At 43.2% G+C, this 60,948-nt stretch overlaps 3 protein-coding genes across 3 annotated transcripts; 2 read left to right on the top strand and 1 right to left on the bottom strand.

Annotated features, from left to right (window-relative positions):
* Positions 1-9,332: 9,332 nt before the first annotated feature.
* LOC147893811 (uncharacterized) lies at positions 9,333-10,470 on the top strand. The gene is made up of 2 exons (XM_087386525.1): positions 9,333-9,581; positions 9,829-10,470. The coding sequence occupies exons 1-2, from the start codon at positions 9,555-9,557 to the stop codon at positions 10,249-10,251; spliced, it is 450 nt and encodes a 149-aa protein (XP_087242651.1). The 5' UTR covers positions 9,333-9,554; the 3' UTR covers positions 10,252-10,470.
* Positions 10,471-18,841: 8,371 nt separating this feature from the next.
* Positions 18,842-23,642, top strand: LOC147893810 (uncharacterized). Its single transcript, XM_087385880.1, has one exon. It carries the CDS (start codon positions 19,574-19,576, stop codon positions 23,156-23,158), a length of 3,585 nt encoding a protein of 1,194 aa, XP_087242006.1. The 5' UTR covers positions 18,842-19,573; the 3' UTR covers positions 23,159-23,642.
* A 34,071-nt stretch (positions 23,643-57,713) lies between these two features.
* LOC147893809 (pentatricopeptide repeat-containing protein CRR2, chloroplastic-like) lies at positions 57,714-58,541 on the bottom strand. Its single transcript, XM_087386366.1, has one exon. It carries the CDS (start codon positions 58,539-58,541, stop codon positions 57,714-57,716), a length of 828 nt encoding a protein of 275 aa, XP_087242492.1.
* Between the last annotated feature and the right edge of the window lie 2,407 nt (positions 58,542-60,948).

Raw genomic sequence — 60,948 nt, 5'->3', positions numbered from 1 at the left:
TTTGTTCATAGAAAATCATGAAATGCATCAATCCTTTACAAGGTAATGTAGCCAACCTAAAAATCAAATTGAAAAATACATTGACATAGCCAACCTACAAGGTGCCTCCTTGAGAAGGATAAACATAGAAAATGACATTTTTACAAGGTGATGTAGTGGAAAACCAAATTTGTTGAATTCCCCTTCAAAATATATATTTTCTCATGCAAAATATGAAACGCATCGAATTATTTCAAGGTGATGTAGGGATATTAAATAAAAAATTACATTGACATAGCCAACCTCCAAAGTGCCTCTCCAAAGGCAAGATAAACAAAGAAAATGAAAGTTGACAAGGTGATGTAGTGGAAGATCAAACTCTTGTGTATTAAATAACAAGTTAAATTGACATAGCCAACCTACAAGGTTCCTCTAAGGAAAAGAAATTAGAAAATGTATAGACTAAGGGGTGTTCGGAGAGCTGCTCTGCAAGGCACACAAGTGGCATATTGACCAATCGTCGTTTGTCGAGTTACTTTGTAAATATTTTCTTTTTTATGGAATGTCAAACTTGGCAAACAACATTTTATTGACCTATAATTACATCAAAATGTGATAAAACTTTTGTGTGGAAAATGATATAAAAAAAGATGCAATATCAAAAACAAGATAGCCATAACTTTTTCACTACGTTATAGCTTGTTTCTCTTCTTTTTTAACTCTAATACATCAAGAATAGGGGTCTTTGAATCCTCGAGTAAGTCCTTAGAAACCTTGCTAAGGCTATGCTGTATGGAATCTCACATTCAACTCATGGTTTTTTGTAATCTCATATACAAAACATGGGAATGGATCACATCGGCTTCCTTGGGTTGATACTGTGAATTCTCCACGCCTTCTTGTTCCAAATGGATAGATTGCCCATGCCTTCTTGTTCCCAAATGGATAGATTCCCCTATTTCTTTACAACAATGGTCAATGTGCATAGAGAATACATTGCACACATGAAGAAACATCATTTTAGAAATATAAATTTAAATGAAAATTGTGTTTGCCCCTTAAGTTTCATGTCCTTTGAGTCTAAAAGTATCTTCTCATCTTGTGTAATGCATCATGTGAATTATTCTTCTCGAATCAACTTCCAAGCATGAGCAAATCACTTTATAAAGAGAAAGGTGTTGAGCTTCAAGGCTTACATCAACAACATCATGAGCTCTAGGCATCTCCTTTGCATCACCATTCCCTTTGAGTCCTGCATCACCTCTCTAACAAATTGCTCATGCACAACTTTGTGTCTTTGGGTATGAAGAATCAATATCATCCATGCCCACTCTCATCTCATCCTCCATCAACTTCCTGAAAGAAGAGCACAATGAACCTTAGCATAAACTATGCACCACTGTGGATAATCCAAAGTAAGAAATTTCATTGAAACACTAGGGAAACAAACTCGTAGCTCAGATTCTCCTCTTTAGAGCACCTCAAGATTTTTCTTTTCTTGTAAACAAAGACCATAGATCACATATTGAGCATGCGCTCTAAGTTCACATGGTGCACATTGGAGAACTCCTCAAATGGTGCCATCAATACTCGTAGAGTGTAGAGAGAGTGCAAGAGGCCATGATAAAAGGTGCGTCAAGGATGAGGAGGGATGAGAAGGAGTATGCATGGACAGGAGGGAGAAGGAGCATGCATGGGCAGGAGGGAGAAGAAGCAAGAGGAGGACTAGGTGTGAGCATGAGGACAGAGGAGTAGGCATAAGCAGGAGGGAGGAGAAGCTATAGGAGGAGCATGCATGAGTAGTAGAAACGAGAAGCAAAAAGAGGACCTAGCATGAGCATGAGGGCAGAGAAACATGGATGAGCATGAGGGAGGAAGGAGGAGGAGGACCAAGCAAAAGCAACTGGGGGGAGGAGGAGGAGAAGGATGCATGTGGGAGGAGGAAGGAGAAGAGGAGGAGGAGGCGTGTGGAAGGAGGGAGGAGGAGGAGGAGGCATGTGGGAAGATGGAGGAGGAGAAATGGGACTTCGTGGAAAAGGAGGAGGGGGGAGGATGGGGGGAGGAGGGAGGGGGAGAGAGAGAGAGAGAGAGCGGGAATTCAAAGTGGCCCCCTCCTTGATGTAAGAGGTGGCCCCCTCCTAGTTGTAAGAGGTATAAGAGGTGGGCTCAACTGGTCTTAACCCACCTAGGTAGGGGGGGTTAAGACTCCCTTAGACCCCACAATAGGGCTTGCATTAGGCCTAATCCATTCCTTACAATGCCCTTTTGAGACCCCAATTCTCCCCTAATGTCTACATTAATCAGTATCATAACTTCCTTTGTGGAGATAAAGACACCATAAGATTGAATTCATGTTGATCATCATGTTGGGCATAATTTCCTTGGATGAAAAGGAAGACACCATAGGATTGAACTCATGTTGATTATCATGTTAGTAATAATTTCTTGACTATTTCGACCTATGTCCATTAGACCAATCTTGTATCTTTTTATGGTTTCCTTCCACAATAACTACGATTGATATTCATGTTTCTAAAGTTATTATTGAGACTATTGTTCCTTTAACATTGCCTCTTCCATGGTTGTCGCATACTTTTCTAGGCATACCTTGTCTTTTCTCTTGATTAGCAAATCGTTGATTGAGACTCTACCAATTTTTTAAGAATTATGGACCTCTATAAAGCTAACTATATTCTTTGGCATAATCTTTACCTAATTTTGGCCCCTTCCTCTTTGGGAATTATTTAATTATTGGTTAGCTCAAAATACAAAGGGACTCCCTTCCAGAGCTCACCCCCAGGTGCAACCCAGTACAACTAGCAAGTTTTTCCCTTGTAACCATGGTAGCTACTGAGCTATCAAACTCGTGCCACTTGTATGTCTTTTTGCATTCTAATGGCACTCTGTGCTTGCATGTTAGTCCATGCTATTGTGTCTATGTTGGTAGTGGTCTTTGCCACACTATCATCTATGCATAGTGTCTTGGTCTAGTCCAAGTCTGTTGTATGCCACATAATGTGCCACATCTCATTTGTCATACATTAGGTCTAGTCCTCTATTAAATGTTGCTAGGTTTACTCCTCTATTATATGCTGCTCTCACATGCTTTGTGTCCTCTATTAAATGTTGCTAGGTTTACTCCTCTATTATATGCTGCTCTCACATGCTTTGTGTCTACCTTGCTAGCCAGTCTCCTCTATGCTATGTGCTAGGTCTAGTCCTCTATTAAATGTTGCTAGGTTTACTCCTCTATTATATGCTGCTCTCACATGCTTTGTGTCTACCTTGCTAGCCAGTCTCCTCTATGCTATGTGCTATCCCACATCGATCACATGTATCTAATCTATCTTCAATCCACATGGTTACGCATTGTCTTTACTTCTACAATATATATTGTAGCATGGCTATTTGCCACATGGAACCACATACATTAGTGACATGTAGGTATGTGAGTTGTCCATGCTTTTAGTATGATCTTTTGTATGTTGTGTTGCTCTACACTACCATGTCTACATGTCTACCCCATTAGCGTAGTTTGATTTGATGTTAGTTAGCTATCTAGTCGTGTCTAAGGCATGTCCACATTGTAAGTACGATCTATTTTATGCTGTGTTGCTCTACACTGGTATGTCTACATAAATATCCCACATCGGAGTAGCTTGGTTCAATCTCAGTTGATATCTGGTCGTGTCTCAGGCATGTCACGTTGCCCAACGATCTGAGTCTGCTTGCCTATGTCAATTTCATGTGCATGGTGCATCTTAGGTTGCATGTGTGACTAGTCTTTTTTTTTGGGTCTGTTGCTAGTATTGTGCTATTTGCTTGCATGCTAGGCACATCTATTGGTGTGCTATTGGTTTTATATGCTGTTGCTAGCATGGCGTTACAGTCAATGTCGCATCTGGCATTATCACACATGTTGCTCTGTTGTTATGTACTATATGAACCTGGTAGAGGGAAAATTAAGGCAAATTAATGCCTGAATTTTGAGCAATGGAAGTGTAAAAATGAAGGAAGCAATTCCTTGGGAGTACAAGACGGGTGCACACAAGGCGCTTTGGAGCATTATTACAAGTAGCAAGGCTAAAAAAAAGAGGCAAGGAGAGGGCTCAAGATTCATTAGTCCTTTGTGCTCTAGACTCAGCTGAAAAAAGAAAGTGAGACACCTCCATGGCATTTCCTCTAACACAAAAGTCAAGAAGACAGAGAAATTTAAATAACACTTACTAATGGAAAAGACGAGCACTCACACACATTAAAGTAGAGTAAAACTTCAACTAACATAACTAGACCTCTAGGACTCTAATTTAAGGGCTACAACATAACATGATCTCTATGACTCTGATTTAAGGGCTACAAGTACCAGAATATTTTCAAAATGAGATCTAGAAGATTCATGAAACACTTAGTAGGAAACTATGGCTTGGGAAACTACAAACCATCCTCAATTATAGAGGGGAAAAGAGCTAGACCATGAGCTTTAATACCATGGTGCGAAGTGAGAGGAGTATGGGAGACAGGAGAAGGAGGGTTAGGTAGCCACCACGTCTAAGATCTCTATACAAAATATATGCTTCTCTATATATTCTCTATTAAGGGTACTTATAAAGACAAACCTAACTAGAAGAACCCTAATCTCCAAGTTCTCTTTACACACATGTGCCCTTATACCACATTTTTGTATAGTATATGCAATTAAATCCTCAATGCACACAATAGCAATAGCTAGAAAATCTCTACCACTCTCTTGAATAGGGGCACCATGGGATTTGATACTATGTTGAAGAGAGAGAGATATATATATTGGTTGCAGTTGTGCACTGAGCTGTAGCATCTCGTGGGGTAATTCCTCAATTTCGACCTCCAGAATAGGTATTTCTTCTAAGGCATCTGCTTTTGCCAATGTCATAGTAGGAGAAGTTGGTGATGGCTCCCATACTATTGGTGAGAAGGGACTGTCCAACTCCTCAATTGGTTTTGGTGACTGGGGCAGAGTCATTTCTCATTCTTGTAGCTCTTTTTTTATGATTATAGCCAGTAAATGTGGAATTTTACATTTTTGGCCTGATGAACCATCTAGTTTTTTTGTGAAGAAGATGACTAAGTGCTGGATCCAGTCTTGCTTTAGATTCCTACTCAGCAAAACAAATGTGCGGAGTGGAAGGGATCGATTCTTGCCGCACTCAACCCCCAGGATTGTGGATAGGAATTGTGCTGCTTCCCTGAGGCGATGGTTAAGGATGGTGCGAAGTAATATGATGTCCCTATGGATTAATGTGCCCTTGGCGAGGAGAGGCTGTACTTCGAGAAATTTTGCATCGGCAGGCCATGTAGGGTATTTGGCACCTTGTGTTGGGAGTGAGAAAGCCCTTTGAATGACTGTACTATCGAGGATAATGCTGAGTGGGCTCTAATGTACAGTGATGGTAGCATACTTACCAACCTGTGCATTGTTGGAGTGGTAAGAATGGAGAAAGTCCTTGATGTATGTGGTCATTGTAGGACTGCTCTCCAAGGATTTTAGGCTAGAGAGAGAGAGAGAAGCCAGGATTAGGCCTGAGCAACAAAGCACAAACTTAGTAAAGGGGTTGAGAGGAGATAAGTAGGCACACCTAAATTTATTGTGATGAGACTCTCAATAAGACCTTGCGTGTCATGATGGCAAACACCAAAGGCTAAGCATGGAGAAGAGCCTAAAGAAAGGAGCACAAATTGAAGCAAAAGGAAGAAGGTGGAGGATTTCATGCTAATGCATTTATATGAAGGTAGATTGACAGGTACATCATGTCCAAATCAACCATTGTATCTTTCAAATCAACTGCCCGCATTGATTTGATGCTGATGAGGAGATTATGCATAAGATAAGTCGACACAAGGTCTCTTGAAGATGATCACCTTCTTGTAGTAGTCCCTTAAATTGACCCCATGGTCTATTTCAAGTATATATTGTCATAGATAAAGCATGTACAAAATTCAAATAGACCGCATGGTTGATTTCATGCTTATGCATCCATGATCCTTGTATGTTCCTTTCAAATCAACCATATGGTCATTTTGAAGCTCATTAGGATAGAAGAGCTTATGTACCAAGATGTGCCAAAATAGGCTCTCTTTAAGATGCTACCTTCTTGTAGTAGTCCACTTATACCTCCATCATGAATTTGAAATACATGGTTGGTTTGAAACATATGAACCTCCACCTTGATTTTTCCATAGTTGGGGCATCAACAAATGGTCACTTGACATGTTTGATCTTATTTCAATTCATTTAAATGAAAGGCATAACATGACCAAAACATCCATGGTCCCTATCTCTCCCTTTTAAATCAATCATGCAAGCAACTAGATACTCATAGGATACAAGAGCATGAACAAAAATGTTTGCACATAGGGTCGCTAGAAGATGGGTTCCTTCTTGCAGTAGTCACCTCAAATCCATCATGTGGTCAATCTGAAACACATGGACTAGCTATGACATGGTTTGGTAATAGCTATAGCATCTACAAATTGACCACATGTTTGGATTCATGTTAATGTATATCAATTGATCTACATTGATATGTAGAGCATGTCCAAAACATACCTATTCCCTATCTCTTCCTTTCAAATTGACCATGTGATCGATTTGAAGCTCATGAGATGCTCATGAAAGGACTACTGAGCATCATAGGAGGACAAGTTTTAGGTTTGGGACTAGATTTGATACTTGGAAGAGGTTATAGAAAATCCTACAAATTCAAGGAATCTAGGAAATTAGAAAAATTTGCACAATCCAAGAAATCTGGAGAGACCAAGGAAACCTAGATAATCCATTTTGTAAGGCTCAAATTTGCAAATCTAGAGAGACCAAAAAGACCTAGAGAATCCATTTTTTAGACTTGAAATCGTAGGAAACATTTTGCAAGATTAGATTGCTAGGATTGGATTTGCAATATTTGATCTAGGAAATTAAGAAAATTTGCACAATCCAAGAAATCTGGAGAGACCAAGGAAACCTAGAGAATCCATTTTGTAAGGCTCAAAATTGCAAATCTAGAGAGACCAAAAAGACCTAGAGGATCCGTTTTTTAGACTCAAAATTGTAGGAACAATTTTGCAATATCAGATCTCTAGGATTGGATTTGCAATATTTGATTCATTATCCAAGTATTGCCAAGTTTGTAAGCAAGCTTGAATTCCTTTTAGGTCAAATTTGTGGGCCCAAATTTGTAGTACATAGATTTGAAGTCAAGCTTGGATTTTTTTGGTCTAGATTTCTCGTCCTAGATTGCAATATCAAACCCATTATCTAGGAAATCCTAGATTTGCAAATAGGCCCAAATTGTAGTACTAGATTTGTGATTAGGGCAATCTTGGATTTTAAGAGGCTCAAATCCATTTTTCTAGACTTGGATTTACAAACCCAAATTTTGCTAGCCTAGGTCCATTATCTAGGCAATCCTAGATTTCTAGGGAGGCGTGGATTCGTCTTTTGTTTTTCCAACAAACAAGATCTATATTAAAGTGAGAGATAAAGAAAGAAAGGTGCAACCTTGTCAAGGCTAAGAAGCAGTGATCTTGCTCATGTTCGTGATTCCCAAGTTATCTAGCATTCCTCATTTTATTCTATTATCTGGGATTGAATATCTTTGGATGCTAGCTTAGATCTGGCTGATTGTTAAGCATCTTTGAGGCACTTTGTTTCCCAAACACTAGTGAGTTTTTGACCCACCACAAAAAAGAGATGATAGCTCCTTTGATGGACGGCCACAACATGGCCATTGTTGAAGAGATGTCTTTGATGTCTCTTAGCTCAATGTCTCCATGTAGTCATGATTTCAAAACTTGTTTCCCTCATCCATTTCACGATATTGAACATAGCTTCATGACAATTGGGCATTTCTAAAATAAGTGAAAATTGGTTAGAGATTAATGCAATTATATGAAAGATAAGATGTCATCGCCATGAATATTAGAAGCCCTTCAATGTAGTTAAAAGGAGGGAGCTATGGAGTTTCTTATAAGGGGTCCATGTGCCATGAAAACTTGTTTGACATATTGGATATTGTATGATTTAGAAAATGGATGTTATGCACATGATAATCATTATCCATTTCAAGGAAAAGTGATGATTATGAATGCATTGCCTTGGGATTCCTGTCCATGATTTTAGTAGTTCTATGATAGTAGGAAACACACACACTTGTGAGTAGGCTGGGGTAACAAACACTCTAACTATACAATGCTCACTTGATATTATGGTTGATATCATCTTGGCGGAGGGATTACTTTTACAATAATTCTTCTTGCGTTGGGTATTTGATAACACTGTATACACCTCTCTGGGTATGCATGGATTTTAGTTACCCCCCCCAGATGTTATATCAATTTAGCATGCATACATTGTCCACATATGAAGAAGCTGACTAGCTTGGATGGGACGTGGACCCATTACACTTATACACTTCCACTCTCTTATACTTCTTTTATTGGAACCTCAAGGGCTAGCAAACTGATGCACACTTACAATGAGGTTTTGAACTATAGTTTGCCAGTGGATTTTACATCCACTAACACTCGAAGGACATTTTTGTACTCGTATACTTCTATCTTTGGGGACCTCAACAGCTGCTAACTATGGCAAAACTGTGATGAGGATCTCTTTTCCACTTCACCACTATAGGGCAGCAGATCCCACCAGCACATGGGGGGGGGACTACTGCCCTCCATGTGTAAAGGTGTGGATAGGCTTGCTGCGGGTTGTGCTTTGGGGGGATACACACACACCCTCTCCCCCCCTCGAGTATCCTTGCCATGTTGGAGAATATTCCTATGGTTTTCTTTGCCATTGAGTAGAAGCGTAAGCTATGATCAATGGTGACTACTCGTTACGCTAAGATAATGTAGGAGAATGATTTAGCTAAGCACCTAGTTTTGGGGAGCTTCAAATGGCTACATGTAAGGCTCATCCTATTCGATGGGCTTGAAAATTTTTTGAGTTTGGTAAGCCCTTGATTACAGTGCTAGGACCACCAGTCCCAAGCAATTAATCGCCACATTGAGAAGTGGTATATGCCTAGTAACTACCCACTCACCTACATGCTTACATAGCAGTCACAGTGATTCAGGAGATGAGGGACTGAAAGATTGATCATACTTACAAGATGAGGGGCATATCCTTGATACAAGTAGGGATAAGATGAGGATGTAGACAAGGAGTGATGGACCAAGCCATCACCCTTAGCCACCATTAATAAGGCATTATTAAGGGGTATGGTGATTCAAAGATGCGAGGAGCAGAGATCCTAATTTTGGCGCAAACTCTTGAGTTGGAGAGGGGATTGCGCTCGGGAAGCTTTAATGATTTACCTTTCCCAAACCCTCACCTTCTTACTCTTCCCCACTTTCTCTTCCCTATATCATCCCCAACCCTTCGCATTTCTAACCTCTTCTCCATAGTAGAAGAGTCATCACTTTTCTCGAGGAGCAACACATACTAGCCGTGAGGACTTCCATTATCATTGCTGAAGCAGATACGTTGAGACTCAAGCTGGAAAGATGGAGCGAAATCTGCTAGGGACTGGAACGATTCTCAAATGGCCTCTTTAATGGACGTCTTCCAGGTTTTTGGATTTACCCCCCATCCTCCATTCTGGATCTTCATTCCACTCCATCGTGGACTCTTTCTCTGCTACAACTCTCCGCCTATAGCGAGGCAGAGTTCTCCACGTACTTTGAGATGCTATAATTTTAAACATAAGGAGGCGAGTCTCATAGAGGGTTGTTTGTGTTGCATATCTATATTTTGGCTCCTGATAAGGCTTAATTGGGTTATGCCATTGGGCTAATTTTGATGCAAATAATCTGAAGGATCATTTGAGGGATCACCCTGCTTTGAAGTTGATGGATGTTGTGGCTGAAAGGGATGCTGCCTTTGCTGAACGAGAGACAGCAACATCAGAAAAGAAGACTGCTTATGCTGAACGTGATGCAGCTCTGTTACAAAAAGATGTTGCATATGCAGATAGAAATGTGTGGATGGAGCGTGATACTGCAATAGCAGCTCTTGCAATGGTGAGAGCTGATAAGGACAACACTGAAGCTGCAGCAAAGCTCATGCAGATGGTGAGCATGGCTGCAAGTGTTCCTGCTATTGAGTCAAACTTACAACCTGTTCCAAAGGCTGGCAAAGACATCGTCCAGTTTGTAGAAGCCGAGAATTTGCAGAAGCTTAGACACCATTCAACAACTCCCTTCCTCTCATTTCTTCATTACTTAGATAATGGATATTGACCATAGCGATCATTCATCTAGATTGGAATGAAATAGCCTACTACCAGTGGTTTGAATATGGTGTTTCTCATGCGAATGAACTCGGTTTACAGGTTTTCGGACTTGGAGAGATTACTACTTCATTGCTTGCTCACAACCTTGTCACCCTTGCGCTCTTTTTCAAAGATTATTATAGATAATCTGATGCTGACCATTTGATTTTTTTGCAGTTTCTCATTTCCCCTAAAAATTTGCATGACTACTAATGCTACAAGAAATCCCTTGGATAAAACTGATTTTGAATTATTTACTTGGGATAAAACAGAAAGCTTGGCTTGTCTTTTATAACCGTACTTGAATCACTATTATCTTATTATGGCAAAACTGATTCCATGAAATCTCATTTGTAGTTTTCTATGTATTGGTGACAACCATAAGCTGGTTTTGAAGCCTGGCTTCCGCAACATGCTTGAGATGTACACACACACACACACATACACACACACACACACATGCACGTACGCACGCGCACACGCACACACACACACACACACACACGACATTTGTGATTGGCTAACTTGAAATTTTTTGAATGGGTTTCTTTTGAATCAATAGATTTTCTTGTTGCGTCACGTTTGGTGGGTAGCCTTAATGGGTTTTCTTGTTGCACAATTATATATGTAACTTGAAAATAGTATTTTGGGAGTCAAGCACTCATACATTGTGTGGACATCTCAATATAAAGAACTCAAGCATCAATGTTAAGAACCCAAAAAAATACGTGGATGTAATATATTCAAATAGATGGTTGGCAAATGCCAAAAACAAGAGCTTAAAGCTACTACGGTGGGCACATCAAATCGCCTCTCCCCGAAACCACACACAAAGAAGCTAGAAACTTAGAGCACAACCTACTTGCTCATGTGACTTGTAATAAGAAGCTAAGATCAAAACCTATTCCACATGGTGTCACATGGAATCTGGTAGATGCATCAAAACTGAAAGAGCATCTTCACTACTACAACGGGAAAGCAATTGCACTAAGCACAGCTTATTTATAGGGTGGTAACATATTCTACACTCTGTATCCTATGGCTATGCGTGTCACGATGTAGCTCTATGGTTGCTACATTCTTGCCTTAATTGTGTGTTCAATTTGATTAAGCTTGTTAATTGCATAGAGTCATGACCTAGTTCCATGCCATTTCATCAATCCTATAATCATTGAATCTTCTCAAAACATGCTTCATTTTCATCAAGAATCCTTTGCAACTCCTCCTCCATTCTCCCTTGTGCTCCCACCAATGCATCTAAGAGTATCTCTTACATTATCACGACATTGTTATGAGGCCTTACCTTGGCTTTACATGTTTGTCATTGTATGAGAAGAAATCTACACAAGTCATTTTCACAAAATGCCAACATAATGACTTTACAAGGTATAGAGGGACTTTCATCTACCACTTCGCTCAATAGGTTGAGAATCAAATGCCAGCATGTTTTCCTTTTGTGGCTTCCCTCACATTTGGAATGCTCCCCTTCTGTGCATCTATCATCCAAATGGTCTGCTTCTGTGTATTATCATCCAAATGGTCAACACATACTCCTTAGACACCAACCTTTTGATGCTTCAACTACCAACCCTTAGGATCTACCCATTGCGAGGTGTGTTGGATAATGCCCAACAAGCATTGAAGGGATGTAGTGGAAATCATTTGCATCCACTCATAACGCGTGCATCGATTGCATGGGCATGCTCCTCCTCTCATGTCATAGGTATCTTCCTCTTGTGGCTCTATCATCATGAGGTGGCTTATCTCTTGACATCTTGAGTGGTGCTATGTGATGGTTCAAGGAAGTGATGAGGGCAATCAACATATTTTGAGGTATTCTACATGCAAAAATTCAAGCAAGTTTTAATAGATATGAATGTAGTATGCAGCCCTTGGATGGAGGATCTGTGCACTGCCCACTTCTTGATCTAACGTCAGGGAGGGGAGTGGGTTGGGATCAAACGAGGAGAGAGGAGATAGAACATAGAGTAGAGAGAGATATAAAAAAGATACCGCTTGCCAATCTGCAAGTAAATATCACAACTTGGGATCAATCAAGATTATGTCAATTTTTTCATAATTTCTTCTTATAGTAATATTATATATGCTGCATCAATATATATTCATTAATGTTTTTTATTCCTTACAAAGTTGTAAAATGTATAGGTGTCTCAACTTCAAAGATTGACTCCACTTCAAGAGGTGTTTTATAGAAGCTCACATATCCAAGGATATGGACGAAAGAGAAAGACTATTTCATAATGCATCCATTAAAGGTAATTCATCTTATCTAAATTTCATGAATATGATTAATTACTATATGCAAGATAAGCATGGCGAATATCAATTTTATATTTTTGTGGTCTTTGACTATATAGGATCCTATTCTAGAGACAGTCTAGAGACTTCAAGCAATCCAAGTGATATTAGAGATGCCCATATTTTTAAGCCAAGAAATGGCTTTGCCCATTAGAAGGATAATTTAGAGTTAAAAAAATGTCATAAGTGGTGATAAACATGAGCTGATATATAAGAAGACTAGTGGCCTACAAAGAAAGCTCGATGAAAAGTGTTATGGCTTTCTTGTAAGAGCAAGTCAACGCTTTGAGAAGAAGCACCCCTACACCACCTTTTGTGACTTTCTCTCTTATTTTCATAATAAATTTTAAATAAAAGATAGTTAATTTGTAATTTATGTTCAAAAGGTTCATGAATCACTGATTGGAGTATAAAAGACAATGCAAACAAATGAAATACATGTTAGCTAGGTAAGTAGCATTTTTTTTCGTTGTTAGTTAGTATTGCAATATACTAAATCTTTTCAAAATTTTATATAACATTGTGATTTCAAAATAATCCGAGAATAATCCACTAATGATCTATTTATCTTGATTTTTTTTAATAGGTTGGCACTTTTCAAAGAGGTAAGAGAGTGAAGATTTTACATAAAGATTCAAAAAGCAGTTGGATTAGGAACAATAAGAGTTGACATGATGCAATCATTAGAGACATTTATATATTAAAATCTAGTGATGGTTTTAGTACACAGGGTCAAGCCATGGCCCATAAGCTTAAAGGTTGCATCGATATTTCTCCATATAACCTCTTTTCTAATTTTGTGATTTAGCTTTGGTATCTATATTCTATATTTTTCAATTAACTAATGAAAAAAATTAGGGATTTTATATTTACTTAATCAACCATTTATTTGCATAATTTATGTTTCACAAAGTCACACATGCAATGACATCAAACCTTGCCAATTTGAGAAATTGGTTTTTTATCACTAGTACCACCAATACTGTTGATAAAGTTCATGGTATTAGTTGGCCTTTTAGGTGTGATTTTAACCAGTGTTACTAGGACATATACCATTGGTATAGTGCCTAGTACTGTTGTTACTAGTACTTTCAACGAATTGATTTTGTTCTTAGACTACTAAGAACATCATCTTTTGAAACAAAGAGATAAGCACATAATATGATATGCATCATTTAGAAAAGAAAGGTTCAAAGGTGATATATTGTGATTGGTAAAAGGGATGTGCATGACATGCCCTTCTAGTATATTAAACTCAAATTATTGGGAATCATGACAAGTGGGTGAGTAAGACACATCTATCGTTGCATTTTTATTGGAGCTTCAACAAATTGCCTAATAATGTCGTTAGACTGGTAAGAAGATCATCTTTTGAAACAAAGAGATAAGCGCATAATATGATACACATCATTTAGATAAGAAAGGGTCACCACCAGTCAAAGGTGATATATTGTGATTGGTCAAACGGATGTGCATAACATGCCCTTTTAGTATATTAAACCCAGATTATTGGGAATCATGACAAATAGGTGAATAAGACACATCTATTGATGCCTTTGTGAGAGATAGACATACCACCTACTTGTAAGCTTAAATTAGGGCTCTTATGTAAGTTATTGAAAACTTTGAATAGTATAACAAAGTAAATTGTTGGGAATGTGAAAAAGGAATAGATAATCACACATTTTGTGGGCTGAATTTGGGACATCATGGGTGGACAAACTTCATTCAACCCTAATAAAAAGACTATATTATAAAAATATATTGGTGCTTATTAACTTTTTGTTTTAGTGTTTACTTTATAGGAGCAAGTGTGCTCACAATCATGCCCATGAGCTTTGAATTTCCTTGATTATAAGATTTGCGTTGTTGTCAAATCATACTATTTCAAAATCAAAGAATGCCCAAGAAACATTAAAGATTTGGATAATGTAGACCAATAGTTATCTAGTGATATGACAAGTGTAGGTTCGAAACAAGTATGTGCGTCTATCCATCTCAAATATGAGGATGCCCTTGAAATTCACATCTTTTGGTTATTATTAAATTGTGGATGAGTTATATTGAGCACCCATTGCTACTAAGTTTTAGTTGGCTTGTTATAGATGAATATCGATGGAGGTATACACCGTGTGATGTTTCACCCATATTGACACACAATTCCTTGGAGGCTAGTTTAGGCAAGGGAGTTTTCAATTCAAGATTATACAGTAGTTTAACTTGTCACATAGAATCAAAATATTGGTAAGGAAAATCTTTTGTATTGCAATCCATAAACGTAAAGTATTTCTTTGTGCTACTGTTTTTGTGTTTTTGAGGAAAGAAAAATTCAACATTAGATAATGGAGGGATGATAATAATGTATTCAAACTCTAGCAAGTTGGCTAAATCTGCTATTGCATGAGTTAAAAAGAGTACCATTCTAATAAAAGATAGGGGCATCACAGGGTGTGCCAAAAAGGAGGGGTTGTGGTGGGTCAAAAGTGATGTATGTCAAAGGGGATCTATGTAGAATGATTTCTTAGTATATTTCATAGCATAAAAACTTGGCTCATTTATAACCATGGTGAGTAGGCAGACATTACCAAAGATCAAAAGGACGCATCTATGAATGTCTTTTTGGGAGCTTTTAAGATGTGTGCATACCACCAACTTGTAAAATCATAACATGGAACTCTCAATTTGATTTACTAAACCTTTGAGCAATACATTTAAAATTAAATAATCAAAACATGAAACTAGCATTGATAACTGAAAAGTTTGTAGGCAAAAGATCGAGCATGATGGGTGGTCAGATCCACCTTCTAGCACATTGTACATTTTAAATAAGGCAAAGTTTGTCCTCGTAAACTGGAAGACATTGGTGACTATTATTTTTCAATGGAGAAAAGACTTTGATAAGAGAAAGGAGTGAACACAAAATTGGACTACCAAATCCATTGAACCATACCACTTAGCTTGCTCAAGTCTATTTCAACTCACACTATTCTAAATAAAAGAGGAGAAACTCGAGAAATATTATAGGTGTTTATACTGTGCACCATCATTGGTTATAGTCATGGTCAAAGTTGCCTTAAAGTAAGATTACTCGGTATAAAAGTAAACATTATTGCTACCGAGTATTTAGACAAATGCATGAAAGTATGATACATGAGAAAAGAAGAAAGACCCTAGGCATAGGAAATGGAGTGTGTATGAAGGTGTTAATGGCTTGTAAAGTAGGAGAATCACGAGTCTTACAAACTTTGAGATAGTGTGCGAGGGAGATTGGGGGAAAAAGTAAAGTTCAAAGATGATCGTGAGGTGACTTGCATGTCATCTTTTTGTATTTTTTAACATTAAGGAGCTAAGCATGCCACAGGTCTTATGATTGAATTTTATTTCGGATATCTGTTCAAAGAAAAGATAGGGGGTAGTGGGAGAAGATAAAGAGCAAGAGGAGCTTGGCGAAGGACGACCGATGATGAGATGGTTGTCTTTTCACATCAAAGGGGGCACATGGGTGTTGGAAGGAATGTGGAGGGCTCTTCGTTGGAGATGAAGGTGAGGGGAGGGGCCAATGAGGGTGGTTAATAGTGGGATTCATCTTGGCAATGATATGTGGACAGACACAAAAGTGCTTAGGGTAGAAGCGAAAGCTTTAGAAGGCATTGTGATAGGTGACGTGGCAATGATATATGCAGATAAATAGTGACAGATGAAGTGGCGATGATAATTGGAGGGATATACGAAGATAAGAGCTTCGTAACGGCTGACGTGGCGCGCAACGTGGGGCCAGGGCGCTACGTGGCAGGAAAGAACTCGCGTGAAGGCCACGGGGCCCGCCGCTCAATCGCCGGGATCTTGACCGGGGAAAATGCTAATCGGCCAAGGTGGGCCCTTTAGCCCTGTCGAGCTGGCTCCAACAGCCGCATGTGGGGGTGGGTACGGCGGGCCCTGACGACGGTTTGACTGTGTTACCTTGTTCCCGTCCCGTCCCATGCACGTGTCACCGTCTGCCCCGTAAGCAGCGTCTCTGTCAATGCCTGCGTGCCAACTGGCATAAAGTGCCACATGTCAGCGTCGAGCTGCCCGTGCGGGAAAAAGGCCTAAATTATTAAATTAATAAGGTTCATTTTAAATATTAAATTATCTTATTAGTTCTTAATACGTTGAGGTTCACCCTTAATCCGTTGCGGTTTATCTGAATCTAGATTAAATCCAGGTGTAGCTTAATTACAGTGCTTCTAAAGGTTCATTTTAGAGTAATACATCCTTAATCCGTTGAGGGTTATCTGAATCTAGAGTAAATCATCGTTAATCCGTCGAGTGTTTAGCTTAATCACAGCCGTGAGCCGTTGCATGACAATCGTCTTCGTCGATGATTGCTTGTCACCAACCTGCAGCACGGCTTCCCTATTAAATTTGCCAAATTGCCACCACGCCATGCGTGCGCCCCCCCTTGATTGATAGTCCGTAGCACTTGCCTGCCATCGCCTGCGGTCACCTGCCCTTTTCAATCCGTCTACTTTGTCGTAAAACCGTGCTGCTAGCGCGCGCGCGGGGCGGCAGGTAGCCTGGAGGCCGGGGAGCTGAGCTCAGTGGGCTGCATATCGGCGGGCGAGTAAATCGCGCGGCACAAGAGGCAGAGAAAACGAAAGGGCGCAGGTCATAATGATCATGAAGAGGGGTAAAAGAGCGGTGGGGATGTGGGGAGCTGGAGGGAGATCTGTACGAAGGGTGTGGGGGCCATTAAGCAGAAGGTGAGGGAAGGGGGTATGGTGGGTGTCCTGGTGGGAGGGTGGTGGTCGAATAGCTGGCTGGGGATGGGAATTCAGAAGGCGAAGCTGCTAAAATTAACTGAAGCAAAATGATTGCAGAGGAATAGCTGGCTGAAATTGTATAGGAAACTGTAGCAGAGGTTGGAGTACAATGGAGGAGAAGAAGATTGAAGAGAGAGAGAGAGAGAGAGAGCTGGCTGATAGATATGGAAGAAACTGTAGCAAGATCTCGAGAGGAAGAAAAAAATGGGCAAGGAGATGGAGCTGGGAAGAGGACTGAGCTGGCTGAGATGTATAGAAGAAACTACAGCAAGATCTTGAGAGGAAGCAAAACTGCGAAAGGTGATGGAGCTGATGAGAGAAGAGGATTGAGCTGACTGAGATATGTAGAAGGAACTGTAGGAAGATTTTGAGAGGAAGGCAAAATTGGGCAAGGTGAGGGAGCTACAAATTTGCAACATAAAGATGAAGGTGTGATGGATGGATTGGATTGTGGCTGAGGGGATGGGAGCGTGGGATGGTGAGGGCCAGTAGTACTGTACAGCAATGGCGATGGTGCACGAGCTGGGCAGTCTTTCGCTTTTCTTTTTGCTCACCTTGTCTACTACTCTACACTGTGTTTGTGTAACGGACGTACGAAGAGCTAAGGTGAGCCACAGCTTGCACAAGAGAGACTCCTTTTACCAAGCCCCCCTTGCTCTTGTGCCATTTTTTTCCCCAACCTCAGAAAAAGTAAGTACGCACTATATACACAGGGGGCTGCACAGGTTGTGATCTGATCAAGCTCTCCCTCTCTCTCTGCTGCTGCTGCTGTTTGGCAACTACTTCACTATTGATTCACCACTGTAACCTGCACAAATAAGACGAGGTAGCTGATACTTATATAGAAGACTCCATCAAGGCATATAGTGTCTGTGTATGAGTCCATCAAGGCATAGAGTGTCTGTATGTGTTTTTACATGACATAAGTTACACATAGGAGAGGGCTCTGTCTACAAACTACACCCCCCCCCCCCCGCCCCTCTCTCTCTCTCTCTCTGCGGCATATAGTGTCTTTGAATGAGTCTATCAAGGCATATAGTGTATGTGTTTTACATTTCAGGTACACAAAGCAAAAAGGCTGTGGATCTCACACACACACATACACACACACACAAGGCTGTCTTTTACAGTAAAAAAGAAACCTCTCCCTTCTGTCACTCATATTCACTGAGAGGGTTGTTTTAGGTGCAAGGAGAGAGAACCCCCCTCTCTCTGTCTCTCTCTCTCTATATATATATATAGATATTTGTGTGTGCGTGTAATTGGGCAGCTCAATGTTGTTAGAGCACAGGTCTCTCTCTCTCTCTCTTGCTACACATTAACAAACGTGTCCGTTTTGGGTTATAGTTCCTCCTCGCCACCTTTGTTTGCCTCTCACCCGACGTGCAGCTGCGACCCCTTTTTCTCAATCACGCACGCGCTGCTGTACCCCATCCACCTTCTTCCAGGGTCGCCCTCTTTTTCCTTGTCCAGCTGCCCGCAGACTCCGTCACCCTCATCCTCAATCACTTCCCAACTCATGAGAGCTCTGCGATCTCCAACGCCCAAACTAAAATCGCACTTGTAGAAAACAAAAGCTCTTGAGAGCTCAGCTCAGATAGGCTCGAGAAGAAGCAGCAGCTGAGCAGCAGCAACAAACAATCAGCCCACGAGTGAGAGACTGCAGCTCCATGCTTTTCTCTCTCCCACCATCTCTTCCCAGCTGCTAAGGAGAGCCCAGAATCGTGCTTCACTCCATCATGCTCTCAGCTACAATGCTGTTGATCATAGCCATCACTAGCTCTCCACCGTATTCCCACCATCGAGCTGCAGCTGCTTGCGGGAATCCCACCCGCAAAAGGAATTCTGCAACTTTTTGCTTGCACACTTAGCGTGTGATCTGCGGTAGCAGCACCACGAGTACTTTGCTTCCCTTTGTTCCAGTCCCCTCCGAGGATATCACTCAGTGAACACTCCCTATTAGCCCGAGCTCGAGCTGTTTGTACCGCCAGATGCAGCAGCCTCTGCGAGTTGCAGATTTTGTTCATCACCTTGGCTTCAGCTGCATTCCTTCAATGCCCCAGGCCTCCGTCAGCATCCTCCACTACTTTTACTGCTGCACCGGCTTCTTCTAGCGGGAGATCATCTCATCAAGAATCGGTGCTAAAGACTCTCAAGCCCACACGACAGATGGACGCCAAAAGCATCCGTTTCTGGCACTACCATCTCTCCTGCTACGTTCTCTTCCCGATGATTGCTTTGCTGGTCACGATCCACGCCTCGGCATCCAGGATTGGGCGAGACGAATTGGGATCGTGGTCGACGGCGAGAGGCTTGAGCGGGCAGACGGATGCGGAGGCGCTGCTGCAGTTCAAGGAGCAGGTGACGGAGAAGGGAGTGATGGCACACTGGGGAGGGGATGGAACAGCAACCTACGATCCATGTTCTTGGGTAGGGGTGACTTGCAGTTCATGGAAGCGAGTGGTGAAGCTGGAGCTGAGGTTTGCTGGCCTCGGAGGTGCTCTCATGCTGTCGTCGCTAGCCTCCCTGGATACGCTGGAGCTTGTAGATCTATCAGGCAACAACTTCTATGGAAATCTGTCGGGTCTCAGCCGAGCAAGAGGTAGCTGCGGGAACCTCCAAACTCTCATCCTCGCCAATAACTCCCTCGACGGCAGCATCCCTTCTGACTTGCTGTCCTGTGCTACCATTCAGCTGCTCGATCTCTCTTTCAATAACCTCACCGGTTCCCTTCCTCCCGATTTCTTCTCCAATTGCGGTAGCCTCCAGTTGCTTAACCTCTCGCATAATCACCTCGCTGGCTCCTTGCCTCCTGGAATCGGTCAGTGTTCATCCCTTCAGCAATTGAATCTGTCGTCCAATAACCTCACTGGTCAGTTGCCCCTTGACCTCATCTCTCCCTCCAAGCCTTGTAGCACTTGCGTCCCTAGCTTGCAGATTTTAGATCTCTCGTCCAACCGCCTTTCTGGCCCCATCTCGGATACCATTTTTAGCCAATGTGGAAGCATGGTTGTCATCGATCTTTCTTCCAATGCTCTTGCTGGAGAGATTCCTAGGTCTGTTGAGGGCTGTAGCACACTTCAGAGACTCAATTTTTCTTCCAACAAACTCCATAGTATCTTGCCGGCATCCTTAGGAAGCCTTTCCAGCGTAAGGAGCCTTGACATCTCGAACAACAATATCTTTGGTCCAATCCCATCTGAGCTCGGACAGGTATGTTCAACACTGCTCGAGTTGGATCTATCCGGGAACAATATTTCCGGCAGCATTCCCTCTTCGTTTGCTTCTTGTTACTCTCTCCAGTCATTGAATCTGGCAAACAACCACCTTGCTGGCAGCTTTCCCGGCGACATAGTGAGTCATTTTCAGAATGTGGAAGTGTTACGCTTTGCTTTCAACAAATTTACTGGACCGATGCCCATCGCTGTCACAAATTGCAGCAGTTTGAAAGTTCTGGACTTAGGTTCAAATGATCTCACCGGGGAAATTCCTCCCGCAATATGCCCTCCATCCTTCTCATTGGAAAAGTTGTTGGTGCCCAACAATGGATTCTCGGGGGCAGTGCCAGCCGCACTTGCTAATTGCAGAGAACTCAAAGTGCTCGACCTCAGCTTAAATCAGCTGCAAGGCCCTATTCCACAAGAATTGGGCTCTCTCTCCAACTTGGAGAGCATATCAATGTGGTATAACAGGCTAACGGGCGAGATCCCAACACAGTTTGGCAGTTTATCCAATCTCAAAACCCTGATTCTCAACAACAATCAATTAACTGGTCCAATACCAGTGGAGCTCTCGAATTGCACTGCCCTGGAGTGGCTTTGTCTTTCTAACAACCAGCTTACTGGAAGCATTCCGGTGTTCCTTGGAAAGCTTCCACAGCTCACTCTGCTAGAACTGGGCAACAATAGCCTCTCAGGAAGTATCCCTCCAGAGCTTGCAAATGCCAACAAATTTGTTTGGCTCGATCTGAACAGTAACGATCTAAGTGGTCCTATCCCTCCAGGGCTCGGCCAACATAAGAATGGTCCTGTCGGCCGTGTTACGGGCGTTGTGTTTGCTTTCCTAAGGAATGGCCTGGGCAACGGATGCAGAGGCTTGGGGATGTTGCTCGAGTTTGCTGGGATCACAGCAGACGCAATTAAACCCACTCCTTTGTGGACGTCCTGCGGTAATTCGACTCCCCTACTGTACAATGGGGAGGTCGTGAATGACGACCCGGATTTGAGCACTATTCAGGTCTTAGATCTTTCTTACAACCGTTTGGAAGGTAATATACCCGACGACATAGGTTATCTGACGGCTTTGCAGATGCTCAGTTTGGGACACAATCAGCTCACTGGCGAAATCCCATCTAGTTTCAGCAGTCTCACGAACATTGGCGTGCTTGATCTTTCATACAACAAACTTGAAGGGAGCATTCAGCCTCTGGCGACCTCTCATTTCGCTGTGCAGATCGACGTATCCAACAACGTCAATTTGTCCGGTCCGATCCCGTCCCCAGGGCAGCTCAGCTCGCTTGCCGCAGAGATGTTTGCTAATACTAGCCTTTGTGGCTTTCCCTTGTCCGCTTGCGGGTCGAATCCGTCCGCCGGCAATGCATCTGGCAATTGCGGCCACGCTTGTTTAAATAACGGTAATCGGATAGCAGTCTTGCCATGGGCGAACAGCATTGTGCTGGGAATTCTGATCTCGGTAGCTTTCGTATGTATGCTGATTGTGTGGGCGATCATGATGAGAACAAAAGGCAAACACAAAGATACCGACATCCTAAGTACTCTTCAGGCTTCCTGTCATGGCCACAGCAGCTGGAATTTCGGAGCAGAAAAGGAGCCGCTTAGCATAAATGTCGCCACCTTCGAACGACCACTGAGGAAGCTCACCTTTGCGCAGCTCATGGAAGCTACCAATGGGTTCAGTCCCGACAGTCTGATCGGAATTGGTGGGTTTGGGGAGGTGTACAAGGCAGAGCTCAGCGACGGGTCTGTTGTAGCAATCAAGAAGCTACTCCAATTTAGCTACCAAGGGGACCGAGAATTCACGGCGGAGATGGAGACGTTGGGGAAGATTAAGCATCCAAATCTGGTACCTCTGCTGGGATACTGCAAGGTGGGAGAGGAGAGGCTGCTGGTGTATGAGTACATGCATGGAGGAAGCTTGGATGACATGCTGCACGGGGAAGGAGGGAAGCAGAAACTTACATGGGACTTGAGGAAGCAGATAGTCAAGGGAGCCGCAAGGGGACTCAATTTTCTGCATCACATTATGATTCCGCACATCATCCACAGGGACATGAAGTCCAGCAACGTATTGTTGGATAGAAATCTTGAAGCTCGGCTGTCTGATTTTGGGATGGCGAGGCTGATGAGTGCGCTTGATACGCACTTGAGCGTGAGTACGTTGGCTGGGACGCCAGGCTACGTGCCCCCAGAGTACTACCAGAGCGTTCGCTGCACCACCAAGGGGGATGTCTACTCGTTCGGGGTGATATTGCTGGAGCTTCTGACTGGGAAGAGGCCAACCGACAAGGAGGAATTCGAAGATAGCAATCTGGTGGGTTGGGTGAAGGCGCATGTGAATCAGAACCGGTGTATGGAGGTGCTTGATCCTGATCTCAAAGGAGTTGGAGCCGAGTATGAGATGATACAGTACCTCAAGATTGCTTGCGACTGCGTGGAGGATCAACCATCCCGGCGACCCTCAATGCAGCAGGTGGTGGTTTTGTTGAAAGAGCTGCAGGTGGATGAGAATTTGTAGCTTGCGATCGCTCCATTTGTTACGTGATTGCTTGGTGTCAAGTTCAAGTTTTCTTCTCAAATTTGGAGGGGAGGAAGACAATCTTGATGGCCAGGCCAACTCTGAAAATTAAGCCGTAAATCGTGAGGGCGATTGCAACAACACCTGCAAGATCAGGCATCAATCATAGGCTTTGAACGGCTTGCAATGCTTCCACATTGACGGAAGTTGTGTCGTTCCGAATTCCCCAACCGAATGTGTCGCATTTGTACATACAATGTTTCCAGGAGAAGTGCTGATTGTTGTCTTTAAACTTCAACAAATCTTGATGTTTAACAATGTGATAGCATGCGCTGATGAATTGAATTAAACTACTGCAAAGCTGCTTGACAACCTGAAGTGTAGCTGCTGAATCCCCGTTCACGCTGGATAAATAATAAGTTTGGTATTGTATAATGGGTGTCGAAACTTGGAATCGGTGTAACAATTTGCTCAGAAAAGGCAGCTACAGTGCAAAAATAAAATCATTGGAAGTTCAGGTTTTGGTGGCAGTTGCAACTTGTCCAGTGCACATGAAATTTCTGGGGAACATACCTTTGTCTGCTCTTTACATGAAAAGTTTCGGGAATCTAACTTTGTCTACTGTTTAAGGTAGGATATCCTACAATTATAGGCAGTTTGTTTAAAGTTTCTGGGAGAAGTTAGAACTGGGAATTGCGAGTTCCCAATTTCAACGTAGGCACTGGGAATCGGGATGTTGTGTTTTCCTATAAAAATTGTCGCAGGCTAGCTAGCAGCCGTGATCTTAGTTCTTAATTAAAGTAGTGCTAGCGTGCACTGAAGTCTGACAGTGCAGTCGGTAACCTCGAAGCATAAAAAAGTTATCTATGTAAACATTTCTTCTTCAACCTGACATACTCGACAGTCATAAATAGTAGCTGCAATTCCGGAGCGATTCTTGCTCCAGCTCCAGAACGGATGATACATCAATACAACAGTAAGTAATATTTTACGAGAAAGACATGCATCTTCTGAGCCGATAAGACAGTAGCTGCCCAGGCTAGCAGCTACACTACGCTTCCGACAACACCTTCCGTCTCTTTGCAGACCCAACAACAGTTGTGAAAGCAGTTCGATTGGCCGCTTCTGCTCTTTGCGCAGGTCAAGTTGCTACAGACAATGCTAGAGTGCACAGTTGATACGGTGTGATTGAGATATATATATATGTGTGTGTGTGTGTGTGTGTGTGTGTGTGTGTGTGTGTACATAGATCAAGTAGTGCACTTTGCAAAAAGCCTGCATCCTGTGAGCTTCATAACACGGTAACTGGCACAGTTCCGACATCGTCCAATCACCATTGCTTGCAAAGTACCTGGCCATTTGACCTCCCAGCGTCCAGGCCGCGTCTGCCATTAACTCTCAAATCACTGTTCAAACTTCACGGCAGTCGCTCTTGCTAATTTAAAAGTTATAGCGGCGTATGGTATACCTCCCTTGAGAACGCATCGGTATGGGTGCCTTCATATGCTTCATGGGTTTTTACATAATTTCAAGGCTTGTAACGTTAAGGGAGCCCTCTGGTTTCACTTGTACCCTCAAGGATATTTGTTAAGTTAGCCGTGAAAATAGGCTCCAAGAGGATTTCCAAACATTCAAGCCAATATTTTGCAACAATCTTCCAAGAATTTGGTTGAAATTTTGGCCATTAATCCATTATTAAGAGCTTCTTCACGTGAAGGGAGGGGTTGCAAACCAAACATTTGAAGTTGGGTTCACTTGGAGGGAAAACTTGGTATTTTTGCTAGCCCCTACTCAAGAGGAGCGGCTCGAGCAACAACCAGTTTCCAATAGGGACGGGCTGGGTTGCAAACCACCGTCCCCGCGTGAACAAGCTCTAATGGATGCATCGCAAAGTTGTTCCCACGATATCCTATGTAAACTTTGTCCATTTCTCCATGACATTGCAGGAATGTCCTCGTTGTAGGTACATAGGTATTTTAGCTATGTAGAGATATGTAGGTAGCCTATGGTATTTTGCAACTATGTAGAGAAATGCAGGTAGTGTATGGCTTTACTTTTGCAAATTTTGAGGACTTGAAAGTCGATGTTTGGCAATCTTGAGGAGCACGTTCAACCATCTTGAGGAGTTGTGATGCAATGGGATGTTATGCAAGCGATGGGAGGTGATGGGATGCGATGTGATGCAAACGTCGATGGAGGACACTTGGCTCTTTTCTTTCTCCTCAAGGTGCCACGGGTACTCTTTTTGTCCATGGTTAATAAGTAGTAAAGATTATGAGTTCCTTACAAAACTATGACAATAGTTAATTAGCAAGCATAGCAAGAGCCAGTGCCTATGCACACTTGTGCCCTTTTATTCATATATTCTTGGATTTTAGTTCTTATAAGAGCCAATCTTTGGCCATGACTAGAACATTAATAAAAGCACTACCCTAAACATGTGCAAGAAGGACTAGGTTTCAACATAATTTGTGTAGTGTCTCATGTTCATGATTTTATCCTTTCTTTTCTTTCCTCCTTAAAATAAGAAGATAAAATGGTGGGTTGAACTTATTAGCTATTATGTTTTCCATGAAAAAAAATGAAACTATAAAATATCAAGTTTCGTGAAAAAATGATGAAAATCAATCAAGTAATGCAACTAGAGTCATTTCAATAAGATTGTCACCCCAGTTTCAAAACCACACATTACTTCTTTGATTCTTAGATTCAGCAGGCGAAGGGTATTGTAGAGGACGCAAGGAATGCCCATATCAGAAAGGAAAGTGAAGGAAAAATAAAGTGGAGAAAACAAAAGCGAGAAGAATAAGGAAAGGGAAGAAGATAATAAAGATGAACCAAACAATGGCTTTGGAGCTGTAGGCGATGCTAGCCATTGCAAGGATTCGAAGAGAGGGGCGATGGGGGAACTTTCTACATAGTTCGGGAGCAAAGAGACCTTTCAAGATACACTCTGTTGATGCAAACTCTATAGTCTAATTCGAGGATGATGAATTTGATGATATAATCTATAAGGGAAAAGCCAAGGAAGTTCAAAGAATCAATGAGGAGGGAAGAGAGTGTGGCCATGCTTAAAGAATCAATGAGGAGGAGGGGGGAGAGAGTTTGTCCATGTATTCCCTTACTTAGATGAGACTATCCGCATGGTATTGTAGGTCTAGTTCGCTTTGCTATCTCTTCATGTTTAGGATAGCTTGGATTTGTGAGTAGTTACAAGATAGCTTCGGTTATGATGATCAGAAGAAGGTTTTCCCTTCTATCTACAGACAAATTTGGTCATAGTGTCGAAAAGATCATGATTATCCATGATTAGCATTGCCTCAAGGATCAGCTTTGTGAAAGCAATTGAATGAATAACGACAAAATTTTTGCAATGGCGAGGAAGGTTGATTAAAGTTTAGGCAGAGTAACCTCAGATTGTTGTTCCGAGAAACAAAGCATAAAATTTTGACAAAGGTGAGAGGTTGATAGAAATCTAGTTGGAGAGACCTTCAAATTATTGCTCCAATGAGCTCTCCAAGCAACAAACAATTAAGTTTCTAGCTGAATCGATGCAATGAATACTCGAAATGTTTTCTGAATCAACTCAACTTTGATTGAGGTTACAGAAGAACTATGGAATCCATCAATAATTTTGCACCACCCGAAGGGTGGTTTTCACAGAAGAATGCAAATCTTTCAAAGCACTTTCCCTTCACAGCATTCTCAGGCACCTAGGTCCTCCACATGGGATGGGTTGAAAAGATGGGTAGATTCCTTCGACCGTAGCACGCAGGTTGTTGAGTGGGTAACCCCATGGGGGAGGATGGTCTAGAATTTTGCAAGCTCTATTTATAGTTTGACTACACAAGCTTGGCAAAAAATGGAGGTCCATCGATTTACGTGCCGCTGTAGCAATGCGCAAGTTGAGTACTAGTAATTCCTTAAGAGGAAATGACTTTCCAAAGTTGGGAAAAAATCATTGCATCATAGCGTGGAACTCTAGCTTGCTGTAAAGAATGGTAATTGTGTTGGAAATCGGTATGCAATGTAATCATGACTATGGTCAGTCCAGTATGCTTGGGTTGTTCCAAAGTAACTGCTGGTAGTATGTGCGTTTGTCCAGATATGGTCGATTTGGGATCCGTAGATTGTTGTTCCTCTTTGTTCACTAGGTTCAAATGGTGTTGCCCCATGAGATTTGCTAGTTGTATTGGGCGAACGCATGGATAGGTGGTACCACTTTTCTCCTTTTGTGAAGGCTTTCACATGGTGGTTTTTGGGGTGTAAAAGACACATTTTCCAACATGGCTAGAATATGTTTAAAATTCATGGGGGGAGATGTTTAGAATTTCAAAAAAAATATGATGAGAAGGATCCTAGACATGCCACTTCAATATCGCACTTCAAAAAAGGATATGATGACAAGTAGTGTGGGGCGCCCTAGACTACCACTTCACTCTCTCACTCCAATGCAAACACACTGTGACAACTAGTCTCTCTCTCTCTCTCTCTCTCTCTCTCTCTCTCTGCGCGGTTGTTCTTCTTGTTCTTCCTCTTGCATGCAAACCTCTCTCTCTCTCTCTCTCTCTCTCTCTCTCTCTCTGTGTGTCTCTCTCTCTCTCTCTCTTTTCACACACTCATTTGTCTAACCATGCCTTCCTCATTTGTGCAGAATGAAAACTCCTCCAAGAAAGTGTGCCAAGACGAATGTGCGCCCTGATGATCCCAGAACATGAGTGTTGTCGTCAAAATCTTTTTCGCAAGGTAAGGTGTTTCTATCAAGATTAGTTTAAATGCCTTATCCCTTCATTCTTTATGCATGATTCTAATCAAGGCAAGAAGTCCACAATAAACTATGAGTCTAGTTATGTTGTATGGTTTTCTGGGAAGTGGTAAGCGATTCGAATAGCCTCGTCTCAGTCAGTTTTGCTACAGCCAAGGAATTGAACGCAGAGTATGGTTTGAGCTTGTTCTAGAGAGTCAGTGATTGATGGTGTTTGCTAGAAGTCACATAAAGGGCATCAAAATTTTCCTTAGCATGGTTTGCCCTAAGTTCTTAGATGAGTGCCTGCTACTTTTTCATAGAGCATCCCAAGGGATTCCACCCAACAATGACCTCACCACCAAGTTTGCAAAGTGCCTCGCATTCTAAAAATGCAACACAACCAAAGATGACCGAGAAGGGCACCAAATTGGGTGGAAAGTTTTTGAGAAAGATGTCTTGAAGATGGTTATGGCCCAAACAGGTGGCCTCAATAGGAAGTTGGACAATTGGAGGAAGGACAATGGCACAATAAAAGCTTACTCGAGTGCAAGGACGTCAATGTCCCCACAGGAGACTATAGAATGCGAGCCTGCAGATGTGAAAGAGAATAAGCCTTCAGTCAAACACATAGAGCTCGCACTGGCAGCAATGCTTGCGAGTGTGAAACTCAGCTTTGCTAGAAAGGAAGAAGCCTCAAGGACAACAAAAAGCAGAGTATGAAAATAACAGAGATTTGAAAATAACAGGGATTGTTTGCTTCAGATGGAAGGAGCTTCCAGGACAACTAAAATGTTCTTGTCAGAGCTGGAAAACTTGAAAACACAGCTGGCTACAGTAATAACATCGCCGCAGGCCGACCTAGTGGTAGCCAAAAAGCTAGAGGCACAAATTGAATTGTGTGAGAATGGTTTACAATTTTGCAAGGTTGACCTAGATAGCCATGAGCCAGAGAAGGAAGACCTTGAGTCACTACAGGTAACCACACTTCCACAAATAGTGCTTCAAAGTGCTTCTAGTTAATGTAAGTGTTTGAAAATTTTAGAAAGTACTTTAAAGTTGTGGAAAGTTCTTAAAGGTACTTATAAAAGCTTTAAAATACTGGAATAGTCCTTGAAAGTCCTCAAAAGTACTTTTAAAATACTTTTAAAGTACTTTTAAAGACTTTAAAACATTTTCAAGTACTTTAAACAACTTTAAAGTACATTAAAAAACTTTAAAGTACTTGAGAATGTTCTAAAGTCCTTTTAAAAGTACTTAAAAGAATGTTTAAATACTTAAAAGTACTTTAAAGAATGTTTAAAAAGTATTTTAAAGTACTTGAGAATGTTCTAAAGTCCTTTTAAAAGTACTTAAAAGAATGTTTAAATACTTAAAAGTACTTTAAAGAATGTTTAAAGAGGACTTAAAAGTACTTAAAAGAATGTTTAAATACTGAAAAGTACTTTAAAGTATTTAAAAGTACATAAAAGTACTTACAAGTGCTTAAAAGCACTTAAAAGAACTTAGAAGTACTTAGAAGCACTTAGAAGTACTTAAAGCTTCTTAGAGGTATTGGAAAGTACTTTAAAGAAATGGAAATTTATAGCATGATTATTTTAAATTATAAAAAATAAGTTTTAAAATATCTTTCTAGATCCCTTTTATTTGCTAGTATAAATCATTTTTTATCACTTGAAAAAAGGGAAATAAAGTATTTTAATCACAAATAAGTATTTAAAATATTGTTTCTGTATTTGTTTTTAATATAATTATATTTTTTGCAGTTTAAATTATGATATATATGTGTGTGTGTGTGTGTGTATAAAATTAGGATTTTGATATATTAGAATATATATCCCTTAGGATTACAATATATTAGTTAGAATTAGATAAGGATTAGGTTAAATAAACTATATTGAATTTAAAATATGATTGGCATCTATTTAAATTCATTATTATTTTGATAAAATATATCTAAATTAATTAGTATTAGACTTACTTAGTACTAGGTTAGGATTATAGGTTTATAATGTAAGTATTTAAAGTAGGGTTAAAATACATTTACTCAGTATTAGATTAGGATTAGAATGCATTACTTTATAGCACTGGAAAGTACTTTAAAGTACTGTAAAGTCCTTCAAAGTACTTTCAAAGTTATTTAAAGTACTTGAGAATGCTTTAAAGTTCTATAAAGTACTTTAGAAAACTTTTGAGTACTGTGAAGTAGGTAAAAGCACTTAAAAGAGGTTAAAAGCACTTAAAAGTACTTAAAAGAACTTAAAAGTTCTTAGGAATACTTAATAGCACTTAGAAGTACTTAAAACTTCTTAGAAGTACTGAAAAGTCATTTAAAGAACTGGAAAGTACTTTAAAGTATTGGAGGCTACTCAATAGTACTTGAAAGTGCATCAGAGTTCTTTCAATGTCTAGCAGTGTACTTAATATCCTTCAAAGTACTGAAAGTGCTTCAAATACTTTGAAAATAATTCAAAGAACTATGCAAGACTCATTAGCACTTTGCTTGATTTTCCCAATACTGTGTGAATAGTGAAATCATTTATCTGTTCCTTCTCCCTTATCATTTCTTCTATTGAATATGCCCATGCAGAAAAGATATAAAGCTATGACCACAATTGCAAATGTGGAGAGACAATGTATGTTTACAGAGGCATTGTTGCAACATGTCAAGCTTGGTGAGACGTTCTATATATAGCCCACACCCCATGATCCGAATGGACTCAACAACATTACTTTCTATGGGGAATGTGTGGCTTATGGCTTACCTTTCTAGGGTGACGATGTGGTTGGTGTCTACATGCCTGCATGTAGACATCAATACCACCCTTTGTGCATTGCTAGTTGCAAGTACAGCCACATCTATATGTGTGAAGCCTGGCTGCAGTCAGAGAATCCCAGAGCTTGCATGCAGTCAGGTGTGTGCCCAACCATCAATGTTTGGTCATCACTATCCTTTGGAAGACAAGCTTGCAGAGGAGTTTTCATTTGATGTATGAGAAGAGAGTGGAGCCGGTGGCCAGGCGGCAGAGAATGCAACAAGGAGTGTTACCAAGAAAGAAGAGGAGAGGACTATTGAGGAGGAGACTTCTCATTTGGATGACATGACAAGAGATGGTGGGCAGGCCGCAGAGAATGCAACAGAGAGTGTTACCAAGGAGATAGAGGGGAAGCTTGCTGAGGAGGAGACTGCCCATTTGGACAACATAGCAGAAGCTGGTGTGGACAGTACTTTCAAAATGCATATTGATGTCAAATCTAGCTCTAAGGCTGACGTTGAGACCCTTCAACAATTGGCAGACAAGTTCTCTAAGAAGAGAGCAAGAAGGAGAAAACATAACAACGGTGAAGAAGGTATGTCGCATTATCTTGTCTTGGAACTTTGTGGACATACATGTGCGAGAAAGCGTGTAATGATCTTTTTTTAAATGCAGGTGGACAACATAAGAAAGCAAAAGTAGATGTAACGGAGCAAGGACGTGTTCCACAGGAAATGTAGGGAGTTCTTGACATGCAGAAAAGGGAGAAAAGGGCAACCCCTTCTTGTCCAAAAGTATTGCTCCCATACCATTTGACAAGCCTAGAGTATGCAAAAAGATTTAGAGTTGCAAGATCCTCCAATGCACACTTCATGCTTTGAGGAGGTTGTGAAAATAGTTCACACCACATATGTAGGAACACTCCGAACATGTAAAAGACTCTAGAAATGCAATAGATCCTCTAATGCACTTTTGTGAGACGAAGTTCAACTTTTGTAATCTCCACTTTGGAATGAAAATTTTGTCTTTGTGGGGGGCACAACCATCCATCTACATTATTAAAAGATAGAGCACAAGTAGATTATGTGGCAAAATGCAGATGGATGGTTTATAAGCACTTTTTAGTGGTCCACTTGCACTTACAAATGGTTCTTTAGTCCTTTTAGTGCTCCAAAAGTTCTATTAAGTGGTTCTAGAGTACTATTAAATGGTGTTGGAGTACTAATAAGTAGTCCATAAGTACTATTAATTGGTACAAAAGTACTTGTACGTGATCCTGAAGTGCTATTCAATATTCTTTTTGTAAGTGCTACAAAAGTAATTTAAGTGGTCATGAAGCACTATTCAATGTTCCTGAACCAGTATTAAGTGGCTTTGCAGTACTTAAAAATAGTTCTAAAGTACTATTAAGTGGTCCAGAATTACTACTTAGTGCTTCCAAGTGGTCTAGAAGTGCTAATAGTTGCTTCTATGTGGTCCAAAAGTATTGTTAAGTGGTCATGAGTCACTATTAAGCAGTCATGAAGCACTCATAAGTATACTCCACTTTGGAATGACATTTTTTTGTCTTTGTGCATCTACTTGTGCTCTATTTTTTAGTAATGTAGATGGATAGTTGTGCCTCCTACGTGCAAAAATGCAAATGGATGGTTCTTAGGGATCCTTAAGTACTTATAAATGGTTCTTTAGTCCTTTTAGTGGTCCAAAAGTTCTACTTAGTGGTTTTGTAATACTATTAAATGGTCATTGAAGTACTATTAAGTGGTACAGAAGTACTTGTAAGTAGTCCTAAAGTGCTATTCAATATTTATTATTTTAGTGCTACAAAAGTACTTTTAAGTCTCTCATAAGTGGTCCTGAAGCATTGTTTAGTGTTCCTTAACTAGTATTAAGTGGTTTTATAGTACTTATAAATAGTTCTAAAGTACTATTATGTGGTCCATAAGTACTACTTAGTGCTTCTAAGTGGTCCAAAAGTACTACTAAGTGCTTCTATGTGGTCCAAAAGTACTACTAAGTGGTCCTCAGTCACTATCAAGTGGTCATGAAGCGCTCTTAAGTATACTTCACTTTTAAAAAAAGAAAAAAAAAGTATACTCCACTTTAAAATGAATTTTTGTATTTTTTTGCATCTACGTGTGCTCTATCTTTTAGTAATAAAAGTGTAGTTCTTATTGTAATAGAGTACATTATTAAGAATTTTAATGTGCTAATAGATTCTTTGGTTCACATGTATAGGGCCACAACACAGAAAAAAAGTCAAGGTGCCTAAAGCTACAACAGAGATCATAGAGATTGACAGCGTGCCATGAGCATTTGTGGCAGCTCCAAAATTTCAAGAAGATTATGGAAGGGAAAGTCGGCCCCTATCCTCTCTTAACAATGGATTATTGTTTGCTTTTGACCCTAGAAGGGGCCATTCCCTCCCTGATTGGAGCTTAGACGCTGTATAGTGTATCAGTGATGACTGTGTGGTCTCGATGGTGACTCACATGTCATGGGGATTTTGAAGGAATGCCGATGGAGCCTCCACTCCAAGCTACTTCCTTGTGAGAGCAATCCAAGCATGAGCCATTCACTTGTGTCACACAAGCGGCTTTTGGATTGTTGCAGAGTGTGTTTCCACGAGAGAAAGAGGGAAGTGGGAGAGGGGAGAAGAGAGGGGAGAAGGGAGGGAGAAGGAGAAGGGAAGACGAGAGTGAAGGGGAATGGAGTGGCAAACACAAAGTCACTACAAAGGAAACAAGAGAACACCCAAAGACACTCTTGAAGAGAAGAGGGAGCTTGTATTCCAAACTTGTGCATGCAACAATGAAGACCAAAGTCAACCATTTGCTCTTTTATACATGTCACCTTTTGAAGGGAGGGCCAACCCTTTTCCTTTTAGCACTCTCTCTTTCTTTACATTTAAAAGGCTCTTGGGTCCATAGGGTGCAAGGCATCTTTGCTATCCTTTCCATGTCTCCCCTATTGCTCCACTCTCGTGTGTCGGAAATAGCACTTGTGTTAGCCTTGAGCCTGTGAGGCCAAAGCAATTTGGGGCTCAAACCTCGTGTGTGAGGTTTTAAAACCTGGAGTGGCGAGGCCGATCTTGAGCTACTTGCAGCTTGACCCTCGTGAGGCAAATAACCACTTGATGTATTTGTGGCAATTTGCGGCTTCAACGTATGACCGCTTGGGATACTTGGGGCTCAAACCCCATGCGCTTGCATTGTACTCCTTCCATGGCTGCAACTATTGAGGTGAATCATGAAGCCTAATGACCTCTAATCACTAGTTACCTTGCATTCTGCAACTATACTCTATGGATGTTAACATGTCCCCCTTCCTATTTCTGAGCCACCCTCAGATTAGCCGCGCTGGAGGAGGTGTGTGGAGAGGACAGTCTGGAAGACTGTGTAATAGTCCAATTGGTGTGGAGTGAGCCGAATTAGGCACGAGCAAAACTTTCAAAAATGGGTTGCGTGCATGTCTTCGTACATGCGGATGTGATGGCTATGGAGATTGCAGATGTGTAGGTAGAGGTGGAGATCCTGAAACTGAGTAGGACCTATGTCAGGGTTGAAGACAATCTGATTGGTCAGATTGTGGAGCCGGTCGTCAATGGGTGCTGTGGGGAGATCACAGAGGAGTAAGAGGAGAAGGCAGTTGAAGTGGACCACTGCTACTACGATTGGATCGGGAATAGAGTCGTACGTGTTGTTGAAGGATTGGAGGCAGAAGCAAAATCCCTCCTGCGTCAACTCTTTCGGGAAGTTGTATTTGGGAAAATTGTACAAAATGTTGGGATCCCGTTGTTGGAGCTCTTGGAACTTGGCCCAAGTCCATCGATGTTCCATGGGCATATACAAGGGGTGGATTCGTCAGTCGATTGGGCGCTGCAGTAGTAATGCCAAATTAAGGAAGGGAATCCGCCAATGAGGCTGTAGACCAGCATTGGCATCGGTCAAGAAAATTGGAGCATCAAAGGCGAGGTGGTAACCTCCTCGTGTGTGCTTTGGATGCACATGCCACCAATCATTGAAGGACTAGATGATGAATTGCGTAAGGAGGGACACCAAGATTTGGTAGAGGTGGAGGTGGGAGCCTTTGAGGTGCTACTTCCAATGGTGCTTGAGGGCACTATCTGGTAGTTCCTAGAACGACTCCAGCTTGGGTCTCCATTATACATCTTTGGGTGGGGAGGAGGGAGGAGTTTGAGGAACCTCATCATCTTCAACCGGCACTGGCTCCTCCTTCGCTATCTCTATGGGCACAGTATCAGCGGGTGTATGTACAAAATTGACTGACTTAAGCAACGTATTGAGGGCCTCTTCTAGAAGGTCGACTGGCGTGCTATGCGATGGTGGTGTTAGAGGCATTGGAAGAGTACTCAGGCAGATTTGTGTGAGGAAGGGGGGGTGGGGGGTGTTGCGTGGCTTGTTGGGTGGGCTGGGCAGGATCCAAGGGAGGTGGTTGTGCAAGCTCGGTAGGGGGGGCGGAAGAGTTAAATAATGTAATGGCTTCTTGACCTTCCTCCTTGGTAACTTCCACGGGATATGCTACATTGATTTTTTCAAAATTGCTCACCAAGGACTAAAGTGAGTCTTGGAGAGCTTGTAGCACCTGGTTATAGAGGATTATTATGCCGAGGGGGGGATGGTAGGTGGTGGATTGGTAAGCCAAGAGGTGCCCCTATGTTTGTATTGCGAAGGCTTGGCCATAGGTCTACATCAAATTAATGTCAACTTCCAGACTATTTGGAGTGAAGACCCACGGGCTAAGCTCCTCGGGCTTTGCTAATTGCATCACATCATCGTCCGTAGGATAACTTGTGAGCTCCATGATGACTCGGCACAATGTCTGGAAATTAAGCAAAATGGGATGGGTGATGAGAGTTTGGAGGTCAGAGGGGCAAAGGAGAGACTCGAGGCTAGATGGCTGAAGGTCTAATGAGAAATAAGACATGGGGAGAATGGGGTGGCAATATGATTGGGATTACGGCAGAGGATGGTTTGGAGGGCGTTAGGAGGGAGTGGGGCAGTGAGGTCGAGGAGGAAAATGAGATTTTATGCACAGAGTGCGTTGAAGTGCATTTGGAGTGTTTGGGGGATAGTGCGTGGGGCGAATGTGTAGGTGGCTAATTGTGCAGAGACCTCGATGTACATTTGAAATTACTGCTGCTCATAGTCTTCCAACCCTGAGTCCTCTAGGTGGCCAGGGGTATGCAGCCGCTTGTTTTGTTCTTGCATGGACACGGTTCTGTTCCCACATGGACATGGTCAGTGCCCGCCGTTCTTGTGCCAAGAGATCTTGCAATGTCTGGATCTAGTGCTCATAGCCTTACTAAGTCCGTGCTTGCTATGCCTCTGCTTGCACCTGTTGCTCTTTTACCATTCGGAAGCTGGACTCTGCTTTGTCGATCTCCTCCATTAGCGTTTGGACTAGGGATTCACTTGCGGCGAGCTCATCCTTGAGCTTGGTGACTGACAACTCTAGCTCCTCAGCTTTTGTGCAATACTCCTCTACTCGATCTAGGGCCATTTGCCTTATGGCTTGGGTGGCAACCATTAGGGTGTGGCTATCACGTGCAAAGAGCTATGCCTGGAGGAGAGTCTTAGAGAGTTGCGAGCCTGTTCTTGCCACCTCTGGAGAATTGTTCGTGCCAATTGGGGGAGTTGTGCCATTGCCTCGAATAAATTCTACTCGATTTGGTTGGCACGGGAGAGATGCCATGCTGTCATATGGCTATAACCACTTGGTGCCCGATAATGGGGCATGCTACAAAACTGTATGGCTTTCACCACTTGGTGCCCAATAATGGGGCGCGCTGCAAAATTGTATGGCCTCTGTGAGGCTTGCCCATGGAGAGGTGGAGGAGCCGGTGATGAAGGAGGTGGTCTCGTGAGGATGGGCCATGGCTGAGGTCGAGACCTGGGGCACAGCAGGGGTTGCTGGGATAGCTTGAGCTCCTAGGTGGAGGCCAATGGCGACCGTCTCATCACCCGGGAGGTCATCCACCATGATGGGCTCCTGCAATACACTTTTGCCCTTGTCTTGAGGATTTGATTGCTCGAGGCATAACTGACGGCATAGGAATGCATGCAGCTAGCGATTCTCATACTGTGCGAGCAATTAACTTGGGTTAGGTTGCATGGGACAGCTGGCCGGAGTGGCGCTGGGCTCTATTCTTGCTCGCTTTGGTTTGACGTTGGCTTCTTCTTGCTCTGCTAGTACTAGTCCCTTGGCTAGGCTTGTCGGCCAAAAACCCATAGCCTATAGGCGGATGATGCTACAGCATATGATACAGAATTGGCATGTAAAGCATTGGGTTGTCGATGACCTCTCCATGTGTTTTGAGGTCATCCCGCAACTGATTACAGAAGTAATCAGCCCAGTTCGTGACCTGGGGTTCTGCCAGCCTCAACAAGATGTTTGGCACGACTGACTAGTGGTGGTCCGTGTGCCTGACTTGAGTCAACCATTGGAGGGCCCGTGCTACATGTTCCATTTTTGGATTGATAATCTTTGAGAAATGGATGCACCCCTTGCTCTTTTGCGGTCATATCGACAGATTGTATTGAGGGCCTCTGGCATCTTCTTCTTCACTGAGTACTTGTCGCCGATGATTGATAGGCCTAAGGCAGCTCGCACCACGTCCACGTTGAGGTGGTAGAATAGGGGAGTGCCCATCGTGTCTCAAAGAATGCCCACATTTGTGTTGGAGTTATAGGCTTGGAGGAACTCTCCCAAGAGCCTCATATCCAAGTTACAAGTGACTTGGGATATGAGGCAATTGAGTGATAAGGGAATCGGTGGAAGAGGAGGAGCTTGAGAACATGTACTGAGTGCTAGATTGGTGTGTGGAAGAGGGTAGGGGGCTGGGAGATTTTTGATAGAATTTTGTCAGAGTTTGGGGGTAACTGCTATGGCGATGACCCGAGGGGATAGCGCTCCTTTATATAGATTTTTCTATCCCCACAGCTGGGGGGATGGCTTAAGATGACAACTAGCGGGATACTGGGATGGCGATGACCTATGGGGTAGTGAGATGGCAACGATCAACGGGATAGTCAAATGGGGATGGTCGGTGAGGTAGTGAGATGGCAATGACTGATGGAATAGTGAGATGGCAATGACCGGCAAGAGAGTGAGATGGCAACGACCGACGAGATATTGGGATGGCCACGGTCGGCGAGATAGTGAAATGGCGATGGTCGGTGGGATAACTATTTGAGAAAAGTCAAGAAAGGTGAAGATGTGTGAAGGTGAGAGAGAGAGGGGAAAGGGTTGGGAAGAGGCGGTTGTGTATGTGAAGTGTACCAGTGAGGTGTGGGGCGGACTGTGAGGTCAACGTGCAAGACTACAAAAAATGCAAAAGGGGCATACTAGCCCTAATCACCTAGTGTTAACTGTGCATATGTGTGGGTGTATGTGCAAGGAAGTGACTTGTGGGTTGCGGGTGCGTTGGGGTGATATGCCTATCATACAGACTCACCTAGATCTGGAGTCGATGCTCATGTGGAATGCGGTGTTGATGAGCATCGCGCTACCGCATACCGTGTTACCAACCATGTAGAGCATGTGTCTAGCTTGTGTCTCGCCCTAGATGCCAGAGGTACACTGGCATGGTGACGATTCCTTACGGGATGATCTTTTGTCGTGGGATAAGCGGATTTGCCCTCCTCAATGCAGACACTTGCTCTCAAGAGTCAGATGGCACCGTTGATGATGCCATGATTGAAACTACCTTTGACCGTTCGCCTTTGGATTTGGAGGAAGGTTCTTGTGTAACTCCCCTCATTATAGGGGTCGGTTCTTATGTTGCTTCCTTGCTATCTTGGGCGATCCTCGTGTTGAGTTGTACGATTCATGGTGCTAGGGCATGTTCGGGACTCTAGGGCTTGGATGTTGTGGCCAATCCCGTTGTAACTATCTCCATCTTCCAAGAGCTTGGTGGTGACCCACCGCTTGGGGGAATGTTGTGGTTGAGGGGGTGGATTAGGGCCTGGGAGTCGAGGCGATGGATGCCATTGTGTCCTTCTCCTAGGTGGGGTTGCCTTCAAGAGAGACGTCCTTGGAGTGATTAGGGAGACATGCCTTGCTTGGATCATCCTTCCTAGTCATTGTTTGCTATTGGAGTAGCATTGAGTGCAAAGAATAGTCTCTTGCACTTGCTGTTCACGGCTTTCCTGAGTGGGGGAGAGTAGTGGTGGCGGAGTAATGGGAAATTGCACCTGGTTGCCACCACAGTTGGTCCTTTGTTCCTTTCAGGGTGGGAGTTTCTTCGGAGGGTCAGCATTTGGTGGGTTGGAGGTGGATGGAGCTTCAGGTCCATCCTCGTGTAGAACTTCCTTGCCTTGGGCCGACGAGGGTGCAACTAAAGGAGTAGGACATGGTTCACAAAGCAGAATTACCACAGTTCTACCACCATTTGTGAGGGAAGCTATTCTGACCCGCCAGTCAATTTGACAGTTCACAGCATAACACCATGTCCTTCCCAATATGATATGTTTGTTAGTTGCTTCTATGGGGAGAACGTAAAAGCAGATTTCTATTGCCTGGCAAACAACCGTTAGACTCAAGTTCACAAAACCCAAGGTACTTAAGAGTTGCCCATTGATAGCCCATACCAAAGCGACGGTGAGGTTTAGGGGTACTTGTAGCATTTCCCATACCTCACAGGAGATGAAGTTGTGGCTCGTCGCTCCTGAATCCACGAGTGCTCGGATGTGCAAGCTCAGACCCTGCAATTGAACATACAACCTAGCTGCTTCTACTATTAGTTCATCTGTCAGTCGTGGGTGTTCAAGGGTTGCCTTAAGCAATGCCATTTGCCTGCGCTATCTGAGCTTGGCATGCGTTACATGCCCGGACTTCTTTGATGGCCTGGTGTTTCATTTGTGATACCTCGGCCTTGAGTTTTTTTTCTCTATGGATGGCTTGAAGGGTAGGCAAGGTGAGTGGTCCGTAATATCTCTTCAATTCGCTCCCATTAAGGTAGCCTTCCATTTCTACTCTATCAAGGGTGGCTATTTGGCATGCCCCTTGTGGAGTGATCTCTACCACGTGGTAGGGACCCATGCCTCAATACTTAGCTTGCACTTGGTATTGCGGATGCTGTAGAGGAGTGCAAGATTGCCCTCTACAAGGTCTTTATTCTTGAGGTTGTGGTCAAACCACTTTTTGCATTGGGCCGCACCTTACATGCTATAACATTAGTGGCAAAATGCCCTCCCGCAATTCCAAAGTGGGCTTCTTTGAGCACCTAGATGTATTTGTGCTTGCACGCATCTACACATGATGCCATCTTTGCCCATGCCGTATAGTTGGCCTGCAATTAGCTGATACAGTGGTGCATCCTTAATGAGTTTGCGGGCTCTGTCTTTCTTAAGAGCTTGGCCCAGGGGTAGGCCATTGGCTAGGTAGTGACCAATCTGGAGCCCATTCAGGTATGATGTTGATGAGGAAGAGGGAAGCATCAAGGAGGTCATCTTCACCTCCCATTGGAGCTTCGCCATTTGGGATCCTCAATAGGTGGTTGGCTAGGACATGGGTCTTCTCTTTACGCATAGCAACTGTGAAGTCAAACTCCAAGAGGATTAGCATCCACTTACTGATGCATCCCGTCATGCATGGCTTGTTGACCAAGTATAGAAGTGCTTGGTGGTCCACAAAGAAGATAAACTTGTTGGCCAACAAGCAATGCATGAACTTCTTGACTGCATAAACCATGGCCAGACCCTCCCTCTTTTGTTGTGTAGTTGACCTCGGCCTCATTTAGTTGTCGACTCACAAAGTACACCAGGTAGTCCAGGTTATGCTCCCTTGGTTGGGCTAAGACACACCCAAGAGCAAAATTAGAGGCATCTATATGAACGTGGAATATTAGATTCCAGTCCGGTGCCCTCAACACCAGTGCGGTCGCCAGGACTAGTTTGAGGGTTTCGAAGGATTTCTAGCATTCCTCACATTAGGGGAGAATTGGGGTCTCAAAAGGGCCTCCAATTAGTGTTTCCTAATTTCAAGGGATTAGAGACTGATTTGAGGTGTACCAATGAGAGTGCTAAAAGGTGTGGGGCAATGGTATGTTGAGGTGGAGGGTGGGCAGGCTTGCAGAGAGCCCCTATTGGTTGCTCCCCTTACACTAGGGACCACCCAAACCATCCCCCCCTCTTAACCCATGTTTGACCCTCCTACGAGGTGCACCTCCCCCACATGAGCCCAAAACTGCCTTCAATGGGATGGTAGGGCCCTTGTGGTGAATTTTTCTTCTCCCCTCCCTCTTTCTAGGACCTCTACCCCCATTGTTCTAGTGCAGCCTGCCAAATCACTCAGATTTGAACCAAATCCCACGCATTTTCCTTCTCCCCCCTCTTTCTCTGCTCCCTCCTGCTCTGGCCTGCTTGCTGCAGCTCCTCTCTCTCTCTCTCTCTCCTCTCCCTCTCCTGTGCCTCTGTTGGAGTGGCTCTGTCCCTCTTCTTCTCCCTCTCCTATGCCTTTGTTGCTATTGCTCTGTCCCTCTCCTTCTCCCTCTCCTGTGCCTCTATTGTTGCTGCTCTGTCCCTCTCCTTCTCCCTCTTTTATGCCTCTGTTGGAGCTGCATTGCCTTGTGTAGGAGTCCCATTCTTTCTGTTGCAAACTCTGCAAGCATGGTGAGAGAAAGGCTACAAGACCACGCAATGCTGTGACCTCTTGTGTCTTCCACAACACCAAAAATGCATTGGATGAGTGGATCCCTTGCACGTACAGCTTAAATGACCGGATAGTGATGAAAGGTTCAGCCAAAGGTCCACATAAGCTTCCCAAGAGCAAGAGAGGTGACATCTTGCATGAGTGGAAGGGGCACATCTTGAAGTTCAAGTTTGGGAAGAAAGGATGGCTCGCAAAAGTGCAACATGTTTACATGGGAAAAGATATGCGGCTTCCTCCATCATTCAATCAATCTAGGATACCATCACACTATGAGCCTTTCTATCTATGTACCTTTTTCACCTGTAAGTGTAATGAGTCCATTTGGAAATTTTGTGTTTGGTTTCTAAGAGCTCTTATTCATGGTGGCAGATGTCTTCCCTTCGGACCTCGAGGAGTGGGAACCAGTTGAATCATTCATAGGCAAGTTCACTATGATTCATGAGGATTTAGGTAAGCAAATGCATGCTGGGGAGGTTCCTATGAGGACTCCCTTCCCACTGATAGGAGGTACTCAAAACCATAAAGGTCTCCTTCTTCCTGTAGGTTTTGCAATATCAGGTCCTCTTGGACCATTCGTTGCATCAAATCTGGAGCCTCTGACTTATCGAAGCTAGAACGTTCCTCTTCTTCCACCCTTTTCGGGACCTTGAGCGACTTTGGTCTTCGGTGGTTAGTCAAGTGGGTTGGGTGGATGGTATCCGACCCTTTGCTTGCCTTGAGCCTATGCTTGAACTTTTCTTGGTAGTCCCGTACCAAGTTTCGAGCCTCTATTACATATTATTTCTCTAGGACTGGGTCCGGATACGTTTCCTTATATGGGGGTAGGGGTGCGAGGCCTTGGGCCTACACTGGCTTGTTTGGCCTCCTTGCGAATGAAGAATGTGTATTGGTATAATGCAACATACATCACTCCAATGACATCATCAATGGCCGTCTGCAAACCATTGCACCACCACAACTTCAAGACATGGATTGTAGCAATGTGCACTCGAGGACATTGCAATCGTACAAGGACAAGATTGCAAAGGATGTGGGCATGGCCATGAAGTTTACGTTTGGATCCAAATAGGCAAGGTTATCTTGGTTTATGCCTCTGCACATTTTTGCTTCTTTATTTCAGAATATACATATGCATAGAACAAAAACTATGTGGTCCTGCAAGCATGTAAATGAAAATGCTCTTGAAGATTTACTTGGGATGAATTGGGGAACCAGGTCAGGTGACCAAAAGGGTGATGTGTTTCAATGTCACGCATGTAAAGACAATGTGGTTATTAGATACCATTTGTCACACCAAATGTTGTATTTAGCTTTTCAGTACAGGCGCTAGAAGAAAACAAATGGCTAGTGGCTTCCCCTAGACTCTAATGATGAAGACAATACGGGGGTAAGTTTGTCTATTGATGTTGAAGAGGGAGATGTCAAGAATGTGAATGTCACATTGCAATGGACTCTAAGGGATGTGCAACAACACCTATTGGTCATGGAGGATGGCATGTCAGAGTCCTTCTACTTTACCCTAAATGGTGGTAAGATCAGCAGCCGCCGTGTGGAGAAGTGCATGCATAGTGCCAATTTCATTCCTCCTACAACTTTGAAGATTGCTAACAATGTGTTTGACTAGTGCAACATTTAATTTTTTGTTTGTCAAATCCTAGTTATTGCTTCAAAAGATGATGGACAATTAAATTAAAATGTTATTTCTTTTAATTTTTTCTCCTTTTAGTTCATGGTGGTAAATGTTTTTCAAAAAATTTAGGGATTTTATGATTAATTTTAATTTTTAGCGTTGTGATATATATTAAGGGGTAAGAGCCCTTTTTACATCACATTCTCACTTTCACATTTAGAGAGCCATAGAAACTCCCGTCCTCAAAAGTTACTCCCTGCATCAACTGCTATTTGCCATGGATTTAGCTAGAACTACGTTCCATGACTTCATCTCACGAACTGCATTTGCAGATCATGAGGAAGAGCTATTTTTAGTGTTTGATAGGACTTTAGATGTCCTAGGCACATATATGCGAGCCAAGGATGACTTCTTAGATCTCATCCTTTACATGCAAGATAATTTCTCAAATTTTGCCTATACACTTGACCACACTTCAAAGAGATGGGTTTCCATAGATTACATAAAGTATCTGTTCATAGAGGAATCCAAGTTTGTAAACCGCTTGGCCCACTTTTGTGATAACCTTACAGATGAAGGGTTTAGGACAGTCAAAGTTCAAGACATCCTAGATGCAGGGATCACAGGAAATACAGGCACCAAATTCCTTTCATGGGAGATGACATTCATCTTCCTTCTCTAAGAAGGAAATTTAGAGGAAGAAGCCTCATCGTCTAGCACCCCCTCTATTAGAACTACTGATCTGGTCGCCCCTAGACTAGACTCAGGCATCTACATGGAAGAGAGTCTTGATGATCCAACAAAGGAGATGGAAGCAGCTCAAGCATTGAGCCTACTTCAAGAGCCCCCAGTAGAGCAAGAATCTGCATCGGACACAGTTGACCCAAACTCAGAATTATGGTCCTTGTCCCCCGTCATCATCGATGGAGAAGAGTACGTATTCCTCCATGACATAGAGATTCTTTTTGGACTACGAGAGGATGAGGCACTTGGAGTCCTATTGGGGTACTGAAGACCAGACAATGGAAGACTTTCTCTTGATGACACTAGTTTCAATGAGGGATGCAAGCATGTCCATATACGATGCACAACCGTCTCATGCAAAAGCTTCCACCTCCAACACAGGTCAGGAGAAAGCGTCCACCTCCCAAATGGAACATCACACAGCACCTAGTTCCATCAACATTACAAATGAGGAAGGGATAGAAGTCGATGACGCTGTAGTGGTAAGTTCAAACAATAATTTTTATTTTGATGTTCTTTCAGTATAATTTGTTTTGTCGGTCTTCTAATGTTTGTTGAATTGTTGCAGGATGCATTCGAGCTTGATAAATTCTCATCTCGATGGGATAATGTTCGCAACACATTTGGGCGAGATCATTCTTTGGCCCATTACCTTGGCAAAGTCGCAAAGCATATCATGGTCTTTCACAGCAAATTTTCTCCTCGAGGTCCTTCGGAGCTGCTGAAGTGCAAGGCATCGTCGCGTGCTATCGGATACTCCAACATTACTCAGAATGCCGACAAAGTCATTGGTACACCGCCTGGCTGCTATCAATGCCTTTGGATCGAACATTCATGGCAGGGCATTGACGGCAACGGCTATGTCTTTGGCAGCAGGAGAGGAGGATGTTAGTGCTATTGCGGCTAGATTTATATCTAGGAATCCACTAGGGGATTCAAAGACCTCTATTCTCGATGTACTCGAACTAGCCAAGAAGAAAGATAGCCTGTGAGGCCTTTTGTATATAAACATATATTTAAATGGATATTTCAATGGATACATGACTACATGTCTTTATTATTTGTTTTCAGTTATCATTACTCGTCATGAATTCCATTGTATTTTGTTTAAGTCGTTGATGATATATTTTCTCCATCATTTTAATTGTGTTAATTTAATAAATTTCTAGCCAATTTAGTATCATTTTCACGAATTCTGGGTATCAAGAGTTCATTTCTGTCAAACCTTGAAGGAATTTCACCATCACGCAGAAGGGAAAAGTGTTTGGCACGTCGCCACGACCCCAGAAAGCCCAAAACCCACCACGGTGCGAATTTGGGCATTCTGGACTTGGCATTCTGGCACGTCCATAATGCCCAAATTCGCACCGTGGCAGGTTTTGGGCTTTCTGGGGTCCTGGTGATGTGCCGGACACTTTTCCCTTATGCGCGATGGTGAAATTCCTTCAGGATTTGATAGAATTCAAAACTTAACTTAAAATGATCATTTATTGCAAGCATTGAAATGGAAAATATACAACAATGCAAGAGTGTAGAGAATGTTGATATATTTTATTTAAAAAAATTGACCCTTGGGCCTTAGATACAAGATAGTGCCTTCAAGGGCAGGGGGTGGTCTAAGTCCTAAGAGTGGGCTGTAAGAGAATCTAGGGCTTCAAACTTGGGTCACTCTGTAGCCACTTCACCAGAGCCATATCCTTGTCCATGACCGTGATGTGCTTTGCATGGATGGCGCACAAGTTGGCGTCCTCAAACAAAGTGGTGGTCACTTGCTCTATAGCCTCCTGGAGTGCCCCCATAGCTCCTGTGCTGAAGCGCACGTCATCCTTGTATCCCTGTGTGATCTCCCGTACCACACGTTGGAAGGGAGCACGCGAGATCAAGTTGTCAATGGTATTCTGCATTTGCCTGATCTCCCTTAGGGCCCGCGCTCCTAGTTTTGCTCGGTACAGCTTCCTGACTCTTGGTGGGGGCCTTACAAGTACCTGAACACCTTCCCATGGCCTCCTGTCTACCTTGAACTTCTTTCGTTGCTCTTGTCTACGTTGGTCCTCCTTCGAGTCCTCCTCTCCTTGATGTCTAAAGATTTTGCCTTCTTTGGGATGGGGCTTCCTCAGAGTCTGCTTTACCCTCCTCATGGGCATAGGGGTCATCTCTGCCATGGGCTGTATCTCCGGGAGAGGGAAGATGGTGCTGTTCCTGGTAGTCTGTTGACCCTCAGGAAGCCTCTCTATGTCCGAGAGATTATGGAACACATTTTGTTCGATCGGGAGAGGGATCTCATGGGGAGGGGAAGGCCGAGGGGAAGGCTGAGGGGAAGGCTGAGGGTCAGGCTGAGGCTGAGGCTGAGGGGAAGGTTGAGGGTCATGCTGAGGCTGAGAGGCTGAGGGGAAGGTTGAGGGGAAGGCTGGGGAGAAGGCTGAGGGGAAGGCTCATGCTCTTGGGGTTGAGGAGTGGGCTCACAAGACTTCGGAGGAGAAGAAGGCTCAGGAGACTGGGAAGTGGGCTCACGGGACTTGGGGGAGTTGGGGGAGGGCTCACAAGAGTCAAGGGAGGCACCACCGGACCCGGATAGGTTTGTGTGCGTGGATGCCATGGAGGTGGTGGAGCTAGGGGAGGAAGGGTGGTGGAGGTGGCGTCCAGTGGGTCTAGCAGTGTTCTTTACTCTTGCCATTGAATAATGAGAGTTAGGGTTTTTTTTAACTTTTTATAAGGGCCTATCATGTTTTGACATCCCTTTTAATTACATTTAGGGTTTCATCCTACCCCTTGTCCCCGCCCTAACCCCCCCACCCTTGTTGCCCTCCCCCTACTTGCCCTGCCCACACCCGTCGCCCTCCCCCATCCCCCCCTCCCCCCACCCTTGCTACCACTCCACCCCTCCCCTTGCCCTACCCCACACCCCTCCCTTCTCTCCCCCCTCCTTCACCATGTCCCCACTTTCCCCAACATCATGTGAGTACAAAAATTGTGGTCGAAATAAGCAAGATATTAAAGAGTGAGTACACAAATTGTGGTCAAAATAAGTAATATATTTATTTCACATTTGTATACAATTACACCATAGCTTATGTTGGTGGTTAGACCCATCTGCCCCCTTCACTCACTCTAGCTTGCAACCAACGTGTGACTCCTTGACTCCCTATGGATGCTTTCCAAGCACTATGCCTTATATTCTTTGATACAATTTGAATTGCTTTTGCAAGTTTTGATGCCTTTGCCTTTTCAGACTTCAAAGTCCTTCCTAGTAGACATCTAAAAAACCAATCAAACATCTCATGCAATGCATTGCTGCGAGTGACACCACCACCATGCCTTGAGTTCTTGAAGTAGGCTGCCTTGGCTCTATAGTGCGACTCCATGCCTTGTGTATTCCAAATTGACAAAGGACCCCAATTTTGTACAAACCATGGTCTGTGTGCATAGAGAATATGCTGCAAACAGGATGAGAATCAAATCAGCAACAAAAACTGTTTATAAAGCAAGTGTTAAATATTACGATGGTGCCAAGATTACCATGTAATGTGTAATGTGCGACTCCCCCCATGCTTTCACCATTATTTGCATAAACTCTTTCACAGCCATCCTGAACCTTTCATAATACATCTCATCAATTTGAACCTGGCGAAGCAATTTTATCTACCTTTGTCCATACTTCAGCTCTCAAAGTTGCTACTTGAGGATGAGAAGCCTTATTGGTCGTGCATTCACACAATGCTTTCCAGTATTCCCAGCCCAAACTACTTTGAGACAATGTATGTTTGTCTTTGTCGAGATTGTGGTTCGATAGGAATCTCCTTGCCTTGCCTCCACCCATGGACACTTTTGCAAGAAGATTCTGTGTTGCCCCAGACATTTTCTTATCCTTCTTAAGTTTGACATGTCCTCCATGGAATCCCATCTCTGACAACAACTTCTCAGCTTCTGCAATGCACCGTGCGGATACTTCTTGCAGAATTAAATTCCAAGCATAAACAAGATGCAAATACAACAACTTAGCAAGTACACGCAGTTCTGCATGTAAAGTACATATGTACACTCTCTCAAGTGGGATGGGCAAGATGGGATCCCACTTTGGATCCTTCTTGTCGTGATTCGGAGCTTGTGTTTGGCTGCAAGATAGAATGCCATTCTCCCATTGTAAGCCAGCCTTTTGCTTACGTTGCAAACACATGCAATAAAGGCATGTGTTCATTGCATTTGCACCTGTATCACAACCATGCAAGCACTTGAGGATTTTCAAATCACCAGCAAGATGCCATTCAACTTGAAAGGTTCCATGGCCATCGACTATCAATGTTTGCCCTTCCTCTTGTCTTTGGATGCTCGATGGGATTCCTATTCTGTCCAGAACCCACTTCAATGTCTCATGGCACTCCTTCGGAGTCTCAAATGCTACAAACCACCATATATCTTTCTCTGATTGCACTAAGAAATCTTGCTCTACTTCTTCATCCCCTTGAACAAAGGCTAAGGCTTTATTCATAATGCAAATGCTGACTCTCTCTAACTTGTGTTCTTTCACCAATTGAGCTTCATCCATTTTGATGACAAATATGAGCTTTCCATTGCAATCTGTACAACAAAAGAGAAAAATTGTAAGGATAAACATGATATAGGAAATGAACTAAGTAAAGTGCAATGCTATAATGGATTTTCTCTTACCATCTTCTCTCATGCCATGGAATTTGACCATTGCTTGTTGCAGTTTCTCAACATCTAAGTAGACATTGTTGAAAGCATTCATCTCAAAGGTTTGCAAGCCAGATTTCTTTTTACTCTTCTAAGTCATTGTGCCCGTTATGCAATGGTACCCTCCAAACATTTCTCTTGCACATCGGTTTGTTTCTCGCCATGCACATCTCACAGACCAAGGTGTGGGTAGGGGCACTGTAGACTTCTTATACTTTCCCAAAATAGCAGACTTGAAAATTTTGAAAACAGATGTGTAAGCTTCACGACTTACACCGGTAGTATCACAAGCTGCAAGCATCTCCTTTGCATCCACAATATCCTTGAAGTCCTTCATCACCTCCTCAGCAACTTGCACACGTAGGCACTTGTGTCTTGGGTCCCTTAGTATCCCGATGACATCGTTTGACTTCAATAAACTAGCTAGAGCATATGAACAGTCAATATCATCCCCGTCTGTTCTTCCCATCACATCTTCCATGAAGTTCCTAAAGAAGAACACAATAAAAACTTAGTCACAAACAGTGTAGCACAAAAGAGTGTAATCTCATTGGAACATTTGATAACCAACCTTGTAGCCCGGACTCTCCTCTTTCTAGCACCACCAGTGGGTGCCAATGCATCCATGTTATGTAAGTAAAGGTGTTTCTTTCATCTTTTGCACTCGTTCTTTTGCCTTCTCTCGTTCCTTCTCTACGGCTCATCGTACTTGATTGTATATAGATCTTTCCAAGCCTTTTTTGGACTCAGCTAGCTTACAGAGTGACTCTTCTAATTTATGTCGCTTCAAGTCCAATGCATTTCACTCCAAGTCCAATGCTTTGGCTTTATCATAAAGATCCTGGTTCTCCCTTTGAAGATCTTGCATAGAGTTATGCATTGCAACAATGGTGCTATTTCCTAAATGTGCTAGCATCTCTGCTTGGGCTCTGCGCATCTCGCTTGCTTGCATAGCCATTGACTGAGCATTGTTTAACCGATTGCAATAACCAAGCGACCCCGCATGTCCATTTCCAACAAACCAAACTAGCTCATGCATTGTATGGAAAGGAGGGCTCTTGTGGTTGGCAGGATCCAAAGGATACAAGGATCCTTCTACCCAAAGGTCGAGATGCTTCTTTCCTTGCAAACGAAGACTGTGGATTTTGAAAGCTCCCCTCAATCCTAGACTACATGTGCTTGCATATTCAGCCTCCAACTCTAAGTGAACCCGGTACTTGTTGGAGACGTCCTCGAATGGTGCCATGACTAAAGGAGTGTAGAGAAGGAGAAGGTGTGGAGATGCAGGCTTGAAGGAGCAACATGCAAGAAGAGGGAGAGCGAGAAGGAGGAGGGATGGGGGAGGGAAGACCAGTAGTTGAAGAGGAGGAAAGGGGGGCAGACCAGCAGGTGTGGAGGGTGAGGAGAAGAAGGCGTGGAGGAGGAAGAAGGGAGGAGGGAGGAGCAGGAGCGAGGGGGGAGGAGGAACAGCAGTGGAGAAGGAGGGAGGTGGAGGACAGGAGGAGCAGGCATGGGGGAGGGAGGGAGGGGGAGGGCAGAAGGAGCAAGCGTGGAGGAGGAAGGGAGGGAGGGGGAGGGGGAGGAAGGGGGAGGAGGGAGTGAGGAGGGGGAGGAGGGAGGGAGGGAGGGGGAGGGGGAGGAGGGAGTGAGGAGGGGGAGGGAGTAGGGGGAGGGAGGGAGGGAGGAGAGAGAAGGAGGGAGGGAATTCAAAATTTGGAATTTTGAAATTTTTGGTATCCACCTAGGAGTAAGAGTTGTGTAAGAGGTGTAAGAGGTGGGGTCACTTGTGGGCTTAACCCACCTAGGTGAGGGGGGGTTAGGACTTTTTGGGACCTACCTTCCTTTCATTAGGACTAATCCATTTCTTAATCCATTCCTTATGAGGCCCTTTTGAGACCCCGATTCTCCCCTAATGGTCCACTCAAATAATACTAACAGCTTATATGGGTGCGCTATGTTCACGTAGAACAAGATGAACCTCCTATAGTAGCCTGTGTGGCCAGTAAATTGTTGTACTCCCTTGCCAGTAAATCGTTGTGCTCCCTTGGCATTGGTGGGGGGTTGCAGTTCCAAGATTAGTTTCATTTTGTTGTGGTCCATGGAGATTCCATTCCGAGACACTATGTGGCTGAGAATTACACCATGTTTGACCCAGAATTGGCATTTAAGGGGGTTCAAGGATATATGGTATAATCGGCAATTCGAAGACGAGTCTTAGGTATTTCAGGTGATCATCCCACGTCAAGCTCATGCATATGTCATCCAAGAAGACTTCCACGAAGTCCCTCAAGTACTCCTTGAAGACAATGATCATCATTCGATGGAAGGTGGCACGTGCATCAGTCAACCCAAATATCATTACTCTAGCCACATACACACCCCACTCAGTTGCAAAGGTTGTTTTGTGTTGATCATGTGGAGTGATGGACAGTTGGTTGTATCCAGAGAATCTGTCTAGGAAGCTATAGGCTTCCTTTCCGACTACCCTTTCCAAGACATGTTCCGTGAATGGCAAGGGGTAGTGGTCGCACCTAGTAGCAGCGTTGACTTTTTTCAAGTCCATGCATACTCGAATCTTTCCATTCTTCTTCAGAACTATCACGATGGTGGATAACACCCAATTGGTATGCTCGATCTCATAGATGAATCCTGCATCTATGAGTTTTTGGATTTCCTCCCTCATTATGAGTGCATACTTGGGATTCATAGGGTAGGGACGTTGACGTATCGGCTTGGCATCATCCATCATGGGTATCATGTGCTACACAACTTCAGTGGGCACCCCTTTCATATCGGTGTATTTCCAAGCCATACAGTCCTTGTATTCTCATAGGAGAGTTATTAGAGCGTTCTCCTCATTGGGGGAGAGATCATCGGTGACAAATACAGGTTGGGGGTACTGCCCTTCTAGAGCCAGGTTTACGTCCTTGATCAGGACTGGACCATCATATCCTTGGGAGCACCTGTCTTCCCGAGATCTCTTGGCCTATTGGTATAACGTGTAGGCCTTGTAGTGGGCTGGTACCTGTCGTAGATCTTCCTTCTCTCCACCTTCCTCCTCTATTTCTTCAGGAGGAGTGGTCCTCTTGGACTTAGCCGAGCTTTTTGATAACAGGAGCTTTGGACCTAAAGGGGGCTCTTTCATGGCACTTATAGAGCCAACCGGGGAGGTTACCTTGCTCACCCTGGCTCCCCAATTGGAAGAGAACTCATGGTGGGCGGTAGTGGCGCCAACGTAAGCTAGCCAGTGGAGGTCTGATTTGACACTTACTGTCCCTTTTCTCACCTCACGGGGTTTGAGCATGTTAAACATCCTAAGGGGAACCACCGGGGTCTGAATATGATGGCTTCATATCCCGGCTGCAGGGTGAAGTCCATGACTATGAACCTAACAGGGTATGTGAATCCGAATACTTTAATGTTAATACTAGTGAGGACTCCCAAGGGTTAGGTAGTTCCGCCATCGACCAACTTCACCACTAGAGGGTTTGCTCGAGTGCAGGTTTACCCCACTTTACCTAGCATTCCTTGGTATAGACACTCACTCCCTCTCCCCCATTCAAGATGGCATCAACCTTTTGGTGCTGATAGGCTATGGGGATAGCCGCGTTCATGTCATCACCTTCGAAGTATTTGCCTAGCTTATTGATGGGAACCTTGGGTAAGTTTTGCCCCTCCTTTGGCGATTGGTCGACCTTAGGGCTAGCAGGGCCTGGGGGCAGGAATTGTCTGTTCATCCAGTTGGATAGAACTCGCCAAAGGATGGGATCCCTCTTATTAACAAGGAGGCAATCGGCATGTTTACCTCGGCTGAGTGGTAGGCTGCCTCCTCATCGGAACCGTCTTGAATTGAGCACTTGGTCGGGCTCATCACCTATCCGTATGGCTTTCTTGGACCGAGATTGCAGATGTTGAGAAACCTTAGGTCTTGCAGTAGGGGACCTCTATCCTTCCTTGCATGTTCCTCATTTCCCTACCTATGGCTTTGGCTTGCATCCTTGTGATGACCTTGAAGGGTACTGCGGCCACTTGGCCTTGTTTGATACTGAGCAAGTTAAGGCTGGTGCTCTTAGGTGGGGTGACTTGGGTTGCTGGTCTTCTCAAGGGACAGTCTCTGAACAAATGCTCAATTCCACACAAGGGTGTAGGTCCTGTCATGGGAGGAGCAGTTGGGGTAAGGTCCCTATAGAGGCAGTCTTTAGAGTAATGTGGCCCCTGACACTTGAAGCATGACACCTAAGGGTTTGAAGTACCTTTGTAGGGGCACTCACTTGCCATGTGCAGGCCCTGGTAGGTATAGCATTGGATCGGGGGCCTTCGAGCATTAGAGTTTATGTCTCTGGCCCTTACATTCAAGGGAGCGATCTGGAACATGGGGACTTGCTAATCCAAGAGGTAGTGACTTAGGGTGCTATTTCCTTCCTCATAGGAGTAGTAGTCAAGTGGTTCGTGGTCTAGATCCGTCTCCTCCCAATCATTGGGAACTTCCTCTACCAAGACTTGATTGACGCGAGCTATACAGGGTAAGGGAGGTTGAGGACCCAGTATGGGCGGCGGTAACGGAGCATGTTGTGCTCTGTACTGGCCTAGACTAGCCAAAGGGACACCTTGTGTGTTTATAGGATTAGGGGGAGCTGTTAGGGCTAATGGGGGTCTCGCTTGATATATAGGTTGGGACAGGGACCTCGAAAATAGACATTGGGAGGTATCGTGGTTCCCCCATCTATGAGAGTGTGCACAGTAGAGAACTGGCCTTGCCCTAAGGCGGGGACACTCATTGGAGGAATGATTGCCGTTACATACCCCGCACTAGACGTTGTCTCTCTGTGGAAACAAGAGAGGGTCGCTTGGCGCCTCCTTGAAGGTCCTTGACCTCCACTGTTGGCCAAGCTGATTCAGCAAATTTGAGGCTAGCTCACTCATATCTAGGCCCTTGAGCTCATTGATCTCCTTCTTGGTTGTCTCCACACTGAAAGACGTGACCGATGGTGGTACTTCTGATGGGGTCGGGGTTTTATCCGAGTTAGCCTTGCCCATCATATTGCCACTTATACGGATAGCCACCTGGCTGCATAGTTCGAAGGAGGTACGATTCATAATTGTCAAGTGGTCATGCAGCTTCAGGTCTACCAATCCGATGAGGAAGCAAGGCAACAATCATTTGTCGCTCATCTGCTCAGACCATTTAATAGTAGTTAATAACTATTTAATAGTACTTTAGGACTTCAGGACCACTTAATAGTGCTCCAAGAGTTTATATTAAGAAAATTGGTTGTCTAAACGTGTACTAGTTATAGATTAGGATTTTTTCTAATATCTCTTGAATGTACATAATATATAGGGTTTTGCTAATATCTCTTGAATTACAAGAAGTTTTTACCAATGTACCATCCCTAATTCATTGTTGGTCTCTTGATTTCTTTATTACATTAATGTTTTTATCACTTAAAATTAATATTGCATGAATTCAAAATTCAATGAATAGAAAGAATGCAAGAATTAAATTTAAAACACAGACGAACATGCTGACAACAAACAAAAATATTGATTTGCACTCTCAAATTTTACCTTGTCCATATTGTTGTCTCCAACCATATATTATGCTTCATGCATTGTCCTTAATTGATTGGATAGAGTTCTCCTAGTCCCAAGTTCATATGCACTACTTTTTGGGAAGTCCATTTCTACAAAGGGAACTTAAGCGACTTCTATGGAAGTAATCTATCACAAAAATTGTGGAACCTAAGGTGCCAATGTAATGTAAAATTTAGTGCAATGATGGCATAATGCCAGTAGAGCCATCGAGAAGGAACTAGAAATTTGGGAGCAAACAATAATGTGGGCTCTATGGTGAAAGGGCTCAATAACGTAAGGATGTGTCAAATAATTGCAACTCATTACATCAAACAAGGTATCATAATCAAAATTTTATCTCAAAGTATTTATCTATGCCTCAAGCTCAATAATTGTACTCCTAGAATGACATCAGTGTCAATCATTAAAAGTGTTGTATACCATTTAGTGCTCCATGTTCTCCTATCATAGTAGTGTCATTTATTGCTCTAGCAACTACATGCTGCTCTACTACATATAATATGAGTTTTCATGTCAAAATCACTTTTGTTTGAGCCATTATTCACTTTTTTAACAAGAAGAAAACTCCACATCCTTAAAATTGTTGTATCCCCTTTAGTGCTCCACATTCTCCTATCATAGTAGTATCATTTATTGCCTCTTTATTGCTCTAGCAATCGGATGCTCCCTCCACAACCTCTAATGTGATTTTCCATGTCACAATCACTTTTTTAAATCCCTTTTTCGATTGTCCCTCTAAGAGGAGAACTCTACATGGATATACTTTACAAAATTCATGTAATGGAGCTTGGAAAAGTACATGGAAACATGGTTATAGTGTGATAGCTTTCCATTCCCCTCAATGCAAATCTAATGGGTGCTCTATTGGATCTTCTCATCTCAACACTTGGAGATATTCTACCACCCATGCTTAGAAGTCGATTATGTGCTGCTCTCATTCCTCTTTTCCCTCTATATATCTTCTTGTTCTAGGTCTACAATTATGTACTGCTCTCATTCCTCTTTTCCCTCTATATATCTTCTTGTTCTAGGTCTATGACTACCCTCTACACCATCCTACATTCCAATGGACATAGTGCTAATAGCTCCTACTTTCTTAAAAGCTTGTTGACTTCATTCCAACACATAAGTAAAAGGTAAGCATACATAATATATTCACTCATTGAAGGCAATGTTTAAATATGAAACCAAACAAATCACGCAAGGCAAAACCCAAAGCCAATGTCAAACATGACACGTATAAAGAATTGGCATAATAAGACATTCATACAATAGTCTCAAGCATTTATTTTGGAACTGCAGTTGGAACTCTACACATTCAAAATGTGCAAAGCCATGCTTGCTGAGTTTTAGACCTTTATGAAATATGCATAGTTAAATACTAGAGCTATGTTTTTAAGAAAGCCTCTTTTGATACATACTTGGAACTAGTTTTTCTCAAAATCATTTTGCACTCAATTGAAAAGCTTACTCAATACCCTTTTCCCATTTGCCTTTTGAATTGTCTAGCTTAGGTTGTTGAATATTTTCTCAACTTCTTTCATATATTTTTATACTTCAGAATTGCAATGCCATTGATAGTTCTTACATTTCCTAAAGAAACCATGCTTTAAGGCCAAAGGAAGCCTTGTTATCCGCAGCTAATTGAGTCCATCCCATATTACAAGGTAACATATGTCCTACCAATACCATCATCACCTCCGTCAACTCTAAAACAAGGAAAACTCAAAAATAAGGTAAAAGAATATCCCCACTTCCTCAAACTTTAAGTGAAGCACATACCCCTTCTAATGCTTTTATATGTTTCATTTTTGCCACCTTTCCCCCTCAATTCTACTAAGTTAACATGTTTGCTAGGGGCCCTACAAATGATATAGCATGATGTATAGCAAAAAGTACTTGGGTCATCTCGGCCCCTACAAATGATATAGCATGATGTATAGCAAAAAGTACTTGGGTCATCTCGACTCACAGCCTCAGAGTTGTTCAAATGAAGGGGAGAACCAACTTGGACGCTTGAACTTTATCAAGACTTTAATAAGAATAATGATCTCAAAAATGGTTACCACATGAATATACTCCCTGCTGAATTTGATGGAAACAATTGGCAACCCTCACGAAATTTTTGTTGACCCACTTATCTTAGGTTGAACTTGGAGGTAGACAGCACATTCACATGTTCTTCAATAAGTGTTTATGAAGCGACGGAAATTAGCCCAACAACAATGGCCAACTTCTCACTGGAGCAAAGCATCTCATCTTTCTCTTCTACATACACAAGATGAAATACTGGATTTGTCATGCACATATTTTACCGCCTCCTTGAACCTACTCGACCTCTCCAACATGGTGTGATCTGTCACCATCCACAAATTTATGAATGAATTATTCATGTTGCTCTGACCTACCAATCTCCTTGCACTAGTTATCAATAATTGCTTTTCACACCTCTACATCATCGAATTTAGCACAGATGTTTGTAGCAATACAAATGATGAAGCTCCTTGGAGCTGATGCAAAAGCATTATTTGCAGCACACACACCCCACTCCACATCACCATGAATCCTGCATACACCTAGATGAATCCAAGAACATTCCCAAACTCATCCTCTAAAAACAACATAGTGCAGTTTCAATCTCACGATAGTCACTCATAAGATTGAAAACCATAAACTCCATCACGCATAGCAGGGACTAGCTACTATGACATCCCCACTGACGTCATCAGCGCCCAACAGTGGGTGTAGACCATAGTGTAAAAGTATGCTCTCACACATACAAATCCACACACCCACACATACTTGAGCATCCATTTATACAAAGTCTTCGTACTGAGTTTCTGTCGACACTCCGGAGGTGAAGGGCAAACTCAACCATGACGAAGGCTAGCACTAAAGAAGAAGGCTAATCAAAAAGTAGTCCAAATCTCTTCATTCAAGCTACAACTGCTTGTGAAGTCTCAACGATTTCATTTTAGTCTCTCCCAAACGAGCATCTAAATCTAAATCTGCATGATGAAAGCAAGCTCAACCATCCTAACCTAGCATCTTTAAATGGCATGCTCATGATCAAGTCCTCTGCGTCTTTCAGGAGTCCTCGTCGGCCAAGAAGATCAATCATGCACCCATAATGCTTTGCTGAGGGGTTTATGCCATGGTCCCTGTTCATAGAGAGAAAATATTGCGTTGCATCAGCAACTAGACCTGTATAGTCGCATGCACTGAGAACACATACAAAGGTTACCTTGTCTGGCTTCACACCTTCAGCCTGCATTTGACCGAACAGTTGTAGGGCTTCCTTTCTGAACCCGTTCTGAGAAAATGCTGAAATTATGGTATTCCATGAGACCACATTCCACACAAGCATCCGTGCAAACACAGCCCTTGAATCATTTAGACTCCCACATTTACCATACATATTGACGAGGGCTGTCCCCACAACAACATCAGACTCCCATTTACAGCCAACAATACTAGCATGTAGGTGTCAGCCTTCTTCCAAGGCTGTTTTGCTGGCGCACACATCCAAAATGCAAATGAAGGTGATCTTGTTATGGTCAATGCTTTCAGCCTGCATTTGACCAAATAATTGTAAAGCCTAAAGCCTCCTTGCTGTGCCCTTCCTGGACACAAGCTGTGATCATGGCATTCCACGAGATCGCATCCCGTAGTGCAATCTTTGCAAACACAACCCTTGAATCATCTAGGCTCTCACACTTCCTATACATATTGACGAGGGATGTTCCCACAACTGCATCCGACTCCCATCTGTTGCCAACGATAATTCAAAACGCAGAGGAACGTGACCTTGTTTGGGTCAATGCCTTTGGCCTGCATTGCATCAAACAGTTGTAGAGCCTCCTTACCATGCCCATTTTGGGCACACACTGCAATCATGGCATTCCACGAGACTGCATTCCGCAGTGGCATCTCTGCAAACACGGCCGTTGAATCATCCAGGCTGCTGCACTTACCATACATATTGACGAGGGCTGTCCCCACCACCACATCTGATTCCCATTTATTGCCAACAATAAGAGCATGGATCTCTCGACCTTTCTCTAAGGTTGCTACACTCGCACACGCATCTAATACGCAGGTGAAAGTTATCGTGTTTGGCTCGACTTGTGTTTGCATTTCTTCAAACAGTTGTAAAGCTTCTTTGCCACACCCATTCTGGGCATACGCAGCGATCATAATACTCCAGGAGTACAGATTCGGGTAGACTATTTTGTTGAACATAGCTCGTGCATACTCCAAGCTTCCACATTTTCCATACATTTCAACAAGAAGGTTACTCAGAAATCTGTTATCCGCATATCCATGCCTGTTCATGTGCTCATGCACACGCTCACCCTCAGACAAGGCCTTAACACTAGTGTAGTGCTTCAAAAGACAGGCATAGGTAGCAGCATCTGTTTCTGGACCAAGCTGACCAAGGATCTCCTCATTCAAACTTTCAGGATAGCAGTCATCATTCCTTGCAAGGCCAATCTGATGGTGCCCATCTAATATATGTGTATGACAGGGGTTTCTGGGAAAAACCATCCTATTCCTGGTCAGCCAGATGGATAGAAGACCACAGGCCACAACATAGCTAAAGTGGGTAAGATATCAATCCAACCTTTCAAAAAAACCATTTTCCATCTAAGCTTGAAGGAAAAGTTACGCATTAATTCAAAGTGCCGAATATACCAATCTCTGACTTGCTCCATACATCTAGCATAGGGCCCGGACCAGAACAGGTGAGCAACCTCTTCTTGATCCATTCTGCAAAAAGGCAGCGTAGGATCAACGCAGGACAACTTTCGAATCCTGTTCCGTAAAGGAAGCCAGTTATGCAGTTTCCTTCCATATATCCAATAGCGCTAATTTTCCACCATTTCTTTCCTCAACAGAACTGCCAAATGGAATTAAGTCTTACACTGAGCCAAAATAGCCCATTTTCTGACCACTCCTCGTCCTTGGCTTCCTCCTCGCCCACGATCGCACTTACATGCTGCCGGAAAATCTCTGCTACATGCCAGTATTGCGTGACAATTTTGCCGCTGACGTCCTCTACTCTGTCAATCTGATCCCTTGCTTGTTTACGTTTGCAAGCTTTGAAGAATACCTTGGACGGGCAGTCACCCACTTCGAGCCAGATCTGCTTGCTTTTGAGTCTAGCTAGCTGTGCATCTTCAATTTCCTTGGCCTTCACCAGGACAGGGTCCGCCGGCGAAACTTGGATCGCCTCGTGCAGAGACTGACTTCCTCTTGAAGACCACAGGGTCCGATCTAGCCCGGGGCCTGGTGGATGTCTTGAAAATATTTGTCAAACACCTAGCGTGGAGCTGCAGGAAAGGCCTTCGTGGCGATGCGCGCCTCAAGGAGTCAATCTGTGGAGTTTGGCGTTTAGAAGCGAAGGGGAAGCATTCGCACGACCTCACTCAGGCCAGGAATCTGTTCAAAAAAGGAGTAAAGATTTGGCAAGACATCTGGGACGACAAGAAAGCTAGTCGACTGGCTATCCATCAACACCCTTAGCGAAAAGCTGCGCCTTACGCAGGGGGAGAAGGATCTAATGACAGCGGTGTTAGAAAGAATCCCGGAAGACTGGCCCTCAAGCTACATCGTGTCCGCTAACGAGCAAGCTTCTCAGTGGCGCCTCGGAGGGGTCCAGCTCTCCAAGAATTGGGACAAAATAACCTACAAAGAGCTCATGAAAGGATCAGTCCCGACGAGGGAGCTTGATCGACTGTGGATGCTTGTGGCGTGCCAGATTCCACGAAGCTGTAGATTCCTCCTCTTGAAATTGCGCGCCAATGGCTTCCTGGCAAAAAGAATCAAAATGAACCCGCCGTGTTCATCCCACTCCACTTGCTTTGGTCCAAAATGAAATTGGCGGTGCAAAAGGCGGGCCTGATGACCAAGTTCTACCTGGGATCCAATGGGCGGAGAGTTCTCCTCGAGGATAGCTCCAAGCTCCCATCCACCCTCGCGGCGATGTGGCCCTATATCCGCGCTGCGGGGCTGATAGCAATCTGGGAAACGAGGAACAATATAGTCTTTTGACAGACAGACAGCACAGGCCACCGGGAGACGGTTCTCTTGAGAAAAGTGAAGGAACTTCTCGAAGATTTTGCAACGATCGTTGCCTCCAAAGAACCAGTGATCAGCACAGCTCTGTTTGCAGTTGAAGCCAACCTCAGAGTCCCTCCTTCCTTTGCTGATTTGCAATTTGCGCCTTGAGTTCTCGCATTGACCCCCCCACTTTTGATAATATATATTTCCCTTCTCTTCTCTTTATAAAACAAAAAAGGGGGCACTTTCTTTATTCCTCCTCCACAAACCAAAAAAAAAAAAAAAACACCTTCTCAGGCTTCTTCCTTTCCAAAGCTTCCATGCTCTCTGTTCATCAACCACCTATCTCCAAGCTTTCAACAAACAAACTAGCTGCAAGGTCTCAAGTTTGAACCCTTAAATTTCAGCAAAACCTGGGTCATACGTTTATCATAGGATGGTGAACCTCTAACATCTCAAGTTTGGACGTTTGGACATTTCTACCCATGGGGTAGGCAACCATTTCTTGAATGAAACAAGGTGAAAATTTCACTACGCGTGCCAAAGGCGATGGGACAACCTCACCCTTAGATTAGGAAAACCTTTAAATCCCCTCTCGCATGTTATTCCATGCTAGTGTTCATTTAAGGACAACCTCACCCATAGATTAGGTCAACCTTGAAATCCCCTCTCAGGTTATCCTTCCATGATATCATTCATTTAAAGCCCTTGCACAATCCCCATAGATATAGATATATCACGTTATCCTTCCATGATATCATTCATTTAAAGCCTTTGCACAATCCCCATAGATATAGAAAGGCAAAACAAACGCTTAAGCATTTGCCTTTGGCATGCCAAAAAGAAATTCAAGTAATTGGAGGACTATTTGTTGTGGAGAAAACAAGACTCG

Source organism: Dipteris shenzhenensis, chromosome 15, assembly GCF_047967505.1.
Source record: "Dipteris shenzhenensis isolate YYH24624 ecotype China chromosome 15, Dip_SZ_1.0, whole genome shotgun sequence".
In the NCBI taxonomy this organism is placed as follows: domain Eukaryota; kingdom Viridiplantae; phylum Streptophyta; class Polypodiopsida; order Gleicheniales; family Dipteridaceae; genus Dipteris; species Dipteris shenzhenensis.
This window is presented reverse-complemented; position numbering and strand designations above follow the sequence as displayed.

What these genes read in the sequence shown, in the direction of transcription:
- LOC147893810 (XM_087385880.1), top strand. Translation starts at nt 19,574, where the DNA reads ATGGACGCCAAAAGCATCCGTTTCTGGCACTACCATCTCTCCTGCTAC.
- LOC147893809 (XM_087386366.1), bottom strand. Translation starts at nt 58,541, where the DNA reads ATGGTTTTTCCCAGAAACCCCTGTCATACACATATATTAGATGGGCAC.
- LOC147893811 (XM_087386525.1), top strand. Translation starts at nt 9,555, where the DNA reads ATGGCCTCTTTAATGGACGTCTTCCAG. An exon ending in CTTTAATGGACGTCTTCCAG is followed by an intron (nt 9,582 to 9,828) that starts GTTTTTGGATTT and finishes AATAATCTGAAG; the next exon opens with GATCATTTGAGGGATCACCC.